At 35.1% G+C, this 64716-nt stretch overlaps 8 protein-coding genes across 14 annotated transcripts; 6 read left to right on the forward strand and 2 right to left on the reverse strand.

The window, feature by feature from the left end:
* Positions 1–292: 292 nt before the first annotated feature.
* LOC140979773 (sec-independent protein translocase protein TATC, chloroplastic-like) lies at positions 293–4917 on the forward strand. Its single transcript, XM_073445335.1, has 4 exons — positions 293–664; positions 1679–1986; positions 3021–3311; positions 4249–4917. The coding sequence occupies exons 1-4, from the start codon at positions 400–402 to the stop codon at positions 4456–4458; spliced, it is 1074 nt and encodes a 357-aa protein (XP_073301436.1). The 5' UTR covers positions 293–399; the 3' UTR covers positions 4459–4917.
* Positions 4918–11775: 6858 nt separating this feature from the next.
* Positions 11776–16391, forward strand: LOC140979774 (protein DETOXIFICATION 14-like). Its single transcript, XM_073445336.1, has 7 exons — positions 11776–12175; positions 13998–14542; positions 14651–14737; positions 15169–15225; positions 15325–15563; positions 15705–15910; positions 16113–16391. Exons 1-7 carry the CDS (start codon positions 11918–11920, stop codon positions 16173–16175), a joined length of 1455 nt encoding a protein of 484 aa, XP_073301437.1. The 5' UTR covers positions 11776–11917; the 3' UTR covers positions 16176–16391.
* A 2402-nt stretch (positions 16392–18793) lies between these two features.
* On the forward strand, positions 18794–19790 carry LOC140979484 (protein DETOXIFICATION 10). Its single transcript, XM_073444889.1, has 3 exons — positions 18794–18912; positions 19054–19259; positions 19462–19790. The coding sequence occupies exons 1-3, from the start codon at positions 18855–18857 to the stop codon at positions 19522–19524; spliced, it is 327 nt and encodes a 108-aa protein (XP_073300990.1). The 5' UTR covers positions 18794–18854; the 3' UTR covers positions 19525–19790.
* A 612-nt stretch (positions 19791–20402) lies between these two features.
* LOC140979775 (protein DETOXIFICATION 16-like) lies at positions 20403–23973 on the forward strand. 4 transcript variants are annotated; one of them, XM_073445338.1, is made up of 8 exons: positions 20403–20841; positions 21658–21769; positions 21854–22202; positions 22341–22427; positions 22519–22575; positions 22965–23203; positions 23366–23484; positions 23750–23973. In XM_073445338.1, the coding sequence occupies exons 1-8, from the start codon at positions 20566–20568 to the stop codon at positions 23846–23848; spliced, it is 1338 nt and encodes a 445-aa protein (XP_073301439.1). In that variant the 5' UTR covers positions 20403–20565; the 3' UTR covers positions 23849–23973. The 4 variants fall into 4 exon arrangements, with proteins under 4 accessions (XP_073301439.1, XP_073301438.1, XP_073301440.1 ...); XM_073445337.1 differs by having other exon boundaries at positions 20415–20841; positions 21658–22202; XM_073445339.1 differs by having other exon boundaries at positions 20712–20841; positions 21662–22202.
* On the reverse strand, positions 23870–28199 carry LOC140979777 (dolichol-phosphate mannosyltransferase subunit 1). Of its 3 annotated transcripts, none has more exons than XM_073445341.1 (9): positions 28080–28199; positions 27851–27988; positions 26144–26243; positions 26009–26042; positions 25847–25923; positions 25065–25090; positions 24827–24991; positions 24630–24744; positions 23870–24057 (listed from the first exon to the last, which is right to left on the reverse strand). In XM_073445341.1, exons 2-9 carry the CDS (start codon positions 27949–27951, stop codon positions 23953–23955), a joined length of 723 nt encoding a protein of 240 aa, XP_073301442.1. In that variant the 5' UTR covers positions 27952–27988; positions 28080–28199; the 3' UTR covers positions 23870–23952. The 3 variants fall into 3 exon arrangements, with proteins under 3 accessions (XP_073301442.1, XP_073301444.1, XP_073301445.1); XM_073445343.1 differs by having other exon boundaries at positions 27851–27967; positions 28080–28155; XM_073445344.1 differs by having other exon boundaries at positions 27851–27960; positions 28080–28126.
* A 1247-nt stretch (positions 28200–29446) lies between these two features.
* Positions 29447–34278, forward strand: LOC140979780 (uncharacterized protein At1g32220, chloroplastic-like). Of its 2 annotated transcripts, none has more exons than XM_073445347.1 (7): positions 29447–29763; positions 31296–31398; positions 31489–31577; positions 31731–31786; positions 32265–32411; positions 33172–33297; positions 33631–34278. In XM_073445347.1, the coding sequence occupies exons 1-7, from the start codon at positions 29654–29656 to the stop codon at positions 33915–33917; spliced, it is 918 nt and encodes a 305-aa protein (XP_073301448.1). In that variant the 5' UTR covers positions 29447–29653; the 3' UTR covers positions 33918–34278. The 2 variants fall into 2 exon arrangements, with proteins under 2 accessions (XP_073301448.1, XP_073301447.1); XM_073445346.1 differs by having other exon boundaries at positions 29449–29763; positions 31293–31398; positions 33631–34277.
* A 359-nt stretch (positions 34279–34637) lies between these two features.
* On the reverse strand, positions 34638–56009 carry LOC140979779 (uncharacterized). Its single transcript, XM_073445345.1, has 11 exons — positions 55738–56009; positions 55023–55306; positions 54710–54904; positions 47051–47397; positions 45175–45466; positions 41409–41567; positions 40806–41171; positions 39964–40029; positions 39785–39833; positions 39262–39385; positions 34638–34917 (listed from the first exon to the last, which is right to left on the reverse strand). The coding sequence occupies exons 1-11, from the start codon at positions 56003–56005 to the stop codon at positions 34839–34841; spliced, it is 2229 nt and encodes a 742-aa protein (XP_073301446.1). The 5' UTR covers positions 56006–56009; the 3' UTR covers positions 34638–34838.
* A 1007-nt stretch (positions 56010–57016) lies between these two features.
* On the forward strand, positions 57017–60739 carry LOC140978859 (fruit protein pKIWI502-like). The gene is made up of 5 exons (XM_073444095.1): positions 57017–57717; positions 58479–58578; positions 58694–58789; positions 58877–58957; positions 60504–60739. The coding sequence occupies exons 1-5, from the start codon at positions 57158–57160 to the stop codon at positions 60564–60566; spliced, it is 900 nt and encodes a 299-aa protein (XP_073300196.1). The 5' UTR covers positions 57017–57157; the 3' UTR covers positions 60567–60739.
* Positions 60740–64716: the final 3977 nt, after the last annotated feature.

Genomic DNA, 64716 nt, shown 5'->3' on the forward strand with positions numbered 1-64716 from the left:
TTGTCATAGGAAAACAGTTTATATAGGGTCTTAGACATTATTAAATAATTAAATAATATAGAAGTATATAAGATATTACAAATAAAATTCGAACAATTTATATATCTTTTTTGTAAAATTACTACTATATGATTGTTGTGATGCATTTGCATTTGAAAATAAAATACTTTGCTCCAAATTTTGAAAGCATTGATAAAAACATTGAAGGGAAGAAAATTTTACTCACTTGGAGCAAAATATATTTGGTAATAAAATACATATTTACGTAATAAGCGCACAATAGAAAAATCAGCCGTACATCGCTATAATGCGCCGCTTCTGTGTAACAAAAATATCGCAACATCGAATTCCCATTCCCAGAATCCCAGTAACCACCAATTATCCAACAAGGTAACAGAAATGGGAAGCACTGGAATCCTCATATCCAATCCACACCTGACCAACAAATCCATTTGTTTCCAATGCTTAAATTCCAGCACCACATCAAAAAATATTTTGCCCATAAAAAAAAGAAAACCCAGAGTTCTGGGCTTTTCAAGTAAGAATCATTTCAAGAAATTCGACAAAATAGTTTGCTCTGCTGTTGAAGATGTTGCTGAGCAGCAGCGAGAAAGTGGTAGTGACAGTGTTAATGGAGCTGGCTCAGGTGTTGAAGATAGACCTGGTATATTGGAATCCTCTTGTTAATGTTTATGCTCGATAAAACTAAAAGGTTTCATTTTTTTAGTTTTTTTGGTGAATTTCTTGATTTGAATATTTTATGATTGCCTGTTTTATACGTGTGGATTGGTTTTTAATTGCGGATAGCTAAATAGTCGACTGGTGAAATTGCTAGTGTGCTAGTTTTGAATATGACGTATTCCTTACTGCTAGTGATTTTAAGTTAAAGCCAGTGACCGTCTCTAAGAAATGGAACTCGTGTTCAATTCAAATTTAGTAAACTATAAACTGTGGTTTTTAGGAACTGCAGAACCCATCTTTAAAAGTCCTCGGTGGTCATATCTCCCTTAATTCACCTGATTCACATTTATTGCTGAGAAAGATTTCGTCCTCATGATTGTTCAGCATATAATAGAATTTAGTCGCTGTCTCATGGGGAATAAATAGAAAGACTATGGGCCACTTTGTTGTGGAATCATCGAATCTGGTCTGAAGTTAATGTCGATTATCTTAATAACAAGTATGCTGAACTTATTGTTTTCTCACTTTTATGATTAGGGCTCACCGTTACCTTTTGTGTGCGCTCGGGAGGGGTTGGATGTTTTAATTTGAATGCTAGTCTGTATACATCTTAAATGTAGTGTATCTGAAAGCATTTGCTGCTATACAAATGTAGGGTTTCATTTGCTGATTGGAATAATAAGTTTATTCCTTCCTTATTTTTTTGTTGTTGTCTTATTGTTGTCGATGATGTAGCTTTGTTGTACACTTGTTACTGGAATTTGTAAATCTGTGCTCTTCCTCTCATGTGATTAATTGCTCATCTTTACCCTCATTATGTTTCTCATCCCTCTAGCATTATTATGATTATAAATTTTTTAATACGATGTCGTGTATGAAGTTGACGTGCAGGATGTTTTCACATTTTCTTCGATTTTCTGATTTGTAAATGTAATCTAAGTGAGGGTAAAAGAATATGAGTGAAGATTATATGAAATGTCTTTTGGCATCATTGCAGATTCTATTGACGAAGCTAGTGATAATCCTTTTCTGAACGACAAGTCAGATGATGAAGGAAATTCTATTTACAATTTTCTTTATCCTAATAAAGAGCTACTCCCTGATGATAAAGAAATGAGCATATATGACCATTTAGACGAACTTAGACAGAGAGTCTTTACGTCAGTTTTGGCTGTTGGAGCTGCTATTGTCGGTTGTTTCACAGTTTCAAAGGATCTCATTATGTTTCTTGAAGCTCCAGTTAAATCACAAGGTGTTCGTTTTTTACAATTGGCACCGGGAGAATTTTTCTTCACATCTCTGAAGGTTATGGCCCATCCTTTTTTCCCCATTCCTTATTTTAGTTCTTGGATCAGCACTTACTTCTTTTTACCTCTAACGGATACTAGTTGATTTTTTTATTTATTTAGTGAAGTTCGTTTAAATTCCTATCAAATGAAACTTCTGCTAATGTGTGGGTATGTATTTTCTATAATTGGAATCTTGTGTTCGTTGAATTTGTACTTAAAGTTCCATTTTATTTCACTGATTTTGTAAATCAAAATTTCTACACTTAAAGAAACCCTTGTTTCTAGCCATTCTCCGAAATAGGTTAATCTGTGGGTATTGCGATGTATGACTAAATGTAATACTCTTAGATAATACCGACATGTAGGATTTTTTTTACAAGTCTTTGATAACTGAATCTTGAATTGGTTGCAATTTAATTGTCCCCTGGCATATTTTAATATCCAACACTGCTACCCGGCCAACCTTGGCAGTAGTTGATAGTGATTAGATATTTATCCATTCCGAACTATATTTTTTTGTTTTCCTTTTGTGATGCACACACTTCCTTATGGTTTGTTGGGTTATATTGCTGTTAAAGTGCTATGATAGCCTATAAAGTCAAAGTATTGATGACTGAATCACATACCATTTGGCCACACCTGCATGAGAGTTTTAAGCGCCAAACTTTGAAATAAATGACCATTCTTGAAAGTGGAAAAGAAGTAGAGATTTTCTCGTGTAAAAGGAAGTTATATTATATCGCATTTTGACATTTATGTATGTTTATTTCAAGATGCTAAATGATGTCCAAAGTGGATGTTTAGGAACCAGCTATTTCTTTTAGAATGAGTTTTCTTGTATGGGTTTCTTCCAGCGAAAACAAATTTCTAATCTAAAATTGTCCTTTCCTATCTGAGCCAGGTTTGGACAAAGTGTTCACCTTTCTAGTGCTAATTGGGGTGCAGTCGCCCTTTGCTCATCCACAGCATTTGTTCATCTACATAATAGATATACAGTGATGGTTACGTATAATATTTCGAGGACTAAAAGTGGTATAATCATTTATGCAGGTATCCGGATATTGCGGCCTTTTGTTAGGAAGCCCTGTAATTATCTATGAGATCATAGCTTTTGTTGTTCCTGGTTTAACAAGGGCAGAAAGAAGATTTCTGGGGCCAATTGTTCTAGGGTCCTCAATACTTTTCTATTCGGGCATTGTCTTCTCTTACTATGTTCTTACCCCAGCAGCATTAACGTTCTTTGTTAATTATGCCGAAGGAGTGGTTGAATCATTATGGTCCATTGATCAGTACTTCGAGTTTATCCTGGTGCTTATGTTTAGCACTGGATTGTCTTTCCAGGTAAACTCTTTTTTGATAGCAATCTTTTTTTTTTTTAATGGCCGTGGAAACACTTGAATTTCTCATTTTTTCAATGTTTCTGTTAGTCAAAATGTCTCGCGAACACCTCACTTTTATTAAGAAGCTCCAGTCTACCTATTATTATTCACTGTGTCTAATATGGTGTCTATTGGCTTACGTTTAGGACGTCTCCAAATGATTTTCCATTTCCTAAAATAAAGTCTCTATCCCAAACACGGGCTTAAAATGTGACTCCCCTAATTGACAACTGCTTTCGAAAGTAAAAGGATAAACATTAAACACTCGTAAATATTTCACTTTTTTGACTTTCTTCTAAACGCCATGCCGAAGTGAAGCAGTAAATATAACAAGGGATGAAGAAATTATCACTTTTGGTTTCACTAATCGAGGATATTATATGCTGATTCTAAAGACACCAAGATTGCCAACTCGTTAAATTTTTTCAATTCTTTCAAGTGCTGAGGTTTCTTAATGGATCTGAGTTTACTTATGGAAGAAAAGAAAAGGATGGTCAGTTCGGTATTTGTTTTGCTGATATTGGCTCCTGAATTGACTGACGCCTACCCTGTACTGGTGACTATGTAACATGGATGTGCTAAAAGTTATCACATGTGGAAACCGTTGTCAATGCTGATTGTTGTCTTTATGTTTTCCGCCAAAAGAACAAAATAAAATAGTGAAGGCTCCATAGAATTGGTTGCATAATGGATTTGAAGTTTAAGGAATCATGCCTCTTAGCTGATGTTTCCAGAAGGAATTTGAGATGCCAAAGGTTTTGCACAGAGACCTAAAGATGTTTGTGCCACTACCATTTTTTTTTAATTAATTTCATTTTAAATCTTATGGTGCTCAACTGTCGTGTTATTATTTCAGTGATGGATTTCTTGGTTGATTGGTCGACATTTTCTTATATCAGGTTCCAGTTATACAACTGCTTCTTGGACAACTTGGCTTGGTTTCATCAGAACAAATGCTGTCGATTTGGAGATATGTGGTAGTAGGTTCAGTAATTGCAGCCGCTATACTCACACCATCGACTGATCCTCTGACACAAATGCTGTTGGCTGGACCACTTATGGGTCTTTATTTAGGTGGTGCGTCTCTGGTTAAGCTTCTTGGCCGATGATTATATCTTACTGGTTATACAGCAGCAATTTATCCCGATCACGCAGTATGCTGATTGCAGGAGGCGTTGTTAGATGCCTAATTACTCTTGTATGATCTTGTGTACACTTGCGAATCACTAGAAAATTAGATGGTTTTCCTGGGCTGTTCTGTACGAGGAACTGTGTTGTTGTTGTTGTTCTTACTTCTTATGTGAGTGTTGTTGGTGCAAATGAGGCTATACTGATCTGTCAAAGAAATGTCTGAGCTCCAAGTTACGTCATGATCTTCTTCTGAAGACCCTGATAAGCAGTCAAGTTTGAACTTCGGAAATTTTAGGAGTTCGACAGCCCACGTCTCTGTTATGGTGAAAGTATCATGTTGTATTTACTCCCAAGCGTAACTTTACAACGGATTACAATTATAAACTGAAAACAGGCATGTTGTATCACATTATACCAAATCCAAATATTTTGTTACACTTGGGTATTTTTCTTACCTTATTTTCTTTCATACACCAAAAATGACACAGCATGCGGCATCAAACAAGATGAGATATTGTGTGACTGCATATTTTCGTTTTACTTCTTAAATAATTACAATGACAAAGGAAATAGAAAAAATACTCTTCGCCTTCTCATTAGTGATACTGGATATCTTTCCCAAAGCCATTTTAATTGCCGAAATTTCTTGTGGTGGGTAAATGCATGCTCCAAGATCATCAACTTGAATTCCAATTGCTTGGGGGAGTATCAAAAGTTTCTCCAAAGAAGCTACTGATATATATAGACATGTCATAACGGGCTAGCGGGGCGACTCGTTTATTTTTTTAAGAAAAAAATGATAAACAGTATTGCAGTAAAAGAAATATATATTTTAGTCAAATAGTTTCATAAAATACTTAAAAACATTGAAATAAGAAATTAAGAAAGCATACAACATAATTCATAAAAAGTAAAGTATTTAAACCAAACATAAAGAAATTAAACAAATACTATAAAATCAATTCTCATTAAATTCCATTCAATCTTGATCATCTACAATAGTTCCCTCCACTGTTTCTTCATCAAAAATTTCAACAACATTGGATCATTCTCGGGATGATGTTGTTTTAATATTTGCACATTCATCATCGTCTGCATCTAAAAGACACGAAGTAAATTTCTCTCTTTTTATTTTCTTTATATATATTTGTTCTAAGGATAAACTATCACTAAATTCCTAAACCAAAATTTAACTTTATCATTCAGTAAATTATATGTAAATTTTATTCATGTAGCATATATCTATTACAGAAAAAGGAGAAAAGCATAACATCTTCGAAAAAAAAGAAGCACATAGATTCAGATTTTACCAGATTTTGTGATGGAGGCGAGGCATAGGAGAAAAATAAGGAAGAAATAAGATAAGAGTGTGATGGAGGCGCAAGAGACTTATTCCAATTTTTATATAAAAATTAAAACTTAAAAATATAAAATTCTATCCTAATTTGGCGGGCAAGCCCGTCCCGTTTAGGCCCGTCCCGTCTTGGCCCGCAACCCAAACAGGCTCAGCTCATTTGGCCCGCCTCCAAACGGGCTGCTATTTTATCAACCCAACTCGCTCAATTTTTATAGCGGGACGGGCCGGTCCAACGGGCCTGACCCAATTTGACAAGTCTACTTATATAGCACCAACCATTCGAATTTTCTTTCTTAAGCATGCCAGTGATGGATCAAATTAGTTCTTTAATAACAAGTGCTTCAGACACACTGCTAGTTTTTAACTGCACGATTTTCATCTCTTCCCGAGATAGATCATTGCCTAACTCTTCATCAGAATTAATAATGATTATTAATTTTTAAAATTGAAATGATAGTAAAGAAAATAAAATATAAAAAAATATAATATTTAAAATTAGATAATTAGATGATGATTTCGAAATAATAAAAACGTTTCACAATCATACCAAAGTTTAGTTAGTAAATTGTGTTTAACTTTAATACTTAGTGTGTGTGTGTGTGTGTGTAAATATAATATAGAGAATGATATTTACACTCTACTCAACTATTTGTTAAATGCATTCCACTTTTATTTTTTATAGTAAGAATTGACATTGATACCCTTCTATTAATTGTTTTTTCTATAGCAAATTCATTAACAAAAAAATTAATTTTTGATTCATCATAATATATTTTAAAAGATAAAGTTATTGAAAAAATTGTTATTTTTAACTTGAAATGTTATTTATAAAATTTATTGTGAACATGTATATTTTTTCAAATTAAAAAATAAAAGCGAATATAGAATAATTTTAATCTTAGAACATCTTTATAAATTTTGACATTATAAAAATTACAAGTTAAATACTAGTGTATATAATAGGTATTTTGTGTAAACATAATATAAAATAATTGGAAATTATTATTATTAATCTCTAATTTTAATATATGTTTTGGGTTGAGAAACAAAAGCTACTTTGATATTGATGATAAAAAAAAAACTTATTATTGTGTTTATAACATAATTTCTCAAGTGTGAAGTTGCTATATCAAGTTAGAAGTTGAAATTCAAAATCAACCAAACTGAAAATCTGTCTAACAACAGTTTTTCGATGATATCTTACAGACCGAGGATTCAAATAACAAGACGCCAAAATGAGTTAATAGGAAACACAATTTTACATGGCATTCCAAGAATTGTTGTTATACTAGGAGATGAGTCTAAAGTAATGAGTTTAGCCGACATCTCAACTTGTACTAACTTGGCAACAACTCACTTGGAACAGCTCAGATCAAGCCAACAGCTCAAGCTCATAATAGACTAGATCAGACTATCAGATCAACACAGTTTGATCAACTCGATCTGATAACAACTTAATTTCAGAAAATGGCCAGAAACACAAATTTGACCGTTGCAATTTTAGATTTTGTACACATCATACTTAAACGTTCATATTCTTGTGTCTAACGTATATATCACTCTTGAAGGCCATAAATAGGGCATATTGAAGATCAAATACAAGCTTTAGAAGATGATTCAAAGCATGGGTAGCCTACATGAAGAAATTACATAAAATGAGAGCAAACACAAGTGTAAAGATACATTTGATATATACATACACGGTAAAAATACTGATCCACAATCTGTCACGTTCAATCACTCACGCATATACATAAGAATTGAACTTCAAAGTTTAGTTTAGTGAGTCTTCACACGAAGACATTAAAGATTGTGTTTGTAGTCTTGGCATAAGAGACGTTAAACACCATACGGATTGTGAGGTTGCAGCCTACATTCGAGTGTGCTAGGAGTTTCAATTAGACACTAGATAAGTCATAAGTTGAAATGAGTTTGTACAAAGAGTTGTATAAATCAAAGTCTTCCAGTGGATCTTTTATAGAAGAAGGAATGACGTATGAGTTGTTAATATCCGAACATTTATAAGCAAATTCTTGTCTATTTTTACTGTATTTAATTATTGTTATTGTTTTTAAAATACATTGTTGAAGCATTTTATGCATTCTTAAAATATCCAAAATATTGCACATCGAGTGTTTGATAAAATGCGTCGACCAAAAATATTTTTACACATTCAACTTACACTTTTAAATGCTTTCCAGAATGTTTAATACGATATATTATTTTGAGTGTCTTTCGTTTGGTTTGAAAACCAAACTCGATTTAATTTCTCGATATTCAATATTTCAAGAAATGAGCTATTGTAGCTCAATGTTTGTCCCCCAAACGATCATATCAATGTCTTAACAAAATTTTGGTTAGATCAGAATTTTGTACAACCCAATTTGTTGGGTTTCGGAAACACTAGAAATTTTGATTTGATGATAACAAAATTTGTACTGTGTTTCTAACATATTTACTCAAGTGCGTAGTTGCTAGCTCAAGTTGGAAGCTAGAACTCAAATTTTGTCAAGCTTAAAATTTGGCGAGCTGAAGTGTTTCGATGATAAATTATAGCTGATAAAAATGACCAGCAACCAAAATGGCTGAACAAAAAACTCAAATTTATACAAGTTATATTTCTGTTCAGTTATGATAGCTCGGATGTGATCTATGCAAACTGGAGGTCGCAAGATCAAGCAAAATATTATCCGAGCAGGAATCAGCTTGAAATGACCAGTTCTGGTATTTTGGTAATATTTCTCAACTCGATTATCGAAATGTAATGATTTATTATGTGTTACGAAGCTAAGACGATGATATACAAATCACCTTCAAAAATTGAAGTCTAAGCCAGAGCTTAACTAGTAAAACAACCATGAAAAATTTGCTGGTTTTACACATGATGAAATTAACAAAGCTGAATTCAGCATACCTAAAATAAGCGAGACTCATATCAGTAGATCTCAAATCAGTAAACCTCATATCAGCAGAAGCAGATGTCAAAATCAGTTTAATCAAGAAAAATGGTCAGCAAAGCGAATATGACCGTTTAATGTCAGAAATTGTACAAAACATTTTCAAACAGTCATATTCTTGTATCAAATGATATCACTCTGAATGCTATAAATACAACATCTTGAAGATCAAACAAAAGCTTTTGACGAGGATTCAAAGCATGATCAACTTAATTGAAGAAAAATAGGTAGAATGAGAGAAAACCCAAAGTGTGATATATTTAAGAGATAAATACATTGTAAATAATTAAATCATCATACACAAATCACTCACACAAAAAGTGAGTTGGGCTTCAATGAATAGTTGAACGATAATCTTTACACAAATATGTAAAATATTGTATTTTTAGTCTTGACATAAGAGGAGTTAAATATTTTGCGGATTATGAGGTTATGACCTACAATCGAGAGTGTGCTAAGAGTTTTGATTAAGCTATGGATAAGTCATAAGTCAAATGAGTTTGTACAATGTGTTGTATTATTTTATTTTATTTTATATATCTGTTCATATTGAAAAATATTTATAAATTTAATTGTAATATTTTGAATAACTAAAGTTCTTTATAACTTATTTTAGGAAGAAGACTACTGATAAATTTACCAAAAAAAAAACAAATAAATAAATATTGTTATATATATTGTATACACTTGCATGCAAATTATGCTTATACAGTTGAATAATTATCTAAACATAATTATTTTTTTTTCCAAATTAATTTTTTTCATTTTTTAAATTAAGAGTAATGTAATAATGAAAAAATTACAAAATATAGATAATTATATGATTATATAGGATAATATAGATAAAAATAAAATTGAAATATTTTAAAAAAAGAGCTATTTTAGGAAAATAAAACTTCAATCAATAAAGTTATATAACGAGTTTATAATTGTAATTTTAAATAAATTCATCAAATTAATTAAAAATTAGTTAGTATATGACATCAACTTTAATTAATAATGTATAATAAATATTTATATTATATTATTAGTTTGAGACATGGGTAACTATTTTGATGTAATATTATGTTTTTTTTATAAACCAACACTTTTTCCTCAAATTAAAAAATATTATATTTTTATTTAATAAAAAATTTCATCAAATATATTGTAGTATATATGTATCTTTATCTATATCTACATTTCCTAATAATTTTTTTTTATTTATTTGTATTTATATTTTTGAATTTTTAAATTAAATAATCATATCAATCCTGATATTAAAAAAATTTATTATAAAAAACAATTTTAAAGTTTTAAATTTTAATATAATATGTCGAATTAAAAAAAACTATTTAACACCAAACAATTTTAATATGCATGGACGTATATCATGAGAAGAGACACTATTATATATGACAAAAACTTGTGTGTGAGTGTGTGACGGTCTCACGGGTCGTATTTGTGAGACAGATCTCTTATTTGGGTCATCCATAAAAAAATATTATTTTTTATGATAATAGTATTATTTTTTATTGTGAATATCGGTAGGGTTGACCCGTCTCACAGATAAAGATTCGTGAGATCGTCTCACAAGAGACCTACTCTTTATATATTTACTGCTTGTATATTATGTAGTGCAATCACTTGTGATAATCATCTAAAAACTTGACTAGATTTTTATTCTATCTTGTTGACCAAGAAATTAATTTGAAAATTTAGACAGTTTTGGATTTGAGTGTTCTTTCCACGGTTTAAAAATCATATAATAAATAATAATTATAAAATGGTAAAATTTTGTGTGAGACGGTCTCCCGGGTCGTATTTGTGAGACGAATCTCTTATTTGGGTCATCCATGAAAAAATATTACTTTTCATGCTAATAGTATTATTTTATATTATGAATATGGGTAGGGTTGACCCGTCTCACAGATTAAGATCCGTGAGACGGTCTCACATGAGATCCACTCTTATAAAATCATATAGTCATCCAAAGTTTTACTATTCAAAAGATGTTCTTTTTTAAAAAATTTGTTAAGATTAAGCCGTTTGACATCCTATCATCATTTTTTCAATTAAAGATATTTATTACAATTAAGTCTCGAATTTTAGAAAAGATTTCGTTTGTCATTGTCATTATTATGACAAATTAAATCTCATTTTGACCCCCATGAAAGTAATGGACAACCATAACTGAATTAATGTCGTGATCCATAATGATTAATGGAATGATATTTTGGGTTTTCTTTCCTCTTTTTTCCTTCTTCCTTTGTAACAAATCTTATAAATTCATTCAACATACAAAAGAATGAATAAATTTTTTTTAGATAAATTCATTTATATTTTATTTTTGCCATTTTTCTGACGTGTCATGCACATATAAAATTAAACACCGACTACTATTCCAATGTAACTATATGATTTGAAGTCATGGATACGATAAAAAGACATCTTTATCAACAATATCCTTCAATTCAATAAAATTTAAGCTAATAAATTATGTGTAAGTAATATCATACACTTATAATAAATACAATGAAATATTAATGATATGTTTGTGTAATCAAATTAATCGATCCAAATGCAACCCCATTTTGTAAGGTCAAAATTGTAATGATTTTCGAATCCATTCTTCAAATCCACTCATCAAATCAAATCTCTATGTCCAAATCAATCAATCTAAACATAATTTTATAAATTCAATAAAATTTTGAATGAAACAAATGTAAATGAAAAACTATTTATTTTATTAAGATTATAACTAAAATACATTGATGAGAATAAATGGCATGATACATTATCTAGAAGTAAAATTATATAATTTAATTAATAGTATAAAATGGTTTAGAGGTTAATTATTATTATTATATATAATAATATTAAATGGTGATACAAAGAATCAATATGACAAAAGTTAATAATTTCAGGGACTACAGGGATATTTATCATAGTTGAGGGCACAAAACGAATTAATTAAAGTTTATATATAAACCGCAAGCGCCAGCGTCACAGGCCAGTGTTTTTTTACTTGGTCAGTCCAGCTCTACAGCTGAATATTCTCGATCGCCCGACAAAGGAAATATTCAAAGAAAACCAGGAAAAAAAACACACTCTGAGATTTCACAAACTTCAGTATCTGTAAAAATGGAGGAGGGTTTGTTGCTGTTAGATGGAAAAGAAGAGAGGAGGGAAAGATCAAGAAGTGATGCAAGTTTTGGTGGGGTGATAATAGAGGAGATGAAGAAGTTGGGTTATTTGGCGGGGCCGATGGTGGCGGTGACTCTGTCACAGTATATGCTGCAAGTTGTGTCGATTATGATGGCTGGCCATTTAGGGGAACTCTCTCTTTCCAGCACAGCTATCGCCTTCTCGCTTGCCGGTGTCACTGGTTTTAGTTTAATGGTATGCCTGTCTCTTTCAATCTAGCATTGTTTTTCGTTTTCTTATCTGGGTTCTTGTATCGTTATGGTATACTTCAACTTTATGGATCAGGAGTAAAATTCGAAGAATTTTTTCTCTGTCCAATGGTTTTCTCTGATTTAATGATATTTATCACTCACTATGTTGTGGTTCCTGAATTATTTTCTTGAAATGCTGAGTTACAGCAAGATGCTTGCCATGTTGGTCGTTTTTCCGTAGTCACTGCCCTTCGTCTTTGGTGGACAGAATTTAACAGTACGTGTTGAAATTGAAATCGAACTTACTTTGTTATGAGTTGTTGGAAATCTTGGATACGAAAAAAAAAATCTTTAGGAAGAGGAGAGAATATCAAGAGAACACTTTATCCTTTAATTCTTGGTATTTCAAAGTCACCTTATTTGGATGAAGAGTATGGCTAGCCTTATATATGCATTACGAATTATGAATCTAATTTATTCATGTAATAACTATTAAACGCATACATGTTCCCTAACTTGATTCATTCGTGAATTTTCCTATGTTATTCATGTTCCTAATTAATTCACATGCTCATGTACCACTGAGGTAAGATACATACAATAAAAATACCAAGAGATATTCCTGAATCATGTTTATATTCCAACATGATTTTGGCATTCAAAATGTGTTCAGATTTTCTCTTTTACCTTTTCTTGCTTTTTAATGTCGAAATGTTGACCATGGTAAGATTGCAGCGGTGAGCATCATTTGACAGCATGCTGACCCACCCACAATCATTGTTTGTAGCCTTACTAAGTGATCACCCGTCGGGTCTGTGTGAGTTTGCCCGTATGACACAACAATTTCCACTTCGTCAATGTTAATTCTTGGCGATAGGATACTTGCTCGATTATAGAGAATCATGGCAAAGGAACTGCTATGGTCATTTAGTCTCCAGCTTATCCCATCAAGTCAATTTGGTAGTTTTAATATTTTGTAGAAATGTAGTTCTTATTTGTTAGTCTATGGTTTTAGGTTGCTCTGTGATGTGAATATCTAAATTAAAAGAGGTAAAGCAAACATAATTTGATATCTATCTATGAGCAATCAGAAAATTATAGATATCTCTTTTCACCGTTGGACATTAAATTTTCTTGGTATCTTTAAGCAAGTATTTTGCTAGCTACATTGTCTGAGGAGAATCTTTTGTCACTTGTTATTCCAGTGTTCTATCCACAGGCATTAAATCAAAGTTTATTATGTCAGATAAAAATTTCCTGTAAAATGACATACACAATGAAAGTCTATAACTCGCATTGTACAATTTTGTCATTGCAAGAAGCAGTCTTGAACCCCCATTGCCATGATAAATCATAAGAACCTGTAATTTACTGCCAGTTTGGTGTTCATCATTTGATTTTTTATGATACATAGTTTTCTACCCCCTCTTCCAATCAAGATAATAGGGAAGGTTCTGAGAATTTGCAAAATCGTGAGTCCACTCAGTCTTTATTTTATGTAACACTCATTTACTAGTGTTACATCTCGTGATAAAATCAGTTATTATTCATTTGTACACTTAGGAGTAGTGTTTATGTAGTGCAAGGATAGTCACGATTCAATAGTGGCTCAAAACATTGAAATGATAATTGGAAACTTATTTGAAAAATTTTCTTGGAGGCAGTAAGTTGCTTATTCCTTTTGGCTGCGCTCAACTTTTTAACTCAACTTAATGGCTGAGGAGAAAAAATGGTACAAATTATTTTGCTACAGAATTGTTAATTAGCATACCATTGCAGTGATTTATTAATATTTCCTCTAACCAACTCTAAGCTCTGTGAAACAGTTAGGCATGGCCTGCGCCCTGGAAACGCTAGGCGGGCAAGCTTTTGGTGCTCAGCAATACGAAAAACTTGGAACTCAAACTTACACCGCTATCTGTTCCCTCATCGTTGTTTGTATTCCCCTTTCTATTTTGTGGATATACATGGGAAATGTACTCATATTCTTTGGTCAAGATCCTCAAATTTCACACGAAGCTGGAAAATTTATTACGTGGCTTATTCCCGCTCTCTTTGGCTATGCAACTCTTCAACCGATGGTTCGGTATTATCAGATGCAAAGTTTGATATTTCCTATGCTAATAAGCTCATGCATTACTCTCTGTTTCCATATACCTCTATGTTGGGCTTTAGTTTATAAGTCTGGATTAAAGAATCTTGGTGCTGCAGTTGCTATGGATATTTCAGAGTGGTTGAACGTGAGTATCCTCGGTTTATACATGAAGTACTCTTCTGTCTGTGCGAAAACTCGTGCACAGATTTCAATGAAGATATTTGATGGCGTGAAAGATTTTTTTCGCTTTGCGATTCCTTCTGCCGTAATGGTTTGGTAATTTCTTTCTCTATGCACTTGAGAACGGAGCTTTTTTCTTTTTTCTTTTTTTACATTTTAAATGTTCTAATGTTTTGATTAATTTGAATTTTTGTATGATTGTAGTCTTGAATGGTGGTCGTTTGAGCTGCTGATCTTGCTCTCCGGGATTTTACCAAATCCTCAGCTTGAAACCTCAGTGTTGTCTGTATGGTAGGTTGTACACGAGCTTTTTGCATAAAAATTTTTCTAAATATATTTTACGAAATATACTAGATCATAACTATTATAAGTGCTAGACGTTCTAAGGTACATAGATATCATAAGGCCTGGTTGGAAGGCAAAACCAAAGCACACATCTTATTGAATGGGGGCACCATATGGGAAATTATGTTATAACTATATTTATTAAAGCGTGAAGCGCACATGTGCCTGGAGCCTAGGCTCAAGGCTCAAGTCAATTTTTGCACCTTATCAAAGTGAAGCATACCATTGAATATTGTTATTAAATTTATATTTGCCAAGGAAATTATATCACGTAGCATATAATATGTAATATTCAAATACACATTAGACTAGTAGTTAATATGCTATTGCTCGACTACAATCTTGTTAGTATTGATTCTGTAATGTCTTGTGAACAGCCTGAACACCATTGCCACACTTTACGCTATACCATATGGATTGGCTTCAGGTGCAAGGTTGTATACGCATAGCTTGGTTCTGTGTTGTATGATTGCGCTTAGATGTATGCAGTCTCTCTAACTAATTCAAATTTTCATACGAATTTGATTGTTCAGCACACGAATTTCAAATGAGCTAGGAGCTGGAAATCCTCAGGGGGCACGTGTATCTGTTATTGCTCTAATGATTCTTGCAGCCACGGAGGCAATAATTGTAAGCGCAAGCCTCTTTGCTAGCAGGAACGTTTTTGGCTACGTTTTCAGTAACGAGAAAGAAGTCGTGGGTTATGTAACAAATATGGCTCCTCTTGTTTGTTTATCAGTTATAATCGACAGTATCCAAGGGACCCTTTCAGGTTATTCTTTCTTTCTTTCTCCTAATTCGTCTCTGTTTAAAAAATGCAGAGCTCTATCATTACATATTTGTTGGGACTTTCTACTTGGCATATGCTCTTGGTCTTACAATACTTAATTTTGACTTATTTTTTTATCGCCAGGAGTTGCTAGAGGCTGTGGATGGCAGCATATAGGAGCTTACGTCAATCTTGCAGCGTTTTACGCTTTTGGCATTCCGATAGCAGCTTCATTGGGGTTCTGGTTAAATTTGAGAGGAAAAGGTCTATGGATTGGTGTACTTTGTGGTGCTACATTGCAGACGATCTTGCTTGTCGTGATAACGAGTTTTACAAACTGGGAAAAACAGGTTATCTTAATTTTTTTGTGTTTTTTTCTTGTTCTAGGATTTAGATGGTCAAGGGAGGTCATTCAATGCACTTGGTAAATTTGAAATTTTTTCCCTTTTAAGTTGTTTTCAGCATCCCTTGAGGAGCCAAATAGAGTTGCTTTCATTATTTTTTTCTCTAATTTCATGAAAGTGTATTAATTTCTAATGGATTTCACTGCAGGCAGCTATGGCCAGGGAGAGGTTGTTTGAGGAGAAGCATTCATTTGATGATAGGCTTGCTTGAAAATTCATTGGTTGTAGCTCAATAAGAATTGACGTTGTGTGACAGTGTCATACAACATCCAAACTCTCGATATCATTCCAATTTTTGACATCTCAGATTTTTATTTTATGCTAATTTTTGTGTATTGCAAACTAGAGATGCTTATTGTACCTTGGATCAATCCGGAACCGGTCTGATACACTCGGCTTCATTCCGGAACCAGGCAACTCGATTTCGGATTGTTCAAATTTGACATCAATGTTAGATCTGTTTGGGTCGCTTGAAAACCGACTTGGAACTATTTTAATTTGGTCTGGTTGGATGCGGTCCAAGAATATATGTAACATTTAGTATGCTATATCATAAATAATTTTTTGGTACACAATGATTAAAAGAAAGGATTTGATTTCAATTCGTTCCGATCCGGACCAATTAGGGCTTGGGTTTTGGATTGAGTTACAAAATTCAATCTGATATATTTATTTCTTTTAGAAAATAGAAATATGGTATTTTATAGACTAGAACTAGAAGATATGCACGTGCAACGCACGTGTGGAACATACAAAGATGATATGAGAGAATAATTCTCACTATCTTTTATTTTTCAATAATGGGAAGACGAATGGAGATGAGTGAGATTGAATAAAATTAAATTATTAATAAATATTAAGGTCATATAAAACATATGTTTCCCATTTAGAATAGAGATATTTTTATACTACTTATGTATCGACAGAGATATATGATTGAGAAAATATGTTTGTATGTAAGTGATTTCAATGCAAACATTTAAGTTATTTAATCAATTTTCGATATATAATGCTAAATAAATATTACTAAATAATATATTATATTAATCTATTCAATATACGACTTTTATTTGTGAGCTTACTATTTTACCATTTTTTTGTTCTACAATTTATCATGTTCATGATGTTATTTAAGTCATTTTTTATATTAGTTTAATAGGATCATTAATAGTGTACTTAACTCAATCAAACTAATTATTATTTTAATTTACTTTTAAATATAATTTTAATTACTTAAATTTATACATTGCCGTCAAATTCATGAAAAATCTCTACCATATTAATGATAAGTGATAATGGGAAGACGAAGGGAGATGAGTCGGATTGGAATAAAAATAAATTATTAATAAATATTAAGGTCATACAAAACTTCTTTCTCCCATTTAGAATAGAGATATTTTAAGGCTCTTTATGTGTCAATAGATACGTGATTGAGAGAAATGTTTGTATGTTAGTGATTTCAAACACTATTTTTAAGCTATTCAGTCAAATTTTTATATGTGCTGCTAAATAAATATAGCTAAATAATATGCTCAATTTGATCATTTTGTGTTATTGCAACGAGAAGAGTTTTTTTTTAACCTAGCGTTAACATGTTTATTGTTATATGTCATTTGTATTGATCATATTGTGTTTGGATAGCTTATGTGATTTGTTTGTTTACCGAAAGAAAATAGAAAAAAAGACCACATATCCCACAAAATTGGTTTTTTTCAATTTTTTTTATTGAGATATTTTGTTAATTCTAAAACACATATTGCATGTTTTCTGTTTGCTTAGATTAATTAGTTTGAAGTGACCTAGAAAATATTAAAAATGCTGAAAGGTTTTTTCGTTTTTACCTTATGTCTCAGAATATTAAGAGATAATATTTTTTATTTATTGGGACAAATGTATTTCCAGACTTCTGCCAATAATTCAATATTCAAATTTTTTACGAAATTATTATATTTTTTATTCAAAATTTTTTATTTATATTGATAGAGGGTATTTGAATTCGAGTTTTTATATGCTTGTTTATATTATTTTTGTAGTATGACTTACTGTGAAAATAATAGGTGGATTAAAAAAAAATCGACGGATCTAGGACCTCTTTGGTGGACGACAAACATAGATAAATTGTTAAAAAAAGATAACATCCAATAGATTTTTGGCATGCGATTTTGTTCTAATTCAATGAGTATGCATTATTATAAAATTTAAATTATATCAAGTTAACATATGCTTTGTTATTACCATATATATTTTGTCAACGGTCTAATATTTTTCTTTAATTTAAGAAAAAATATGTGACTTCATATTATATTTTTACGGCTATTTTTCTTAATGATTTTATTAAAGGATTTTTTTCATGATGATTTTAAGACACCATATTTCTTTTGTGTATTTTTTTAAAAAATAAATAGATTATTTATTAAACAATGACGTTAATAAGACGTCATCTCTTTATTTGAAAAAAATATTGGAAAATTTATACAAATTGTGAATAATATGAGTTAATATTTTAATTTGAGAGTGGTTTATGCTTTTTGTTGCTCGTATATATTTCAATTTCTTTGTTATTATGGTAAATAAATTATTTTTAAACTTTGAGTTATCATTTTTTTCTTATTGAGGTTGTTTGTGTGATGATTTTTTTATTCATTTTGGTTAGTATTGTAAACGGTCATTGATTTTTCTGATATTCTATGATGTGCCTTGTTGTTTATATGAAAATAAGTATATAATGTTACAATATTCTGTCTAAATATAAAAATATTTATTAATATGATCCATAATCAGAACCATTGTCTTACTATCACTGTGACACTTATTTTACAATANTGCTAGCAGGAACGTTTTTGGCTACGTTTTCAGTAACGAGAAAGAAGTCGTGGGTTATGTAACAAATATGGCTCCTCTTGTTTGTTTATCAGTTATAATCGACAGTATCCAAGGGACCCTTTCAGGTTATTCTTTCTTTCTTTCTCCTAATTCGTCTCTGTTTAAAAAATGCAGAGCTCTATCATTACATATTTGTTGGGACTTTCTACTTGGCATATGCTCTTGGTCTTACAATACTTAATTTTGACTTATTTTTTTATCGCCAGGAGTTGCTAGAGGCTGTGGATGGCAGCATATAGGAGCTTACGTCAATCTTGCAGCGTTTTACGCTTTTGGCATTCCGATAGCAGCTTCATTGGGGTTCTGGTTAAATTTGAGAGGAAAAGGTCTATGGATTGGTGTACTTTGTGGTGCTACATTGCAGACGATCTTGCTTGTCGTGATAACGAGTTTTACAAACTGGGAAAAACAGGTTATCTTAATTTTTTTGTGTTTTTTTCTTGTTCTAGGATTTAGATGGTCAAGGGAGGTCATTCAATGCACTTGGTAAATTTGAAATTTTTTCCCTTTTAAGTTGTTTTCAGCATCCCTTGAGGAGCCAAATAGAGTTGCTTTCATTATTTTTTTCTCTAATTTCATGAAAGTGTATTAATTTCTAATGGATTTCACTGCAGGCAGCTATGGCCAGGGAGAGGTTGTTTGAGGAGAAGCATTCATTTGATGATAGGCTTGCTTGAAAATTCATTGGTTGTAGCTCAATAAGAATTGACGTTGTGTGACAGTGTCATACAACATCCAAACTCTCGATATCATTCCAATTTTTGACATCTCAGATTTTTATTTTATGCTAATTTTTGTGTATTGCAAACTAGAGATGCTTATTGTACCTTGGATCAATCCGGAACCGGTCTGATACACTCGGCTTCATTCCGGAACCAGTCAACTCGATTTCGGATTGTTCAAATTTGACATCAATGTTAGATCTGTTTGGGTCGCTTGAAAACCGACTTGGAACTATTTTAATTTGGTCTGGTTGGATGCGGTCCAAGAATATATGTAACATTTAGTATGCTATATCATAAATAATTTTTTGGTACACAATGATTAAAAGAAAGGATTTGATTTCAATTCGTTCCGATCCGGACCAATTAGGGCTTGGGTTTTGGATTGAGTTACAAAATTCAATCTGATATATTTATTTCTTTTAGAAAATAGAAATATGGTATTTTATAGATTGATGGTTTTCATATATTCTGGAATCAGTCTAATCTTGGTCTGGTAACATCTCTAATTGCAACCTACGCCAAGTCCATGAATTCAAAAATCATTAAAACAAACTAAATAAATTTGAAGTAGGGATTTGAAACTAAGATACATCAAATTTTCTAATCCCAACACACCTTTGCATGATTTCAATATGCAATGTTTTATAATCTTATTGCAATGCAGGAAACTCAGTGACGATCTTCCTCCGAACAGAATATTTCAAATTGATAAGTACTTCTGCATTAGTGGGAGCCACTTTCTTGAATTACTTGATCCACTGTCGCTGGCAGATGCCTTCTACAAGCTAACCTTGATAGATACTTTCTAATTGAATAATGCATATCATTGATGATCAAACAAATATGATTGAATAATGCATATCACTGATGATTAAACAAATATAATATTATTACATTCTTTGGTAAGATGAATTTTGATCCCTTTTCTCCTCACATTATTCTTTATCAAGCAAAGGATTAAAACTAGCTAAAAACCAGACCAAGAAAATTAAAATGATGGGTGAAGAAGAATCAAACCCTTTACTTGTTTCAAACGAAGAAATCACAAGTACTACTCATGGAGTCCAGAGAGAGGCCATTAATGTTAGTGAATTTGTTGTTGAAGGAAAGAAGCAACTGGGATTGGCTGCTCCTCTAATAGCAGCGAACATATTGCAGTATTGTTTGCAAGTGATTTCAGTGATGTTTGTGGGACACCTTGGTGAACTGCCACTGTCCAGTGCTTCAATGGCCACTTCTTTTGCCTCTGTCAGTGGATACAGTGTGTTGGTACGTGTATTGTGTCTATCTTCTGGTAAATTCTAAAATTATAATTTTGTTTTGTACAATATAAGTAGTATCTTCTTGAAATTCTTGAGTTAACGAGCCAAAGTTGAAGAAAAAAATGTGCTTTTTGCATTAATCCACTTCAAAGATGAGTTACATTGTTGCCATATGGTCTACGGTACAGACACCTGTTATGATCACACTATTGAGAATGGTCCAATTATCTTTTCCTGCAAACAAAAATGCAGATTTAATTTAGTGCTTTGGAAACCAATGTAAAAACATACCATATTTAGGGCCCTTCATGCTTAATATAACTAGTTAGCAATTTTGGCTGGTGGCTTTAACTATTACTCCTTATTTATTTTTGGTTGGTTATCTGTCACTGGATTTGGCTTTTTATTTACTTAGAATCCCTTGATGAGTCTGCTTTATATGTCAATTCATGGTCATTGGGATTAGTTGGTATCAATTTATAGTTCTTTAACAAATGTCTCTATTCTTTTCTGACTCAAGATAAGTAACACATCCGCTTTCAAAGAACATACTTATGCAAAAAAAAGGGGCACCAAGCGTTATTGACTTGAGAAAAGTTTTATGCTGGATTGTTTGGAAAAAAAGGATGCACTCATTTTGTAAGAGCTGCATAAAACTATATTTGTTCTAAAAGATACGACTTATCAGCATTACAACAATTCAAATTTGTATATCATATAAAAGCCTAAGCGTCATATCTTCACCTATGACTAGGCGATAGATGCTTTGTACTACATTCTATACTATACCACTAACACAATACACATTTCACAAATTCTGAAGCTAGGAATGGCAAGTGCTTTGGAAACACTGTGTGGACAAGCCTATGGAGCCAAACAGTATCACATGCTAGGCATTTACACGCAGAGAGCAATCTTGATCCTCTTAACCTTAAGTATTGCCCTATCACTTATCTGGTTCAACACTGGCTTGATTCTTGCAACTCTTGGCCAAGATAAGGAAATTTCATCTGGGGCAGGAGAGTTCATTCGTTGGATGATCCCGGGCCTCTTTGCCTATGGTGTCCTCCAATGTCTCATGCGTTTTCTGCAGACGCAAAACATTGTGGTTCCCATGATGATAAGCTCTGGACTAACGTTATTGTTTCATATCTTAATGTGTTGGGTTCTCTTGTTCAAAGTCGAGCTTGGAAGTAAAGGGGCTGCTTTAGCAAACGCCATATCGTATTGGGTAAATGTTCTTTTGTTGGCCTTGTATATCAAGTTCTCTAAATCTTTCTCGAAAAGTTTCACAGGTTTTTCTGCAGAAGCCATCCACGATCTTCTCGGTTTTTTAAGGCTTTCCATTCCTTCGGCTATAATGATATGGTATATAGCTGTTTTTCCCTCTCACTAGTGCTATATGTGCACACTGACTAAATATCTGCAACTGTATTTATTTGCTGATGTTTTCTTTCTTTCTTCTCTAACTATATGTATGTTTCTAATCATTGTTTGAACTTGCAGCCTTGAGTATTGGTCATTTGAGATGGTTGTTCTTTTATCAGGTTTACTCCCAAATCCGAAATTAGAGACATCTGTATTATCTATAAGGTTTGCAATTTTCATTTGATTTTCTAGTTTATAACTGGAACAACAATTTATGTGCAATTACTGATTCATATCGTTGAGTTTATTTCCATAGCCTTAATACATGCTGGATGGTTTATACAATCTCGGTTGGCCTTGGTGGTGCCGTGAGGTCAGTTACACTGTACTGTACAACTTCTTAACTTCTCAAGATTCTAAGATCCAAAGTGAACACGAAAATGTGATCAATTTATAAGTTTAGCTAATCAGGTATTTAGTTTTTATCCGTGATAAAGTTAGCTAAATTGCCATATGCACTTGATGTTTATTTTTTTTAAAAAAAATTCATTCCAACTCGCTCATTGGCTGGGGAGCATGAGAAGATATTAAGGCAAATCTTGAGAGTACCATTGACTCTAATGTGTAGCGAGGGTGGTTCTGAACAGGGCGACATTGTGAAAATGTTGCTTTCTGAAGAAAAGTTACAATTTGGCTTTTTGTTTCCCATGTCATATCTCTTAATGTGACTCTGTTTTTGCATGTGATGATTATGAATCTTAGCACAAGAGTTTCTAATGAATTTGGCGCCAAGCAGCCACAACGTGCACGACTTGCAGTTTGCGTCGCTGCATTGATTGCCACTTCAGAGGGTGTCATTGTTGGAATGATTACAATTTTGGTGAGAGATGTTTGGGGAAAGCTATACAGCAATGAAACAGAAGTGATCGCATATGTTGCAAGAATCATGCCAATTTTGGCTTTGTCAAATTTCATAGATGGTTTTCAATGTGTGCTATCAGGTAAAAATTCCAATGATAGTTATGCAGATTTTCTTTGAAACTTTAAGCCTAGGCCTTTCAATATTTTTCGAACAATTTCCATCTTCCCTCTTATCAAATCTTCTATGGTTGTGATACTATAATCTTGAAAATCGATTAATTGATACATACAACTGAATTCAGGAGCTGCTAGAGGATGTGGATGGCAGAATTTATGCGCGTTCATAAATCTCGGAGCTTATTATGTTGTTGGGATACCTTGTGCTGTGCTCTTCGCGTTCATCTTTCACATTGGAGGCATAGTAAGTTTCAATCTCTATTTGTTGAGCTTCTGCAGGGGTTGATACACAGCAAGAAACGTGCATTGTCTATACTTGAAAAAAATCTTCAACTACAATCTCTTAATTTTTTACCTAAGAAATGTATTTTCAAAATACTTTAAATCACGAGTGGCACCAAGATTTCTGCAATCTGCGTGTGTGGAAGTTCGATTTTGCACAGGGACAGAGCCAAAGGGGGTATATATCGTTTATAATGAAACATTGAACGGAACTTTATATATATCAGGGACTTTGGATGGGGATTATCTGCGGACTTGCTGTTCAAGCTTTGATACTTGTTATTGTAAACCTTAGCACTGATTGGGAAAATGTGAGAAATTCCTGATATGATCGGAATACATTCATATAAATTCAAAGCAAAAATTTATAAATTTGCTAAAGCTTCTGTATGAGTTATTGAAAGTATAAAAGTGAGTATTCTACTTTATTTCATGTTGTCACCAGAAGGTAAAGAAGTCCCTTCAAATACTCTACAATTTCTGATCCCCCCAGCTTCGAGCTTCCATAGACTCTATCAACAAAAGTGATAGGAACCTGGAGAAACATCAAAGGAACATGACGGAACCAAGTTATTAAACATAAAAAGCCTTGATATTTAAAGGTTTAGACGCTCGACAACTAGAATAATCGATGTAATTCAGTCAACATGGGGAATTCTTGTTTGCAATCATTCTAATTTCTGAAATGGCAATTAGACATTTTAAATCATTTAAGTTTTACTGTACAATCCATTGCCAACTCAAAAGTCCTTACTGTTTTCATAGATTCAATAATTGCCAAGATTTAACATTGTGTTGTGAATCTTCTGATCCCTAGCTAGAGTTAATTCCCTCTCTATGAAATCCTTACCAAGAATTGACACTGCCCTACGACTTTGACTAATCTTGCCAGGGTTAAGCACCCTCCTCTTCTTCTTTCCCCCCTCTTTTTTCTACTTCCAGATTTCAACTAGTGTGTTCAACCCAAGTTCGTTTCAGAAATCAGTGTGTTAGCCCTAAAATCATTGCATATCACCAATTCACGGTCATGTGAAAAAAATGCATGAATAAAATAATTTATATAAACCAGCTATATGAATAAATTAATTAATTACATAAGATAATTACCTCTTCAATTTGGTAACCCTTTCTCGAAGCCCTAACAATCATCTCCATCTGGAAAACATACCCCTTACTCACAACGGAGCTTATAACATCTTCAAGCACAGATTTCCGGTAGAGTCTGCACAAGAAAGGGTAATATCAAATATGTGGTTGCATATGCAAGGAAGATATTGATTGTTATTCAGATAATTGTAAGGTACCGGAAAGAGCCAGTTAAGTCTGATACGCCTGGCCAGAGAAAAGTTTGTGCAAGGACGTTGGCTCCTCTGCTTGTTAATTTACGCATTAGATTCCATCCATGCACCCCTCCATCTTTAACATATCGAGTTCCAGTGACGATGCTTGCATCTGTCTCCATCTGTTTCCTGAACAAAAAGGTTCTGAGAAAGGATGCTACCAGGACTGCAAGAATCTGTGAATTTGCTTAAATTTGCTTACTTAATGAAGCTTGGAAGGTATTTCGGCTGGTGAAGAGCGTCAAAAGAAAACAAATCTCAGTAAGACACTAAGATTACATACATCAAAAAGTATTTGAAACAAAATGCATTGCTGTAAATCCATTCCAAAATAAAACTAAACAAAAGCTGCCCTAAGTTGAATTAAAACAGGCAATATCCCAATGACATTTGCCTACTCATCTGACTAGACCTCAGGTAGATTAACTTTCCTTTCCAAAAAACTTATTCTTTTCCCTTTTATGTTTATTCTTCACATTATCAGACAATATATCAAGGCTCTGAATCTTGAAGTATGAATATCTTGCGAAAAAAATTTTCTTCTCATGTCAATCAGCAGAACACATCAATAAAATATGTTATCACTTTGCGTGTGTGTAGAAACATACGTTTATGGCACACCAAATCATGCTATTACCTCTGTCCCAATTATATAGCCTTTTTTCCCCACACATATCAAGAAATTCATTGCAATTAACAAACAACTTTTTAATTTTACCCTTATTTAATGAGTGTTTATATTAATGGTTTGTTATCTTTCTAATAGTTGGTTAATTACAACACCCCAAATTAAACAAGGGTATATAAGGAGAAGAATAGAAAAATATCGCTAAACATAGAACATGCCTATATATTTAGGACAAACGAAAAAGGAAAGGTGATCTATAAAATTGCGACGGAGGAGCATATCATAAGGTCAAATGATATAAAAAATCCCAATCTATTATTTTTACAATTATTGCTATTTTATAAGGGTAAACTTACATGGTGAGACAAATCAGCATCCATTATCACTACAAAATTTCCCGAGGCATACTTCAGCCCATGGACATAAGCAGTCCCTGAAAAAAATTGTCAAGGTCTAGGCCACAACTTCCAGAGGTAAACTTCATGGAAATTCTAAACATAGAAGAAGCCAAAACATACCCAAGCCAAGCTTCCTAGGTCTAGGTCTCAATAACTGCAGTACCAGAGCTCCATGAGTGTAATGTAAAGCTATTAAGCTACAATCATGATAAATCAATAACTGCAAAGATGGAGACCTGATTTCTCAAAACTTACAATGCGATCTTCCCCATACACTTGTTGCAACTGTTTGATAATCTCCTGAGTTCCATCCGGACTCCCATCATCCACTATGATTATTTCAAAATTAACATTCCTGATCGGGAAGCACAAAAGAGTCACAACACTGACAAAGTCAATTTGAGGAAGGAAGATTAAAAAAAATGTTGAATATGAAATGAAAACTTCTAAGTAGATTAAGGACCTAGGATTCTTCTATTTCATGTCGAAGAAATGGGCAAGGGCATAGAAGGAATAGAGTGACAAATTTCAAGATCACAATTGCAAATTCTATTGGTGAAACCCAATTATTAATTAAATATTAAAGCTACCAGATCAATGTCAAGTAACCATGAAAAACATATGAAGTGATAAGCAGTTGGCTATCATCACATATAGTGCATCTGCATAACAATAGAATAAGCTCCAATTTAATTAAAAGTGTTATGATACCACTTAAATTTTATCATCTTTGCTGTATTCTATGAATTTTTAAATCATGTCTTGGCGGCAAGAGAATGAATTAGACTTGATGAAGAGCCACACAGTAATTGGTAACTAACTCGAAGATTTCACTCTTCATTTCTCATAGTTTATATTGCCTGGATAAAAGTGCTGTTGCTAATTAAATATTGCACGGCCAGTAATTTTACATATTAGCTCACCAGAATCAACCTTTTTTTCTAGTCCAACAAAAGTCTACACTCGTTGGTAACTGTAGCAGATACCACAAAACGTAAAGAAAAAGAATACAGAGATAATCTATTTGGAACCATAAGAACAGAAAAGAGAGAAAGAAAGAAAACAAAGGAGAATACTAAAAAATTTGAATAAAATTTATGGGCTTATGTCCTTGACAATTAGCATTCATTGATTTTTAGGTGCTTTTAAACAATCAACATATGCAATTTCCCTTGTATTGCTCATAAAATAAAAACACACACGACAGAAATAACTTTGAATATGCACAAAGCAACATGATTACGCTGAATATCACTTTGTGATTGCCAATTAGTGGAGATCCAACTTAGAGTAGGCACCACAGTTCCAGATAATATTAAAAAGTGATACTTGGAGCATCATTCGGATGTGTATATGTATCTAACATGCAATTATGCTGCATGTCAAGGTGGTGGCAATTAATTATTTTATCAACTTAATAATTTGATCATTAAAATTAAAAATAAAGGAGCCTTGTTGTATTCATTTCCTGCGCATGGAAGTTTGAATATCAGATGTCTATAACATCGGTAAATTAAAGGAAACCTACAACCATCTATATCCAAAGTGAGCTTAAAATTGGAACCAAATACTGGTATCGAGTTCTGCTACAGCATCCTTGATGCAAAAGTCTCCACAATCAATGCTTGAGATCCAAAAATTAGAGCTGCCAAATGCCAATCAGGCATATCGACATCAATTGTAGAGACGACGACATTCACGTTTTTCCGAGCATTGATTACCACAGACATTAAAAATGAAAACCCGATTGCAACCTCAGCACTCCGAAAGACGAACATTAATAAATCAGCAAAAAAAAATTCCAAAAATACTAACCTTATGGACACCTTCCAATTGCGATCAAATTGCCAAAATTAATGTGTAACGTAATTTTTTGTTTGCATTTTTATAAGGAAAAAAACCCATAGAAAAAAAACCCTCATCGAGCAGAGAAAAGAGAAGAATTCGACAGAAAGTACTTACGGAAGATGCTTGAAGATGAGGTAAACGATGAGTGCGATGTTGAGGCGTTCATTGTAAGTCGGAACAATTATACTGTACTTGTTCTTCTCCATTTCCTCCATTTTCACGACCTAATTTCTGATCCGTCCCATTAAAACCCTGGAAACGCATCAAAATCCTTAATTTAATTACAAAATTAACAAGAAAGCAGAAAATTTAGGAATTTTATTAAAATTTATCGGATCCAAACCTAGATTTTTGGATACTGCGACAGTTTGAAAGATCGTAAGTCCACTTAGCCCTAATTTATATTTAACCGTTCCACAATTATATGAAATATTATTTGATCAGTTATATTATTGACAATATTTAATTACTTCCTCTAATGTTGTACATAACAGATCCATATTATATAATATTTTTAAAAAATAATTAAATATGTTTAGCAGCATATTTTACTGATAAATAGTTATTTTCAAATACATGTCTAGACGATTTTTTGTATATATATTTATGAAACAGATATAGCTGATCTATTTTATAATAAAAAACAATATTTTTATATAAATAATAATTTTTTCATGGATCAGATCAGGTTAAAGATTAGTCTTGCAAAATTTGATCTGTAAGACGATATCATAAGAATTTTATGAAAAACTTACACGTTTAAAAGACATAATTTTGGTTGTAAAAACACATAATTTTAACTCAAATATGTTATTGTGCTACTATAACTTGATTTTAATAACACAAAACTCAACTTTTTTTATTAATTGAGTTTAATTAATGTAAAATTTCAATATTATTATATTAAAAAAAAAGAAATTTCAATATTATTTAAAAATATTGGAGATGTGTAGTCACTTGTGACACGAGTTTTTATCCGAATAGACATTTTAAATTTCTGAATTAATATATTCATTCATATATATTTTTATTTTATAATATGATTTATAATCGTACCAATTATGAATGCTTTTTTTTTTTAGTGAAAGTAAAAATAAAAATTTAATTGATATTTCAATGTAGCACATTTTGTAAGTTTAAATAATAACGTTTCGTTTTGTATTTTTAAAATGAAAGAGTATTTTATTTTATAACAAATTTAACATAAAATAAATAAATTATTTTGTACAACTATATTTGAAAATGTACTAATAAAAATTGATAAATTAGTTGTTAGTGAGTCTGAAGCGACAAGAACTATATTGCATAGAAATCGTTTTTTGAACACAACCTTTTGATTTGGTTGATATATCATTTTGTAGAGCAATTGAAGGTCTCATCCTACCAAGTACCGACTTCTTGTGATTATTACATACTTTTTATTGGACTATATAGATATAACTCATATAAATAATAACTAACTTTTAAATAGAAAAACATAATTGAAATGTGATTAACGAGAACTCGTATACCATACACATTTATGTCCTGACTCATGATGGAGATTTGAATTAGTGAATTTAAGTGATGGTTTGATCAATGATTATTATGTGTTCGATTTTCTCGGACAATATTTCTTCGAAGAGTTTGCGTTATATGATTTGTTTAATACGATTTACTCGGTTAGAGATATCGAATAATATAGAATGCAAGTAGGATGTTGAAAAATTTTAAGTGGAGGTGAAACATTAGAGCAAATGTATATCTCAATATAAAACTATTTCTTGTTTTGAGAGAACAAATCGCAATAGCATCACCACAATTGTTTGTTTGGAAGGAATCATCCATCAATTTCTGTCCAGAAAAGTGTAGAAAAAAATCCACCACCTTTCCTCTTGAATTGTGGCTCTCACGCACAAAGAAAACACCATTGAAGGGATGACGTCACTCTACTGCGGCGCCTCCATTTCCGCAGCTTCAGCACAACCGAGCAGGACCCTTTTTCCCTCATCCAGTGCGTCACATTTTCCGAGGCTCTTTCCCTCTCGGTTTGTGCTCGCTGGGCTCTTGTTTTCGGTTTTTTGTTTGGTTTTAGTTTTTTTTTTTTTTTTTGGCGGAGTTGGGTATGGAGTAGCAGTGGAACCCATGGATTATGCTTGATCTTTTGTAGCTTTGATTCGGAATTTAAAGGGGTAAACGAGAAAAAAGAACAAATCAGTCTCTTTTTTTCGAGCTTGAAATTTTTAAGTGATGTTGCTGCTGGTGGTGGTCAGTGACTAACTTTTTTCTTGGCTGATAATTTGTCCATCGCCGAGCTGGTTAATTATGTAGTGACCATACATTTGGCATAACTCAAATGGAAAAATTTTATGCTATTTCATTTGCGAGTGTTTGAAAAAGTGACATTAAGCTCTAGCTTTAGGGGGTGCACCTTGTTAATGCGGAGGACTCTATTTATGGGGCCTTAGTGTTTGCTGGATGTCCGGGACACGAGATTTATGACTTCTATTCTCTCTGTGAGGCTCATAGGCTCCTGCGGTACATCACAGCATCTGCAACAATGTGAACCACGACCATCAAAACCATTTATGAAACATGCGGTCACATGTAGCACAACTTAATAGGGATATCACTCCTAGCTATGGCTTTTTAACTCATTTCTGAGGCTCATTGCTCCTACAGCTGGCCTGCCATAACCTATCTTTGGTGCAGAACAAAAACTGCAAATCTCATGTTTTCTTATGTTAGTCCCTGTGTCTGTGGAATCACATGTCGACAGAACCAAATCCAAATTTAAACATTGAATTTCCTTGCTTTTGCTTCTGTCCATGCAGAACACCTAGGCTTATTTAAAACATAATTTCTCCTTGTCCACAATAGCAATATTTTTTCAGTGCCAATCACCCATTACACTATTCGTTCAACACCTTATTTTTACAATTTCGTTAGGAAAATCAACTCCAATATATCCATAGGTCGAAATACGAAATAAACTACAGATCAAATAACCAGGCAGTGCATTAGGAGGGTTGCAAGTATTTCATTCATGAAGGTAGACTAATGAGTTTGTAACAACCTCACTGATGGGTATGTGATTATATCATTATCTTTGTTCTTCTTGTTTCCTTTTATAGAACATAACCTCAGTTATTGGCATTGGATGTGATAGTCGCTCTGATCGTTGTTCTCATTGTGGATTTTTTCTCTCTTTCAAAAAAATGAGTGATCTAGTTGACTGAGTATAGACAACACATGCAAGTTCTAGTAACAAAACCGGTGATGGCTGTAGGTTTATCAAAAAGGACAGCAAGAACTGGCAAATGGGACATTAGCAGATATTCGCGAATAAATCTCATCCAACACCTACTTCGCTTCTGGGTAACCAGTTGAAAATAGAACCGCAATAGGACGACCGGCTGTGGGTTGTAAACTTATTATTGCGATCCCGAACCAATATTTTTTGTCAATTTTTGGAAAATGTATGGTCTTATCAAATTTTATCATGATAGCTGCTATTGACTTGTTTGACATTTTGGTGATAACGGTGATGACATAGTGTTTTTTTCTCTCTTTATAGTAGCCCTTTCAGTGTTGGTGTCAAATGCAGTTATGCAGAATCTAGTAGCATAAAGGATACTACTACTGGTACGATTGATGTCTTGGCTGATATTAAGACTGAGAAAGTATGGCCTTGAGATTAATCTTATTGCTAATTACATCTTGCTGTTCTGCTAATTATCTAACCTAGCTGTCACTATCCATTTTATTACCAGATTGTAGTATTAGGAGGGAGCGGCTTCGTGGGTACAGCTATATGCAGGGCTGCAATATCAAAGGGGATCGAAGTCATTAGTGTTAGCAGGTACAAGGATGTCTCTTTCTGAAGCTAATTACTGATTTCTCACTTTTATGAAAAGTAAAGTCCTAAGCGGCAGTTTGTGCCAAATTATTCTTTAAATATGGGTTTTACTACATGATTGATTACATTATGCTGCTGTATTCATCCTTATCCCAGGTCAGGGCGTCCTTCTTACTCGGGCTCATGGGTTGATCAAGTTAGTTGGGTGACAGGCAGGTGCTTTGTTGCTTTGTATGATATGCCCATTTTGCATATATGTTTGCTATATCAAAAAGTGTGATGCTTATTTGTGAGTAATATTAGCATTAAAGAAGAGTTGTTGTTGGCTGACAGGCAGGTAAATAAACAGAAGATTGATTACATCTCTTTTCATATTTTATGGTATCAAAGAAAACCTTATAAGATTCTATGAAGAGCATTAGTTTGGTGGCAGGCAGGCAAATAAATCGAAGATTGATAACATCCCTTTTCACTTTTTAATTCTCGGAACTAGAATCTAATGACAGTTTTGGAATCTTCTGTGTGAAACACCACCTTCAATTTTCTTCGTATGGAAATATTGGAATCCTTTAGAAAAAAGTTTGAATATATGGCTGCTATATTTGTCAGCACTGTCTAAACCCATTGAAGAATACAAGCAATACCTCATTAAAGCTGTTTAAGAATTGAATTGGTTCTTCAATCAAACAGGGGATGTTTTCTATGTAAATTGGGATGAAGTGCTGACTGGGGCTACTGCAGTTGTTTCTACACTAGGAGGTTTTGGCAGCGAGGAACAAATGCTAAGGATCAACGGAGAAGCTAATATCTTGGCTGTAAATGCTGCTAAAAATTTTGGTGAGGAATTATTCGTTTCTCTCGTTGTGGTATTCCAAGTGAGAATAGTTTTTTGATCTGGTTCCGATTTGATATTCTGAAGCTATGGACTGTTTTTTGGATGATTCTTTTTTTTTTTTTTCCGGATCTTTTTTTCCGGATGATTCTTGAGAGCAATGAGCTTGTTTTCCTTGTACGTTTGCTAATTGCTAAATGCTTTGCTTGCTATGTCTAGCTGTATCTAATCTATACAAATGTGCTCAATATTGTATGAACCTACATATCATCTATAATATCATGTATGACAGTTTGTATAGCACCGCTGATCTAATTACCAAATGTTGGATTATTGTACCAATCAATTTGTCATAAGTTTTTTTGTTTGCTGATGCGAGTGTTATTTTACCTGTTTCTCAATGTTTTAAATCCGAGGGCTGTTAAAATAAATTTATTAGAAGTGCATCTGCACTAGCTGACCTTTGAAATACATTCTGGTTTTCTTTGCATTATCTAGGATTAGTTATGATTTAGTGCTAGATAGTCTGTTCATAGTTTCTATTCATCGTGATAAAAAACTGCATGTTTTCATTTTATGCCGAGTGTTTTTTAAGTGTATTCTTAAGAAATTATTCCTACACATTTTCATTGCATATTTAAAAAAAATTCTAAAGAGCAACAAATTTTAGTATAAAGCCGGAGTAAGCTCAACTCTGTATGTCACGTAAACCAAGAATCTTTTCATTTTACTCAAAATCAATAGTTTATTCTCATTCCTATGCAGGTATCCCTAAGTTCGTATTGATATCAGTTCATGATTATAATCTACCGTTATTTCTACTTACATCCGGTTACTTCACTGGAAAGAGAAAGGCAGAATCTGAGGTTCTTTCCAAATATCCATCATCGGGTAACATCTGAGACAACTTGCATTTTTATCCATTTTGCCCAAACCCAAACCCCACCATTATCATCTGTGAGTACAAAAATTTTGTTTGTATGCCGATGTAAATTAAAGCCAAAATAAGACGAGTTACCGCAATATACTGAATACTGTGTGATCTTTGAATTGTTTCTCTCTTTTTTTTTTTACCAAGGCTGCCAAACACACTGCTGAATCTTCAATACTTTGAAGTTGTTTAAATAAATGAACCGCTAATTGGGAGGGCATGGTATTCTTTTCTTGATGTTGCACTTATTCTTTGTTATATACGGTCAAATGTTTTATTGTCAACTTCGGCAGGTGTTGTCTTCAGACCGGGTTTTATATATGGGAAGAGAATGGTTGATGGATTTGAGATTCCCCTGGACTTGATAGGCGAGCCACTGGAGAAATTTCTATCTGCTATTGGAAACTTCACCAAACCTTTGAACTCTTTGCCTGCCTCTGATCTACTTTTGGCACCGCCAGTCAGCGTAGACGATCTTGCCACTGCTGTGGTAAATGCTATCAGAGACGACTATTTCTTTGGCGTTTTCACGATAGAGCAAATCAAGGAAGCAGCAGCAGCAGCAGCAGCCAAGGTTTGAAATTTGCTGGCTTTTTGAAAGGCCATATTCTCTTCTCTAGTTAGGACTTGTGCAATTGAGGTTTATAATACCGCAAGTTGTACCATTTTAAACCAAAAGTCATTCACGCTGGTTCCGAAGTAACATTCGTTTTGTTCAAGGACCTCGGAAATATTACTTTATCAGACTCAAAACATCAATAGGTTGGAAGTTTAACCAAGTCAAGTCCAGGCATCATCTAATTCAGGAGAAAATGGTCCCTGGAGACTGAGCTGGCAAGACGTGGGCCTTATCAAAGTATAGGAAACATAATCGTCTGCTAGACATCAGACGTACAACATAAATTATTGAACAATAGCAAGATAGATAATTTATACGTGCATGATCATATCGGATAAATATTTCCAAGATCTAAGACAAACATCAATAACCGCGAGATCAATTGGATCATACTCATCCCATGGCAGCTCGATGAGACGACATACTGAAGCTACTGGAAAATTAACTTGGTCAAATGATTCATAACAAACGATATAGATAATTGACATCCTCCCCACTGAGTATGTACTACTAGCTAAACATAAATGGAGGAAAAGTTGCTCGGTTCAACTCAATGACAGACTTTCGAGAACACAAACATAGATGTGCCTTCTGTGTAAAAGATTTAGATGTCACAATTTATATTTCTGTGGAGGACACGTAAAATAGTTAAAATAACTCTCGATATTGGCTGACAAGATACGAGGCGGATGCCAAAAATCCTTTCTGGAGAAATTCTACAATCAAGCGAATGCATGAAAAAATCAATCCAGGTTCACATCTCAAATGGAAGAAAACGAACGTTCCTTTTAATTTAAATTAGTGGTATCTGATATCTTCCTTCTGTAAACAATGAAATACTCTTAACTGAGCCTCTAAAGAGAGAATTAAGGCAATTATTAGCTAACGTTGCGTCGGAACCATGTTCAAAGCCTTGAGAATAAAGGCATGTGTAAATGCTGCTTCTTGGAGCCTCTCAAATCTGCATCACAAAAATAAATCAAATTTTCATTTAAAGAAAAAAAAGATAAAAATAAATCAGGTTTCGGGATATCAATATGATCGATGACTATACAGTTCAAACCTTAAACCTTCAATTATTGATCAACAAACAGCATTTTAGTACAATCTCCGTGTTCCAAATAATGATAATTTGCACAAGTAAATTGATAAGTGCGATTTTAGCACTTATATTATGTTAGTAGTCGACTTGAATTATGTTAGTTTTCGAACAGTATTTTGCATTTTGGGGTATGTTTTGTGGTTTGTAGGAATTCAGGCAACAATAAATAGGCATGGAAAGAGACGAGAGCACGGAAAAGAAGAAAACGGATGTCAAAAAAGGGGAGAGATTCGAAGAGCAGGCTTCACCCGTGCCCGGGTAGCGTGGGTGCTCTATGGAAGGGGCACGGGTATTGTGATTGGGTGAAGGTGTTTGATTGTCGCTTGTGTGAATTTAGAGCGTCCAGTCTGAGGGAGTGTAGTTTGGTGGTGCCGATGGTCAAGTGGATCAATTGCCTGTAGGGAGTTTGATAGATGGCTCCAAAGAAGAAACAAACGCAAGACCGCCTCATCATCTTCGGCAAACTATAACACCACGAAATTCTGGAATGAGGAGGTCGTAAATCATTACACGGCCATGTTAACAAAGAACTTAGTTAACAAACGTGGGTTAGATATATCCCACCGTACTACGGGATGATTGTAGAGACCGAAAGAAGACAATGGATGGATTTTGCACGCCCTCAGGCGGATGTCGTGATCTGTCTAGTCCGTGAATTTTATGCCAACTTGAAATTCAAACACAAAGGGCGAGGAAAGATGGTGGCCTTTGACAGCCACTCCATAAACAGTCTACAAAATGCCAATGATCATGCACGATGAATACGTTGACTATCTGCAGGCAGGGGCGGAGCCAGGATATTAGTTCAGTGTAGGCAACAATATATTATAATTAATAAAGGAAAAAAAGAGCAATGATTAATCGACAACTAAAAATAATGTGTCATAAAGTTTGAACACAAGTTACGAACATCCAGTAGCATTGATAATTGATGGGAAAACGTCAGAAAATGACGAACAACAGCGTGTATATATATATATATACACACACATATATAAAAAAAATTGGCCCAGTGTAGGCATCGGCCCACACTGGGCATATGCTGGCTCCGCCAGTGTCTGCAGGAGCATTTAGATTATGGTGAGGTTATCAGAAAATTGTGCGGAGAGGAAGCTGAATGGAGAATGGATCAAATGAGCCGGTGTCATTTGCCAAATCTGATTTGCTAGACGTTGAAATGAGCTGGTAATCGTTTGTGGTTACCAGACTGATGCCCACGAGCCACACAATCACGGTTACACGAGATAGGACAGCCCTTGTCTACGCCATCATTACCGGCTAGGTCATAGATTTGGGTCGAATCATACAGGCATCCATCTTTCATGCAGTGAGAGGAAGCACCACCGGAGGACTCCCACACCCGTGGCTTATCACCGATCTATGCCAGTATGCAGGTGTCACTTGGGATGACGGTGAAGAGTTGTTGAAGGTACAATCCCCTATTGTTGTCGTGTATCGAGCAGCGGCCATCACATTTGAGCAAAGGCGAGCACGAGAAGAAAATAGGGTATTTAATTGTTGCATAGTAGAGCGCAGGCTGCCACCACTCCCATCTACCTTATGACAATGAATGAGAGGTTATCATTGTTGAAGCAATATGTTCATCAGCAATGTCAGTAGATGACTACATATCGCCAGAAGAAAAAAGAACAAAGAAACAGTGTTGAAAAGATAGAAAAATGATTGGGATGAGGTGAATTCAAAAGGAAAAGAAAAACGATGAAGTAAAAAGTAAACGGGAGTGGAATTTGATGGGCGAGCGTGCAAAAAGACGATCTACTACTTACTCATTTTCTTTGCATTCCTATATTTTATTTGTATTCAAGAGCCGAAGCTTCACATAATAAGTTTGAAAAGGTATATTGACCAAGTCGCATTTATCCAATATACTAGTGGAGAAGGTTGTGAGAGTTAAGCCTATGGACACTCGAGAAACACTGTTAATGAGTATGGATTCTGATCAAATCACACATACACTTCTCATCGCATTGAATTACACTTGGGTACATTTTTCTTGAATATTTGTTGAACCAAATGTTTACCCAAAAAGTCATTTTGATATGTGTGAGCGAATGTTTATTTTAGAAGATTATGGTTTGAAACCTGAGCTACGGAGTCTATGAATATGTGAAGTTAACAAGTTGCATGAATCTTAGTGTTAGGTCAATCAGATACGATTGACAAATCACTCACACACGTGAACTTTTGAGCATGTTGTGACAAACACTTGATTTGAGAACTTAGATATTTTATCTCCGAGGTCAGTTATGATTAAAAAATTACACGATTTGAGTTTGTTTGTTAGTGACGCTTTTATTTGTTTCTAGGTCATTATCTGTTATTATCTTTCTTTCTTTTTCTGCTCGAGACTAGCAAAGTTTAAGCTTGGGGAGATTTGATAAGTGCAATTTTAGCACTTATATTATGTTAGTAATTGACTTGAATTATTAATTTTTGAGCAGTATCACGTGTTTTGATGTATGTTTTGTCGTTTGTAGGAATTCAGGCAACATTCAATTGTTTGTTGCGTAAATAGGTGTGGAAAGAGTAGCACGGAAAGAGGAACACAGATGTCAAAACAGGGAAGAAAATTCAAAGAGCAGGCGCACCTGGCAGTTTTCCGAGAGAGAAATAAGTGTGAAAGTCGAATCATCAGCACACCTACGCTTATCCAGGAGCGCAGCCAGTACAGAGTTGGGAAACTTCGTATACTAGGTTTTAAAAGACGACTAGGACAAGTTTAAAAGAGGACTTCTCAATATTTTTGAGGAGAGAATGACTGAGAGACCCAAAATGACATTGAAGAGCAAGAGATCTTGGTCCGAAGACAGAGAGGGCGGCATTCAGGGATGGAGAAGTATCATCTATCTTTGTTTTGATTTCTTTTCTTTCTTCTGATTTTTAGAATGATGTTCAAGAACATGTTCTGCCATATTTACTTTCTTTATGATTAAATTTATTTGTCTAACGACAAAGCTTGTTTTGAAACTATGTTTTTGACGGGTTGATTCATGTATTTGAATTCTGCGTGCAATTTATATGTGTTTTTCTCTGTTTGATGCTTTCGATTTACTGGGCATATATTAAATGATATAATATTTTGAATCTATCAGTCGGAAAATGAGATTTTGAATGAGATCATAGAAAAATACATCGTTGGTGTTTGTAGAGTTCGGAAGGTACGTAACTACATAAAAACCATCAGAAGAATTATTGTGCGAATTATATTATTTGATTTAGATTTTTGATAGGGATATTGTATTAGATAATAAATTACAAGAAATAACAATAAAGATGTCAATAGGAATTGAATATAATGGATGGTCAAGTGAAATCGAACCTCTAGAATTTGTCTCTATTGATTTTTCTAATTCTTTATTCTCGATTAATTTTTGCAATCTTTATTATTTGCTATCAAACTCATTTAATTTTATAAATAAAGTTAAGATTATTTTAATTACAATACTTAGTCTAGCATCGAATTATTCATTCTCTATGAAACAATATCCCTACTCTACCCCTTACTAAAACTTGACACTGTACACTTGTAGTAAGAAATCACGAACATAACAAGAATTTTAACCTCCCCTTCTATAATTTTCAAATTTGCGATGCATGATTTTCAACAAATTCTCTTAACGTATCCATTAATTATTTTCCTATGGTGAATCCTAAATCTAATGATAGAGTACTGCTTCAGTGCTACATATATTCACGGATTATATAATTGAGGTTTCCAACAAATCCCACATTTTTAGAAGGCCAGTTTATCCAATGCAGACATTAACATAAATGAATGGTTACACAAAAGTAGAATTCCAAGCCTTAAAAATGCAAAATAATTTATCATCTCAAAATTATAAACTATATGAGGTCCCACAAGAGTTAACTTGAATTTTCCTCAGGAGTTGGTCTTTTGTGCAAAATACCATATGTATATTTGCAGTAAACATATGATGGGCAGTGCTAGAAATCCTAAACAAGATGCCATGGACACTCAATTGCAAAAGTGACGTTGCCTACTTCTACTTGAGATGTGAATAAATGTTACTTTCACATATACTCTCCAAATGCCCAGATTCTGATTTAGCGATTTTAAAAAGTTATGAGAGTTCTAATAACTGAGATGAAAATCCGATGTTGGAACAAAACTCATATTCATGCACCAACGAAATGAAAATATAAAATAAAAAAGTTTATCACCTTCCAGACTTTGAAAAATGCCCTGCACCAAGTTCACATTTAAACAGCAGAACATTATCATCAGTTTTCATCTCTCTCAACTTAGCAACAAATTTAGCTGGTTCTGAGTACATAACCCTTGGATCTGTCATGGAAAATTGCTCAGATGTTACCTCAGAAGATTAAGAATCTTTGTTTGACAGGCAACAGAATCCATCATACACGTCTTCATTGTACGAGCGACTTAGATAGCATCAACAACATACAGAACATACCAAATCAAGCAAACCATGACAGACAATGAACTGTATAGGTTAGATACAGCTAGACAGACATAAGCTAAATAAATATCATGGTCATGAAAATCATTCGTATAAATGTGTTCTAACAGAGAATCATAAGAGATACAAAAGTTAAGAGAGTGATTAAGATGAAAACATTTGAACCACCCCTCTACCTGCTTTTAACTTATCATGGAAGCTAAAATAAGTAATTGATTCCATTCCACGGCAGAAATAGAAAGGTAAGCATTTTCTCAACTTACCATTTAGTCCAGCAGTTACAAGGATAGCCGGATAATTTTGTGCTTTGACCTATAAAAGTAAGTCACCTTTAAGCCTACAACCAACATATTTTTATCTTTGACAAACTAAAGATAAATCATATGAAACCTATTTCCTTTATCAACACAGAAACATAAAAACAGAATGATAAGGTACTCACATTGTCTACTGGGGAATAAGACTTCATATAGAAGTAAAACTCTTCTTTGCGAGGATCTCCCCATTCCTGTGGTAACAAAAGAAACAAGCAAGAGCAAACACACTTTATTTGCAGTGCATAGTTGTACTTGTTGAACCATAATATCTTGCTAAATTCTAGAATGTTCTAATATTCTAGTAGCAAGTTGCATATGAATTACAACTTTGCCTTTGGCTCGACACCAAAAGTGCGTGGTGGGGGAGTAGGTGGTGCCTCTGGTTTATTTATGCAGCAGTATTTGTTTTGCGGGGCATCCTCCTTGAATATATTATTATAACTTAAGAATTATGACGCACAAGTAATTATTGTTTGGAGATAGAGAAGAAATGCTTTGACAAGAAAATTATGTCATAGTCCAACAACATGGCTTTCCCAAATGAAATGTAAATTCAATCAATTCCTAGTCCAAAAAAGTACATGAATTATCAAAATGATAACTTATTTTTCAGGAAGGTTAATCTTATGTTCTCTCGTCACCCCTAAATACAAAATCTTCAAGAGGAAAGTCCAAAAGGGAGTCTAGAGAAACAGTCACCCAAACACAAGTGAGATATAAAAATAAGGAGGTAAAATGTAATGGGGGGCATTGTGAGGAATTCGATTAAATGCTTTTGATAGGGCTTTTTGAGAGGAGTGTACAGAATTTTTTTTTTCTGTTTTGCTCATGGATTTAATCCTTCGCGAGATTAACTTCAGAGAACTTGTAGAGGTACCAATGAAGAATGAACGACAAGGATTATTCATGAACATGGTTTTGGATCAGACTATAGTCAAGAATAGGAAACCATGAAAACTAAACTGACCTCCCACTCGGAAGTCGTAAGGGGAATAGTTGGATCAAGCATCGTGGTCAAAGCATCGACAAAAGGTACTCCAGCAACAGCAGCCTTAAACAGATTAGGTCTCATGTTAAGCACAGCACCAACTAGCAAACCCCCGGCACTTCTTCCCTCAATGCAAATCTTTTCCACAGAAGAATACTTCTTTGCTATCAAATATTCAGCACAGGCAATAAAATCTGTGAAGGTATTTTTTTTCCTGAGCAGTTTACCATTTTCGTACCATGGTCTGCCCATTTCACCACCTCCACGGATGTGGGCAACAGCAAAAATGAAACCCCTATCTAACAAAGACAGCCTTGATGCCTTGAAATATGGATCAACACATACCTATTCAAACTAGTAGCTGTAAGAAGAAAACCATGAAATGCAACCAGAGGTTTCATGAAAAGACTAAAGTCATTGCTACTCACTGGAACAACATGAACTTTTTACAGTTTTATCCATGGACGGAAAACCACAAAGCATTAAATACACAGGTAATGTCAAAATTGTGAAAGAACCTTTGTCATGCAGCAATTTATTTCATTTCACATAAAACATTTTCTCAATAGGATAATATATTACCTCATAGGAACCATAACCATAAAGAAGTAATGGATCTGAGCCGTCAAACTTAACTAGATCCTTTCGATAAACCATAGATATGGGTATTTGAGTACCATCTAGAGCAGTGGCCCACTGTCTTTCTGTTATGTAATTTGCAGAATCAAAGCCTCCTAAGACCTGAATCAGAACACGATTATTTATAACATTCGTGGTTTACCTTTTTAGCTTCAAAAGTATTTATTAAAAGATCAAAAGTTATATCATTGAGCAATAAAATGAAAATAAAAATGAGCCGAAACCAAGAAATGGATGTAAAGTATTAGTGATGTACATAGATCCATCAATAATCCGTGAACTAATAAAAGAAGATACAACCTTCCCTTTGAAAGAATATAAAAACCTTGGGTATTCTTTTCTTCAAATAATGCCAGTCTGTCTCAAGCTAATGATGCCCATGTTAAGTTAGAGAAGTCAGATTATCCAGAATAGATCTCATAATGATCACATTCAAGAAAAGCATCCCGAACAGAATGCTATATGCATAATTCAACAGTAATAGCCTCAGAATTCTCTTTAAAAAACCTGAGCAATAGCAGGCAAGAGAAATTTCCAAGTAAAGGTATACTTGGCTGAACTAGCTGAACAGACAGAAATGGAGATGCTAAGTAGTGTAAAATAGCTGCATATTGGGTAGTGGAGTGTTGAAGGAGTGGTATGGGCCAAAGATCATCTAGGCCCCCAATAGACAAACTGACAAAGTGATGCAAACATGAACGAAGAGATTCATTTGTATCTTAAACTATTAGACAACTTCATAAATATTTGTAAGCTTGTTTTGTTTGTCTTTTAGTTTATTTAGGATTGGTTTAGGATTAGATTGTTTGATTCCTTAGTTAAAAATTTGAATTCTTGATTAGATTAGATTTTTTTTTCTATTTAAAGGCTATCGTTAGCCTTGGTATAAACAGTTTTAAGTTTAATAAAATTCGATACTTGAGAGTTTTCTTAATTCTTGGCGTCCTTCTGTGGTTGCATTGTATCAGTTGGCACCAGAGCCATCGACCCACAGCTTCTACCATGCCTCCTCGATGTCGCGTAGCTAATGACCATGACCTGCTCACCACACTTGTGGAAGAAGTGACCCTTCTATGTTAATAGGTTGCATAGTTGCATGAACAACTATACAATCACATACCTACGGATGATGCAGGTGATGATAATAATCTGTTTGCACACCGTAACAGGCAGAGAATGCAAACCAAGTCTTGGTAGCACTTGCCGCAAATGATGATCACTGTTGGGAAGCATTTTTCAACGAGGAGATTCCCGAGTATTTTGGAAAATTACAACCGGACAAATTGTTGGATTGGGTTGCAGCCGTGGATGAAATCCTCTCTTTTAAAGAAGTGCACATGCACAAACAACCTGCCCTCGTGGCCACTCATTTTCAAGGCCACACCACTGCTTATTGGCAACAACTTAAAGTGTCTCAATCTCGAGATGGAAAGACACCGATTGAATCATGGTCGAAGTTAAAGAATCACATGCAGCAGATGTTTAACCTTGAAATTATTCTCTTGTCCTTGTCAACTTTTGCAGAATTTGAGGAAGACCATGATAGTTCGCCGCACCTGTCTTGCTCTGTGCCAGCACTTGGATGATTGATATCACACCAATTTTGTTCCAGGCCACATGTCTTATTGGGGAGCTTGATGACCCTCCAGATTCGATGACAAATTCTTCCGAGCCCGAGGAGAATAATGCAAATGAATTAAGAGATTCATATTTATGTTAAACTATTAGGTATCTTTATCAATATTTTTAACTTTGTTTTGTTCATCCATCTTTCGTTTATTTAGGAATGATTTAGGATAAGATTGTTTGGTTTTCTAGAACTCTTGGTGGAGATTCTTGAGTATTTTGGCAAATTATAACCGGACGAATTGTTGGATTGGCTTGCAGCCGTGGATGAAATTCTCTTTCAAAGAAGTACACATGCACAAACAACCTGCCCTCGTGGCCACTCATTTTCAGGGCCGCACCACTGCTTGGTGGCAACAGCTTAAAGCGTCTCAATCTGGAGATGGAAAGACAGATTGAATCATGGGTGAAGTTAAAGAATCACATGTGGTGGATGCTTTTGCCTTCAAATTATTCTCGTGTCCTTATCAATGTTTGCAGAATTTGAGGAAGACCTTGATTGTTCGCCGCACCTGTCTTGCTCCGTGCCAGCGCTTGGGTGATTGATGTCACACCAATTTTGTTCCAAGCCACATGTCCTATTAGGGAGCTTGACGACCCTCCAGATTCGATGACTTCCGACCACGGGAGAATGATGCAAACATGAATTAAGAGTCATCTTTATCTTAACTATTAGATAGTTTTATCAATATTTTTAACTTTGTTTTGTTTATCTATCTTTCCATTATTTAGGAACGGTCTAGGATTAGATTTTTTGGTTTCCTAGTTCAATTCGAACTTTTGGTTATACTAGATTTTATTTTTCTATTTAAAGGCTATCATTAGCCTTGGTATAGACATTTTTGAGTTTAATAAACTTTGATAGTTGGAAGTTTTCTTAATTCCTAGCGTCCTGTGTTTACGTTACATCACAAGTCTACATGAGGAAGGTCCATAAGAAAGTTTAAAAAGCAGTAAGACCAACACACATACGAGGGTATGGGTAAAGGGAATAACACATTAAGGGGCAAATCATTATGGAGTATTAAGTAGCAAACTATTATCTATTTCTATCTGGAATGGTTAAGGTGAAACATGGTGAGATATTTCTTTCTCTTCATTGCTCAGGGATTCAATTCCTTTATTGTGATATTAGCATTGGGTATTTGTTCCTTAGCATTTACGGCAGGAATATACAACAACGATCAAAGCCTTTATCCTACTAATTAGGGTTGGCTATACGGATCCTCTTGTACCATTGTGCTGTATCCCCTGTTACATCCCCATCTATATTTAAATTAATATTATCCCGTTTTATCGTAGTTAACCAAGCCTGCCTTAGTCTTCCTCTTCCTCGGTTAATATACATATTTGTCATGGTTTCACGTTGCCCAAATGGAGCATTTATTGGTCACCTAAGTACCCGTCCATCCATCTTAATTGTCTCTTGAAGTTTTTCCTCAAAAGACAAAACCCCAATTTTCTCTTTGGTGTTCTTATTTCTTATTTTGGTCATTCTCGTATGTTCGCACATTCACCTTGGCATCCTCACATTTGTGACTCCCATTTCCAGCATTAATATAAAATACAAAAACGAAACTTACCTTCATTATCATGTTCACCCCCTCTATTCATTTATTTTAAATTCAGGCTGTTGTTCTAGGGAATACTAGAGGGTGAGACTGGCTAAAGTCAATTTAGTAGACAGCCAATTCTAACTGGGTGGCTACGTGTCCAGGTACATGACAACAATGTACAAGTTCAACTGAATTCCCAGCAGCTTCTCAGGTCAGATACATTAAGCACAACTTAGATATCTCTTGACTTCAAAACCCCAACTTTCTACGATGGGACAACCAATGTCAAAAAAAATTTCCTTTCATTACATTGTTTGCATTCATAAATACAAAGACAAAAACCTAAAAGAATAGTACTGTATTTTGTTGATAGGAGAAACAAATGAAAATGAAATTTCAAATAAAGGAAAAAAGTAAAAGAAATTGTGTGAATGGAAATGGAAATAAGAAGCCAAAAATTATGTGTCAAAACTCAAAAGAAACTTAGAGTCATAGCTTTTGTAACAGTCATATGTGCACTAACTCACCACTTCTATCTTCTTGAGAACTGAAGTATGGGAATTCATATCATACTCATAAACAGAAGGAGGTGTCCTCATTGAGCTGTAATGAAACCTTAAAATACTGGAAGAGAATTGAGACTCCAAGGGATCCAATGAGTATATAGGATCAACATAATCCACAGTCTGACCACCTTGAAGTCTATCAAGTGGCTCTCCAACAGCTGGAAGGTGATGAATAATTATCTTGGGCAGACCATCTTCACGCTCATAAACCACAAGATGATTGCTAAAGAGTTGGATCTCCTGAATATTTATACTGGTCAAAGCATAAAATTATTGATTAAGCTCATCAGCAGAAGGAAACTGAATTGAACAGCATTGGCATGGAAGTAATTCTTGATCTACTCAATAAACATGAAAACAGAACGTATAAAACTTAACGCATTCGTTTAATATAATTCGCAGGGAGAAATCAAAACTATAACTAGAGATGAACTTAGTATTAAAGGAATTTCCATTATCTTGGTGTATTGAAACCGACCTCGTGTGTATAATAAAAAGAACTTTGTCACAACAGGACATTGTCCATGTACCTTAAAACATACATGAACCATATTAAAATCAAATTCAACTGTCATCCTGTAACAATTTTAATTTCTCAAAGTAAATAAATTAATCTTCTTCGCTTTCATAATTTGTTTAGATGAAACAAGTCTTAGAGAAAAAATCTAGTACTTAATGCAAGTAGTCATCAGGGGTATAATAATGTAAGCATCACTAATACTTCCTGAACAATTAGTGCACTTACTGAAAAAGCTCAATAATTGTGTACATTATCTAGTTCATTAAAATCATTTATCAAGTAGGAGACTTCAAATTAGAGTGTTCCTAGTCATGATCATCATAATGATACGCATCTAAAAATCTATAGCAAGATGCAGCCTCATTCACGAGAAAAAATGCCATAGTGATCAATCCAATGTCGGTGACAATTTGTGGCGAAGTGTTATTTGTTTAAGGAGCGTGATTTGAATGTGTTTTGTCTAAGCATGTGAAATTAAGTGCCTAAGAATATAAAGAGGAAATAACAGACAAATTTCCAACATGCCATGCACCAAAGAATGAAAAGAGATCCAAGGCTTCTGCTTCGAGCACTAAAGGTAAGACATGGTATCACGTCATTAGAATTACGTCAATGCCCAGTCACTCATTACAGAACTTTATGCACAATTGAAATTTAGGGGACGCCTGGCATTGCATCACCCTAAGCCTCCGTTGACTCACCAATTGCTTCTCACCTTTTGGGGTAAGACTTCCAAGGCTCTACCCCTGCAGCTGCTCAAACTCCACTTTCAATGGCTGCTTGCTGATCGAGCATGTGCACAAACTTTAGGTCTTAGGACATGCAAATGTGCCTTACTGCACTCATGATGTTTCAAGTGGAGTTTAATAAATTGCATGCTTGCTTTTGGGTTTATTGTGAAGTGACCAACATTACCACACCCACCGGCTTTTTTACTCTATCCTACTGATGCTGCTGAGTAGTAGGTAAACAGAAATAATCAACGAGAACAACCACCCTTTTCCCTACTTTATCATAAAATATGACGCTGAACACAACTTACCATGTACAGGATACTGGTTATGTCATTACAACAGAAATTCTAATTTTTTTTGTCATCCAATTGACAACTTTTGAGGTGTTCAATCTTTTTTCTTCTCAACTAGATTTTAGATTTTAGTGATGTACACGGTCTAAAACTCAACTAGAGGACCACACTGCACCATGCAATCAGCTAGCAATTATTTCAATAGTTATTTTGTTACGAAACTTAGAAATTAACAAATTTCAGGGGTATGGTTCAGTTGAATAAAGGGTTGTGACTATCTGTATTATTACCTTGACCGGTGAGGAAGAATTACTGTAGTATCTGATGTATTATCCAGCGGGCAAACAAGTAACTCAGAATTATAACATTTTTCACTTCTCCTTTTAATGAAGAAATGATTCCCCCGATGACTTGCGGATGTCTCTATGCCATCCAGACGCTGTGTCAAAATGATTAGCCCATTTTCATGTTTTGAAATGTCGAGGTAAAAGACGAATCTTGTCATTTTGCTTTCAGATGCAACAAACAGAAAATTTTTGCTCTCAGAAGCAGTAAGATCTAGAGAAAATCTGTCATCCTTTTCATGATAAAGGCAAGAATCTGAAGATTGTTCTGTCCCTAGATTATGTAACCAAACCTGCCAAAATTAATACACAGTGATTAGATGTCAATTACTGAAAACAAACAGATGAGCTGTTACTTTGGTTTTAGATAAAGCAGTCAGGAAAAATCTATGTTTTGCATTAAGGAAGCGAGGCTCCTTCGCCATGCTCATGTTTTGTAAGGCTAAACAAATTGTGATCCCTGAATACAAGCAAGGTGTCCCCCTTTTTTTTCAGTTTTGGTTTCTCATTTAAATCCAGGAATCCCCAATTCCGTCACTAGGCTACAAGGCTCAGTTTCAGAAACTCGGAAACAAAGCAAAGTCCTACAAACCTCACCGCTGTATTATCCTAAAGACCTGTCCGATACATATCCGCCGCCAACTTGTGACCACAGCTCTCCACCCCTGGTCCATTCCCACTTGAAGTATTTTTTTTTTGATAAGAAACATAACAATATCATTAATATGAGAATTTTACATTACAAGAAGTGGACTAGTGATCCACTGCCATGAATTAGTTAATTTTTAACGATACACATATGACCAATCTCTATAAATATCAAAAGTAGACAATCCCTGAAAGTTTTTATCCGTTCGAATCCAGTTTAATGTTGTGAACTTGATTTTTTTCCCATCATTCTTCCGTAGTTTCTTCCAATTCTTCAAAAATTCTTCTATTTCTCTCCAACCAAACCGCCCAAGTAATTCCATGGATCACAACTTTCCAGAAAATTTTTCCTCTTTTGCCAAGCAAATGTCCCAGATCCGTAGTAAACACATCTTGGGTTGTCTTCGGCACGACCCAAACCAGTCTCATTTCTTTCAAGGCCCTAGCCCACAACGCATGCGTGAACTTGCAATGAATAAACAGATGATCTTGTGTTTCCACATGCTTACGACACAACACACACCAGTTGGGACAGAGAGAACAATTAGGATATCTCTTTTGCATCATCTCGGCTGTCGGTAATTTTGCAAGGATTGCTGTCCACGAGAAAATTTGAATCTTCGACGGAATAGGGGTTTTTCAAATGATACTGAAAATTTTGAAATCTTGTGGACCATTACTCTCCGTGAAGAATGAATTGAAAAAAGACTTGACTGTGAACTTCCCGGACGGATCCCCCTCCCACTGATGAAAATCATCAACCCCTTCCACCAATCTAACACCCTCAAGAATAGTTAAAAGCGAAGATAACTGATTGATCTCCTCCTCACGGAGAGATCGACGGAAGTGCAAATCCCAAGAAAAATTATGTGACGAAGAATCAAAGGAAGCAAAATATGAAATAGGCAAATTACGAATCGAAGATAACTGAAACAAAGAAGGGAACAGATCCCTGAAAGATGAATCCCCCAACCAAATATCCTCCCAAAACCTGAATTTAGTTCCCCCTCGAACCACCGGTCTTAGTAGTCGGTGATAAGTCGGGTATGATGTAGAAATGAACTTCCACGGACATCTAAAAGTCACATTCTTAGCCAACCCCGCATCCCAACCATTTTCTTGTAACCCATACTTGCTCTTTATTATTCTTTTCCACAGCGAATCACTTTCCACGTTGAATCTCCACCACCATTTTCCCATTAATGCCGTATTTCTCAAACATATATTCCCGAGGCCTAATCCACCTTTCTCTTTCGGTCGACAAACTTTATTCCATCTAACCAAATGACAATGTGAATCTCCCTCAGTCCCATCCCACAGAAAGTTTCTCATTACCTTTTCCATCTTCCCCGCTACTCCTTTCGGTATCTTGAATAAAGACAAGAAATATATAGGTATAGAAGTCAATACCGCAGCAATCAATGTCACTCTACCCCCTTTAGACAAGAAAGCCTTTTTCCAAGTTGCCAATTTTCTAGTAATCTTAATCATGATAGGCTCCCAAAAAGACACTTGTAAAGGATTGCCCCCTAGAGGGACTCCCAAGTATTTTATTGGCCATTCTTCCTTGCGGCACCCGATTCCCATAGCTATACTTTCCTCCTCTGCTTGTTCTTGATTCAAACCCAACAAGGCACTCTTGTCCCAATTAATCCTCAATCCTGACATATCACAAAATGCCTTCAAAACTCGCACCAAAAAGCCCAAGTGTTCCTCCGTCTTCACAAAGAACAATGTATCGTCGGCAAACTGTATATGTGATACTTCCACCTTATCTCGGCCCACTTCGTATCCTCCGATGAAATTCTCTTCTTTTGCTTTGTCAATCAATCTTCCCAAAACATCCACAACCATATTGAACAAAAATGGTGATAAGGGATCTCCCTGTCTAAGTCCTCTAGAGGCTTTAAATTTCCCTCTCGGTCTCCCATTAATCATTACTGAAAACGAAACATTGGATACGCATCCTCTTATCCATCCTCTCCATCTCTCCCCTAAGCCTTTTTTCTGTAAAACAAAATCCAGAAAATCCCATTCAACATTGTCATACGCTTTTTCAAAGTCAATTTTCAAAACCCACCCTTTTTTATTTTTCTTCCTCCCTTCTTCCACCAACTCATTTGCAATCAAGCAACAATCCAATATTTGTTTTCCCTCGATAAATGCATTTTGGGTTTCTGACAATGTATGTGACAACACTTTTTTCATCCTTGTGGCCAACACTTTTGCAATTATCTTATATAAGCTCGTTGTGAGGCTAATGGGTCTGAAATCTTTTACCTTTAACGAGTCATGTTTCTTTGGTATCAAACATATATACGTTTCATTGGTCAGCCCATTTATGATCCCTCCTTCGTAAAATTCTGCAAAAACCATCACTAGCTCTCCTTTGACTATATCCCAACAATCCTGATAAAGTGCCAAAGTATAACCATCCGGCCCCGGTGCTTTGCACCTGTCACATGCAAACACCGCTTTCTTAACCTCTTCTTCGGAGAAAGGTAGTTCTAGTTCAGCTCTTATATCATCATCGATAGTTGCCCATTCCACTCCTTCAATGCCAAATCGTTTCCCCGATCTATTACTGTACAAATCTTGGAAATAATCAACAATGAATTTGACAATTTGACCCTCATCCTCTATAACCCCTCCATCATCCATTTCCAATTTGCTAATCATTGCTTTTGTTTTTCGGTGGTTTAGCAAAGAGTGGAAGAATTTTGTGTTGCGATCTCCTTCTTTTAACCATTTAACCTTTGCTTTTTGATGCAACATTCTGTGTCGTCGGCACACCAACTCTTCCAACTCCCATTTTATTTTTAATTTTTCAGCCACCCCTTCCGCATTCTCCCTACCCTCACTCTCCATTTCATCCAATCTCATTATTCTGTTTCGCATTTCTGCCTCCCTTATCTCAATCTTTCCAAACTCCTCCTCGTTCCATAATCTGATGTCTTCTTTAATCGACTTTAATTTTCTCATGAATTTATAACCTTCCCATCCTTGAGCTTGTTTACTATTCCACCAAACATCAAATTTATCCTTAAAACCCTTATGTTGCAGCCACATGTTCTCGAATCTGAATGGACAAGGCCCCCAATTAAGTTTCTGTGTTTCCAATACAATTGGAAAATGATCCGAAGTAATGCGTGGCAGAACTGATTGTTTATGATATGGGAATAATTCCACCCACCCTCCCAAAAACAAGAATCTATCTATCCTGCTGCAAATCGGTTTAGCCCTCAAATTTGACCATGTAAATTTCGCATTCAGTAGTGGGGGGTCACACAATTCCAACTCCTGTATCAACATATCAAAACAAGCCATACTTGTTGTTTGTGATTGGCTATTAATTTTCTCATTCAAATATCTCACAACATTGAAATCCCCTCCCAAACACCACCTCTCCCCACACAAAACTCTCAAACCCGCCAACTCATCCCAGAATTTGTGTCTTAGTTTTGGTGTGCATGGTCCATATACTGCCGTAAATCACCAACTATCTAAATCCTTATTTTTATCTATGCATACCGAAACTGTAAATTCCTCAATCATGTTGTCCGTGATGGATACCACTCTTGGATCCCACATAACCAAAATACCCCTAATGATCCAACTGATGGTAAATGAACCCAATCAACAAACCTTGATTTCCACACGCTTGATATAAATCTCCTATCAATCAATTCTTTTTTTGTTTCTTGTAAAATAACCAAATCGGGTCTCTCCTTACGTAGCACATCTCGAATGAATCCTCTCCTCGTTGCCGACCCTCCACCTCTTATATTCCAAGAGAAGATCTTCATCGAAACACCTTTTCTCCCGTTTGTCGTTTTCCATCTATCTTCAAGTCTTCTCCTAACTCCACCCTTTTTACTCCTATGTTCTCCAAACAATCGTAAGCTCCATCATTTTCGGATAGTATTGCCCTCCCTCCACTTTCCCTATGACCCTCGTGGATTTTCATTCCTGACATACCCGACTTATCACCAGCCACCAAACCTCCCTCAATCTCGATGTATGTCCCCTCCCCCGAGTTTTTATTAAATGAAAAGACTGAAGAATGGATTAATCTCTCTTATACCCTCAAACAAACTCTTTGTCACCACCAACATCCCTGCTTGCATCCAATCATCAAACCTCTGCCTCTCTTTTCCTGTTCATCTACATCCACCAATGCCTACCACTCTCCAGATCAAATAGAAGTGCCCTTTTTTCATTATTATTTCTTTTATGATTTATTCTTTTTCACAGTCCTATGAAAAGGGACCTGCTTTGTTGGCATTTGGTTGAGCTTTCAATGTGACTAAACAAAAAAATTACTTTTTTTTTTAGATAATGATTGGATAAAATTTTGAATGATGATTTGATGTGTAAAAGAGGAAATAGTATAATGCTTGGCATCAAAAGTAGAGAGAAAAATAATTAATTTGATATTTTATGTTTTGACATAGTTAATTTGAAACATGCAGTAAGCGTAGTAAAAGTATGGGAAAAAAGGTGGATAAAGATATTTAAATTTTGTAGCCATACGATGATTGGGCTTTGAGATGAACTCCTGAGCCCAACCAAACAGGGCCTATCATGCTTCCATTGTGAGAAACAAACGTCAACTTCAGGCATTGGATATGCGCCCCAGTAAGTATTTGATGTAAAAATAAATAAAAGCATTTGATACTGCACAATAATTATTATTTCAATATACCATTATCTCATTGGCGGTCATTCCAATAATTTGAACCAATTAATATCAAGCTCCAACAAGTGAAGAGTGCACTCAGATTGGGAATATGCCAAGTTTTTAACTGCTAACTGAATTTTGACGCATCAAAATGATTAGCCAACAAAAATTGTCTTACTTTTTTTGGTAATGGATTTTGTTTTCAATGGATGACTTTATCCTCAAGAGTTTTTGGCTTCACTTAATTTTCCTTACCCATAACTATCTCAGAGCATCTGCACTGGAATTATCCTTCATAGTTGTTCAGGCCTGTCTAGGATCAATCAACTAGAAGAATCAGTACATTAGGTGGAAGATTATCTGCAGAATGGGAACTCATTCAGGATAGCTTCTCTGTAATAGAAGGCTCGACAAACCCAAATAAGACCTGTCATGAATCAGAGCAAGAATAAGTAGATAGGCCAATAACATCTCCATGTCTTCTAAAACATTTTCATTTTCTAAACATGTAATGACAACAATCAATACTAAATATCCATAGTCTGGTTCCCCACAAACACGTGAAATAGGAGCATAATCTACCAAAAAGACAAACTATGTTATTATCGAACGCTAGAAATGTCAAAATGGCTTAAGCCCCTTGGGCCTGCCATATAAAATAGGTGGCTCAGGTTGGCAATTTCCCACCACCAAAATGACAGGCCGGCCACCTAAAATAGGAGGGTTGGTTGGTAATTTCTCGACCCGCCAAAAAGGATAGCTTGTTTTGAGATGTCTATTGAACAGTGAGCTGGTGGACTCTTTGGGATTGCAATATTGTCCTAGGGTAAAATGGAGGTAGCGCCTATGCATTTAATGGTCACAACTCAATTGGCTGATAATTTTTACATGGATGTTTAAAAAATAGGTGATGCGAGAACAACATACACCAATACAGACCACAAGCAATAAGAAAAAAAGAGAAACCTTGGGATCCGCCTTGCCACAGTAAAACTGAGATCCATTGATTATGGCACGCATATTGATATACTTATTCGAAAGATGAATGCTTGGCCACACAAGACTCTTATGCTGGGAAAATCGAGCTCATCCAATATGTTCTTCAGGGCGTGGAATGCTTATGGGTGTCTATTTTGCCCATCCTTAATGGTATTATTGATAAATTTTATACAATATGTGGCGGATTTGTTTGGAATTCTACGCTCCCTCCTATCTCTTGGCAATCCTTGTGTTCACCTAAGAGCGTAAGGGATATGGGTCTTCAGGATCTTCGCATTTGAAATGAGGTGATGTTGTGTAGTGTTCCTTGGGATATTTACTCAAAAAATGACTCTCTTTGAGTCAAGTGGATACATTGCACATAACTTGTTAATATGGATCTTAGGCACTGGGAACCGAGGCATGTGGATTCACCGTTAATCAAGAAAATACTTGCCATCAAAAAAGAAATGGTTATATTGTTGTCTCTTGATGCTACCTCATTAACAGCTGAATTGTTCTCAGGCTCTTCTGGCCAGTCTCATATCTTCTTCAGTTCTCCCGCCTTGCCTATGTCTCGATTGCACGGGCTAGCAGTTGTTTGGAGTTCTAGAGTGCTGCCAAAACATGCATTCATTTTGTACCTTGGTGCCAAAAGAAAGCTTCTCACTAAGGACAAACTTCTTTTTGTTCAGGACAAAAGTTGTGTCGTTTGTTCTAGTTGCAATGAATCTATTGATCCCCTTTATTTTTAATACAACTTTAGTTGACAGTTTTGGAGCAAGGATCAGATTTTGGTTCATATTCATTACTCAATGTCTAGCATTAGAGCTGCCCTCGAATGGTTCAAAATGTGCATATATCGTCCCTCTGTCATCAACATGCTCATATGTTTGCTTTCACTGCGATGGTTTATGCTATTTGGACAGCCAGGAATAACTTGACCTTTGAAGATATTGTACCAGATGTGGACAATGCTTTGTTCAGGATTAAAGCTTTTGTGCTTAGATGCATATATTTATATTTCCCAGCGACTACTACTAGTTTTCTACATTAATTGTGTCGCATGTTTTGATAGTGCTAGGTTCATATGATACTTTTTTTTTCTTGATTTGCCCTTGCACGCAGTATGATGTAACTAACATTTATAAATTTGCATATAAGGATTAAAAAAAAAAAAGAGAGAGAGAATAACTTTGATGCTTATGGTGGAGTAAGTTTGTTGGGGTCATTAAGAGTGCTGAGTGACATAACTCGCCAATAATTCCACATAACAAAATCAGCCTTTAAATGCCTACCTTGTCAGGACGGAGGATCTCATCCATAGTAATATAAAGTAAAGCATTGTCACCAGCCCATTCAATTTGTGATGTAACTCCAACTAAAGGCTTCCCAACAGGCGTTTGAGACTCGGCGTCAATGATATTAATAGAGTAGATTTCATCTCCTTTAGTGTCTTCAGCATAAGCTACCAATTTATTGTTTGGGCTAACCTGAAGACGATGTTTCAGAAAAATGAGAAAGAAGGAAGGCAGCCAGAAGAAAAACTACAACCAAGGACAAAGCTGAAAATCAAAGAAAAGAATAGATGAAAAAATAAGGAGATCTTGCTTTGAAAGCACCAATGACATAAAATCCATGTTCTTGAGCTTTGACATTTTCATCAAGAATGACATGCTCTGGAGGTGTATCTGGTCCAGTTGGCATCGTGTCATGAACAGAAGCAGGTATACCAATATCAGCAACCGGGCGGCGGCAATGTTGCACATATTCTTTACCCTCCAAAGTCCTTTTGTAATAATAGTAAGATCCCCTGCGCAAGGGAGCAGATATATCGTCTTCTTTTACCCGACCTCTTATCTCACGGTATAGTTGATCTTCTAATTGTTTGGTTCCTGAGCAAGAAGAAATCAAACAGATATAAACCCAGATATGAAAAGACCAACACGAAAACAGGTTAATGGAACTGAATTCATCCCAAATATAAAAAATACCTAAGCCATATATCCCCAAAAGTTTCGATTCAGAATCAAATTGACATTCTTCGGAAGCAGCTTTCATAATATTAATTCTCTCTTATGTGCGGACAAAGAAATACAAAGGCATCCCGATGATTAGCGATATTCAGTTATTTTATTTATGTTTCCCCATTGATCAAAAACCCCATCTAAACAAACAGTCAGACACACTGGAATAATTAGCCTATCGCTCCAAAGCATTATAGGAAGAACACCAAGAATTAATTTTTTTTGTTAAAAAAACATCAGACCATAAGAACGAATAGCAAGTGTTTGGTTAGAGAACATAAACAATGGATCGCACGAACCAGACATGACATGATCGACATAAGCATTTTCCTGCTTGAGATAAGCAAGAACCTCTGCATCGGAGCGAGAGTCGTCGCGAAGCCAATAGTAATTGTCGACCCTGAGGTCCCCAAACATCTCCATCTCATGCTTCACTTTCTTCGCCGATGGAGGTTCCATTGTCAATGAAGATAATACACTGAAACTTCTTCTGCGAGGTGAAGAAAACGAGGATCGAAAGTGGTGGCGGGGGAGTGAAGTGCATTTGGTCATTAGCGATAGTGCCATAGCTCAATAATATAATAATGGCTATGCTCTGGGGGATGAATTTTTTGTAATTTGTTTTTTTTTTTCCAATAATTTTATTTATTATTATCATATTCTATCACATATTATAGTTTCTAGAAAATAGTAATAACCTGTCAAACTTTATAAAATACATAGAGAAAAGGATGAATATGGACAAAGTCGGAGTTTACCAAATAAATTAATAAACCGGACCTCAGACAAAATTGATGTGACGATCAACTATAATTAAAATTATATTAAAAATGTTTATATGTGACAGATATTCGTCGAACAGTATAAAGTTTTCATGAAGCTAATCATGAGCAACCATTCAAATACAAATACTAAGAAAAAAGAAAAACTCTTATTTTTCGTCGTGATAAATCACTATGTAGATCGGAACAAGTGCATTGAATTCAAATTACGATGTTTTTGTTATATTTATGGTACTTTACCACTATATCATGCCTCGATTGAGTTTTATTGTCTCTATTTATTCATTAAATACAAGAATAATAGAACGATTAGTGGTGTTATACATTATGAAATTGTCATACTGTCTTGTTAAATTTTGATAATCATTTTCTTTTATATTTTATTATTCAATAATAAATGTTTATACTATCTTGCTACATATCAAATCGAATTAAAAGACTACCCTTATTCACGAATTAATTACAAACATTGATGAAATCACTAATGATTATGTTAGTACGGCAAGAACTTGGAATTTTATGTAGAAAATTTGGGATGTCACTGATATATTAATATTGGTAAAAATTCGTGTGAGACGATCTCATTTGTCGTATTTTGTGAAACAGATATCTTATTTGGTTCATACATGAAAAAATATTACTTTTTATGCTAAGAGTATTACTTTTTATTGAGAATATCGATAGGAGTGACCCGTCTCATAGATAAAAATTCGTGAGACCGTCTAACAAGAGAACTACTCATTGATATTAATATTAATATTAATATTAATATTAAAAAAGAGACAAAACTGGTCCCACACTTATCGAGACATGCCACCCGGAGGACGTCCACAGCAGCTCGAGTTCGCACCTGAGCAATTCCCGACATTCAACAACCACCGTCCACGGCGGCGCTTTCTAGTCTCCACGACCAACTCGAACATATTACAACTCCAAGATGTCCGCTCTTATTCATTTCCCAATTCCCACTTCATGTCTCTGTATCCGTGCACCTTGGCGCACTCAATCCTTCATCCGCCCACCACCCATGTCCCTCTCCAAACTCTCACCACTCCGCCACCACCTCCGCCGCCGATTCGGAGTATCCGCTGCCGCAGTCCGACAAGACACCACTCTCTGGACACCTGCGCCGCTTGTGAAAATCTCCCCCGCCGCCGAATCGCTATTCAATATAACAATCGACGTCTCTGATTCCCCCGAACTAGCCTCGTCTTACACCAAGGCTGGCCAGTATTTACAGCTCCGGCTGCAGGATCCGGACTCGAGACCTTCGTTTCTCGCCATTGCATCGCCGCCATCCGTTGCTTGGTCGAAAGGTGTGTTCGAATTTCTGGTGAAATCGGTTGCCGGGTCCACAGCCGAGCTGCTTTGCGGGTTACAGAAAGGTGATGTCGTGGAATTGAGTGCGGCCATGGGTAAGGGTTTTAGTATCGATGAAATCTCCCCGGCGGAAAATTATCAAACGGTGCTTATTTTTGCCACGGGTTCTGGAATCAGGTAAATATCCGTCCAAATTAGTTAAAATTGAAGAACTATTTTATTGATTTGTTTTTAGGTTTCTTGGGGAAAGATAGTTTCTTTTATTGGGGTCTGAAGGGTGAAGATCCATTTGACTGTTTCTTCTTTCATTTGACTGTATTTAGGTTCTGATTGTTTGCATGCTTAGCTTCGATTTATTTTTCAAAAATTTGTACCGCGATCGATCAGTAAATATGCTGCGATCCTATTCCCTTTAATCTCCATGCATTTTGTGGGACCTTTTCTGTTTCATGTGCCTATCCATGCTTTAAATCATTTAAAATGGTTGATAATATCGCCATATAGTAATACTTCAGTGTGACTAGATGAAGTTAGAGTCTTGTTAAATACCCCACTGACAGGTGAGCATGTATACATCCATGGGAGCACCTGCATGCTGCAGCCTTGAATCTCCTGTAGAAGTTTCTGAACACATTTTTTCAGGTTCACATTTTTATAAATTTTAAGGAGATTACAATTATTTGGTTGGTCGTGATTGGCCTAACCAGAGACTTTGTGTTCTGTGAACTAATTTTTACTGGTGATTCAAGTATTTTGTTACGGTACGCCTGTTACAAATATGACATTCTGGGTTACAGGGACATCCCCACAATCATTTCCTCGCATAAAGTGTCTATTGTGTTGTGGCAAAATTAATCCTAACAACGTACCATTTGATCATGTTTTATTTTCGTTCTGTCTATCCATTGTTTACTTCCTTCTGTGATTATCACATGCAGCCCAATTCGATCTTTGATTGAAGCAGGCTTTGATGCTGATAAAAGATCTGACGTCAGACTATATTATGGTGCTAGAAACCTTAATAGGATGGCATATCAGGTATTAGAATTTTGCTTATAAATTGAGGATTTTTCGTGTGCACTTGAGCTTGAAATAGGCACTTAGAATTAAATTTAGTTGTTTTGTTGGCTAAGTTTATGCATTTTCTTTCCAGGAAAGGTTTAAAGAGTGGAAATCTACTGGAGTTGATATTGTACAAGTGTTATCCCAGCCAGATGATAGTTGGACGGGTGGACGAGGTTATGTGCAGGTGGTTATCAGGCTTATGTTTCAGGGAAGAATATGGAATAACTGTAGATTTTGTATTTTGTTTATGTTAAGACCTTTGCTTTTGCAGGCTGCATTTGCTACAGAGAAAGGAATCTTTAGTCCTCAGTCCACTGGTGCGGTGCTCTGTGGTCAAAAACAGATGGCTGAGGTAGACATATCTTACTGCCATTTATTATAGCAGTAGCTGCGTCGCTATGATAGTGTGCAGTCATGTCGGTGACTGTGTGTTCATGTAGTGGTTGTATTCCTCTGTGCAATCAAATGGCAGAGTCACTCCAACATGGTATCTTTTCCTTGGTAGTGCCCTGGATCATGAAACCAGCATTCTTATCAAATTCTTTGCTTCTTCTATCCTACTTCTCCCTATGTAGCATAGAATCTACTCAAAGTCTGATATGCTGTTTAAAAGGCTCTCAGGATTCTAGTGTTTGAATTGTTTTTATTTTTTTCAAGTGATAGATACAAAGAGAAAGAGTTTTAGCCTTGACATTTATTTCTGGAGGCAGTCTTTTTGGCTTAAAACATGTAAATCATGTCTCAAGTTCGTTAATTTCCTCACTTGTTCTCACATTCCAAAATTTAACATGATATCTATGTGTGTGGTGGGAAATACGCATGAAAATGCAGGATGGTCATTCTGATGTTGCGGTATCATCAACACTGATTCACCACACCTATACCAAAATTGTTGAAGCGAAAAGAAAAAAAATGTTTAAAAACTTTATTATAACCCCATGGTTTAGATTTCCAGTAAGATATTTTTTAAAAAATTTAATATAATAAGCCTTAGTTATTGGCGTGAATGATTGTCTTGTACCATCACAACTCCGATCAGTCTTTCTTGCTAGCCTCGTTCTCTTCAATGGTTTTTTGTCCCCCAAATTTCGCCTGCCCACGAGAAGCACAGACTTTTACTGTACAAAGAGCTTGAAGCATAGACTCATATTGGGAGAGTGGCATGCTGAGCATAACTAGGGAATAAGAAGTTCATTCTACTGCAAAAGAGTGGCAATTCAACATTTAGTGCCTATCAGCCTGTTAAGGTTAAAATTTATTATTGAGTGGTAAATTAAAATGTTATTGGGCAGCCGTAAGCGTTGAGATTTTTGAAGCAACCATACAAGGTTGGACGAGAAACAAAATATGCTGATTTTCTTAAGCACCTTGTGGTTTTTCATTACATATTCAAATTGAGACCCAAGATTACCTGGTAATAATATAGTTGAATGTCATATCCATTGTTGCCATGGTATTTTAAATATTTTGGTACTGCATTTATAGCCATTTGATATATATGTATTCTTTATCTGGTGATTCTTGCAGGTTTGAAATTTAAAATACATACATACATACATATATATATAAAATAATCGTTCCCTTTACTTTTAGATACTAATTTTTTGAAAGTGGACCACTATTTGCGACTATTAGTTAAATTGGGGCTGTAAATTTAGAGGACATGGAAATCAGTAAGGACTTGAACCTCACGCATGTGGACTCTATACGGTTAGAAACATCGTCACTTTAGTTATTTGCGTCTCTCTGAAGTGTTATAACGAGTATGCATTTAGATCATCTGTTTTTTTGCTCGTTCAGTCATAGAGAACTGAAACTGCCAACGTGTTCCTAGTGGCAGAATTCCCATTCTTGTTACACTTGCAAGATATTGACAATGATATTTGGTTTTATTGCAGGAGGTCACTTCAATTCTTGTGGTCGATGGAGTATCAGGCGAGAAGATTTTAAAGAACTTCTGATAATGTTCTATTGGGAGGTTTTCACATTGTATTATTGTAATGATTCCAACATCTTCGTTCATTTGCTCAATTCGAGCATCAAGGATCAGCTTATTAGAATCACGAAATACAACCAATTTTGTCAGGCAAGGTTATACATCCACAACTTTCCCTCAAAATCTTCCTCCAGATAGTATAGTTGCAAACCAGGTACGGCACAGAAAATGGACGAAGTGGGAATTTTGGTTACTCTTGTTTATTCACGGGCTTGGAATCTGTTTGTACAAATTTTTTGCGTGCGCCGATTTGCGTGTAAAATGATAAACATCTAACTTATGTGAATTCAAGCGAAATGAATGCTAAATTTGAGCGTTTGATAAGATCTTTTAAACTGACAATGAAACTTGAGAAAAAAAATTCCAATATGATTATGTATATACAAATGAGTAAGAAATTACAAAACATGAAAATTATGATAAAAGTTGACGAAAAACAACGAAATTTGTGAAACATGTTGAAATCTTGAACGACAATATGAAAAGTAGTTGAATGATGATTATGAAATTCTGCATGGAGTTTGCAGGACTTGTGCATTGTGAGTTGTCGATTCTCCTTTTTTGCTTATTTCTCCACTTTAGTACACACGACACGGTCCCACAATCTCATTCGTTATCTAATTTGTTCAAACTATTTTGAATGATTGATGGGCTTTTATGCATCGACTAAAATTCTTTCTTCTCCTTGGGCTTTTCAAATATTGAGCCTAATTTTAAGTTTTGGTGCAAACCACAAATGTCTCCATCCATTTACTCGTGGGGTCAAAATACCTATATACAACTCTTTTAACCTACCCAACTCGTTTTCATTTTTCATTTCATTAACCATTTGGCCCACGACTTCTTTTTAACAAATTAAGTCGTTAGCATGATTAAAAAAGGCTCAATTTTCCAAGTGGTCCCATGACTAAATTCTAAAACAAGATTTTTGTCCCGCTTTTTTCCTCCACCTTCCCCATACTTTCTCAAGAAATTATGCGTTTTCAAATCCCCAACTTCCTTTGCTTGAACACTTCTTTGAGAAATTTCCGAACAAATTCTCAACCATCATTTCACCTACACTCATTAACAACATTCACGGTCGGCCGCTATTGTCGCCCAAACGTGCACATAGCCTGCGCTTGTTGCCTTAGGGTCGCACGACTTGCTGTCTCAGTTTCTCACATCGTTGTCCTTGGCACTGGCAGCCATGACCTCAGCTTCTTCCTCCCCTGTGCAATTAGCTGAATTGAGCCATGTGAGCCTCCCTTCATCGCTGATTGTTCCTTCTGTATCGCATCAACCCATGCAGCCCATTGCCTTAATTGGTTTGGCTGTGGCTATCAACCCGTTCGCCATCATCTCTCATTCTTCTTCTCTGAGGGCTTCCACATGTTCCACCGCTAGTTAAACAAGAAAATCATAAGGCCAATGCACCATTCGCGTCAGGTGCACAGCCCGTTGCGCTTGGGGTTGCCGCTCTTATAGCCCAACTTGTCAGCATTGAATCCCAAGCGATCCCCCCGTATATTTTCTTCATCTTCTGCCGCCTTGAGTATCTCTCTTGACAACTTTTTGTGTTTTGTGCTAATCTTGATTTCTTTACTTGCACCGTTTAAGTTTAAATTTGTGGGGAGTGACATGGTTACCTAATTGGAGTGGAATATTTTCTATCTTGGCTTTTTGTGCTTTGAATCTTCTTGAGGCTGGCTTATGCTAGGGCAAGAGGTTAATCTCTTGTAAAGGAATAATTCCTTGTCTGAGTCTCTACTCAGCATATCAAATCGACTTGTTCTAATATTAAATTTGGTAATTGTTATTATTATGTTGTTTGGAGAATTAGTTCTTAATCATTTCAAAGACATCTAAGTTAGATGTGTGTCATTTAAAATTCTTTTCGCAAATCCTTCCTCAAATTAAATACGTCCCTCTAAATCAAATCCCGCGCAACCTAAATGATTATCAATTTTAATGGATCTGCTTACTTAATTGTCGCTGAATGCAAAATGGTGTGTAAACTGAAGTTTAGCTTTAATCATTCCTTTTGGGACCTCTGGCATTGTTCACACCTCTAGTTAAGCGGTCAGAGTTTCATTCCATGATTGTCTTTCTGGATTTTAAATTTTTTACTCTGGAGAAGTTTTTTCTTATTGTTTACTGTTTGGTTGTGAAGGAAACCAATTCTCAACAGCAACCTGTGTTGTGAATCGTGTTTTTTCGTGCTCAAACGCAAAGGTTTTAAAAAATTTTAATTCTTGACGTTCAAGATTTTGTTTTGAGCACTCGTATGGTTTTAATAGAATAAACATATATATGATGTTTAGTATATATTTTTAGTGAACAATTTTCATTTGGCTCCAACTACTCCGATATAAGCAGACGTAGCTCTTGTTGTATATCGCGCTACGAACTTTCTTCAATCTCCTGATCCGGTCCATGACTGGATTATTTGTTCTTTTTCCAACTTGCACTAGAAAGTATAGAAGAATTTTACATTGAGATGGTGGCTGAAAACAAGGAGAATGGGAGGAGGTGTTTTTTCGAAAATCCCTTGGCTTGGAGGCTAGGGTTTCTAAAATTGCATGGGTGAATTATGTTTAACCCTAAACCTAATACACATGTATATAAGATTAGGGTCTATTAATTAAATTAAATACTTAATGTGTTTAATCATTTAATTATTCTAATCCAACTAGTTTTATTAATTAATTAATCTTTTTAAAGTCCAATTAAAAACCTTAATAATTTGTATGTTGGTTTGTACTCCTACAAGCGTACATACACACATTACGTACATTTAATTTAAATCATTTATAAATTCAACTCCTTGAATTTATTTCTCAATTTTTTCTATAAATTCAACTCTTTGAATTTATTATCTCAATGTTTTATATAAATTCAACTCTTTGAATTTATTATCTCAACGGGGACAAAATAATCCAGTACTTGTGTGACCTTCAGTGGTTTAGGGATACAGCTAGCAGTGAGTTCACAACTCTTTGTGATTCATGACATAATCTTTTATTCGGGTTTACCCTAATTTGCCTCATTCAATGTATCAACAATTGATCATGAGAATGCCAGAAATCACATCTCTGATTAAACCCATCGAATCATGGTAAGAACGTCTAGTAGCATCGCCCCATGATTCCCTTCGTATCACTGATAGTGCCTGCAAGAACCAGTCGGTTATGATTAACGTACAGTACAGTCTTTTCATCTCATATATCCCGATCGAATCTACAATCATTGGTTCATCGAGAGTTGCATAAGAATTCGATAACTGTACTCAATCTCGCCACCTGATCACCCTCCTGAAGTCTGTAAACGAATCAAAGCACAGCCCTAACATATAGAGCTTCAGTGTTGTCCCGGGTCGCAAGAACTAATGGTGTACAATCACAAACATGTACTTATCCTCTCAATGAATGATAACCACTTGGAAAGTCCTATGGAAAGAAGTTCAGTATAATCATCATATGACTACTCATCTGCGTGTTTGGACATCTCTATGCTCTTACCAAGAAACTCGGTACACAACACCACAGATGCTAGTCTCGAGCTCAAGCGACCTTTATCTATATTTTAGACGGCTGAATCGACTAGCAACGAATTTAGATTTTACAGTGTTTCCAAATGAATTTTAACATCGAATTAAGATTCAATTGTATTAAAATATAATCGAAGTATTTATCTATGTTGATCATATGAATATACAGATAAAGAAATAACAAACCATGAAATAATGCATTATATTAAAATAAAGATTGTTTATTACAACCGAGTCAATAAATTTCATAACCAACAGTTGACTTACAGAACATCTACTCTAACAACATGACCCAACAGACATGCCCACTTCTTCTCATGTGCAAACCTCCACTTACCAGCCTCCTCAACAACCATCAACGCACGCATATTCACAAACTCCTTATGGCACCCCACAACAACAGCATCCTTCATATCATGCGACTGTTTCAAGTTCTCCTCAACACCAACCGCCTTCAGCGAACCATGAATATGGGCAACCTGCCTATCCTGGATGGCCGAGTCCATACTTATAATCCAGCACCCCTCAGCAAACAGGATCCATGCCCAACCCTCCATATACTGTTCCGTCTCCATATCCACCTTCC

This window comes from Primulina huaijiensis, chromosome 6 (assembly GCF_012295235.1).
Source record: "Primulina huaijiensis isolate GDHJ02 chromosome 6, ASM1229523v2, whole genome shotgun sequence".
In the NCBI taxonomy this organism is placed as follows: Eukaryota; Viridiplantae; Streptophyta; class Magnoliopsida; order Lamiales; family Gesneriaceae; genus Primulina; species Primulina huaijiensis.

Coding starts and splice junctions, on each gene's coding strand:
- LOC140979773 (XM_073445335.1), top strand. CDS start 400: ATGGGAAGCACTGGAATCCTCATATCCAATCCACACCTGACCAACAAA. Junction 665..1,678: donor AGGTGTTGAAGATAGACCTG/GTATATTGGAAT, acceptor GCATCATTGCAG/ATTCTATTGACGAAGCTAGT. Junction 3,312..4,248: donor GCACTGGATTGTCTTTCCAG/GTAAACTCTTTT, acceptor TTCTTATATCAG/GTTCCAGTTATACAACTGCT.
- LOC140979774 (XM_073445336.1), top strand. CDS start 11,918: ATGGAGGAGGGTTTGTTGCTGTTAGATGGAAAAGAAGAGAGGAGGGAA. Junction 15,564..15,704: donor TATCCAAGGGACCCTTTCAG/GTTATTCTTTCT, acceptor TTTTATCGCCAG/GAGTTGCTAGAGGCTGTGGA. Junction 15,911..16,112: donor TTACAAACTGGGAAAAACAG/GTTATCTTAATT, acceptor ATTTCACTGCAG/GCAGCTATGGCCAGGGAGAG.
- LOC140979484 (XM_073444889.1), top strand. CDS start 18,855: ATGGCTCCTCTTGTTTGTTTATCAGTTATAATCGACAGTATCCAAGGG. Junction 18,913..19,053: donor TATCCAAGGGACCCTTTCAG/GTTATTCTTTCT, acceptor TTTTATCGCCAG/GAGTTGCTAGAGGCTGTGGA. Junction 19,260..19,461: donor TTACAAACTGGGAAAAACAG/GTTATCTTAATT, acceptor ATTTCACTGCAG/GCAGCTATGGCCAGGGAGAG.
- LOC140979775 (XM_073445337.1), top strand. CDS start 20,566: ATGATGGGTGAAGAAGAATCAAACCCTTTACTTGTTTCAAACGAAGAA. Junction 20,842..21,657: donor TCAGTGGATACAGTGTGTTG/GTACGTGTATTG, acceptor CAAATTCTGAAG/CTAGGAATGGCAAGTGCTTT. Junction 23,485..23,749: donor TCTTTCACATTGGAGGCATA/GTAAGTTTCAAT, acceptor TATATATATCAG/GGACTTTGGATGGGGATTAT.
- LOC140979777 (XM_073445341.1), bottom strand. CDS start 27,951: ATGGAGGAAATGGAGAAGAACAAGTACAGTATAATTGTTCCGACTTAC. Junction 26,043..26,143: donor TGTATGGGGAAGATCGCATT/GTAAGTTTTGAG, acceptor CTGGTACTGCAG/TTATTGAGACCTAGACCTAG. Junction 25,091..25,846: donor ATGCTGATTTGTCTCACCAT/GTAAGTTTACCC, acceptor GCTCTTCACCAG/CCGAAATACCTTCCAAGCTT.
- LOC140979780 (XM_073445346.1), top strand. CDS start 29,654: ATGACGTCACTCTACTGCGGCGCCTCCATTTCCGCAGCTTCAGCACAA. Junction 29,764..31,292: donor CCGAGGCTCTTTCCCTCTCG/GTTTGTGCTCGC, acceptor CTCTCTTTATAG/TAGCCCTTTCAGTGTTGGTG. Junction 32,412..33,171: donor AAATGCTGCTAAAAATTTTG/GTGAGGAATTAT, acceptor ATTCCTATGCAG/GTATCCCTAAGTTCGTATTG.
- LOC140979779 (XM_073445345.1), bottom strand. CDS start 56,005: ATGGCACTATCGCTAATGACCAAATGCACTTCACTCCCCCGCCACCAC. Junction 47,398..54,709: donor AGATCCTCCGTCCTGACAAG/GTAGGCATTTAA, acceptor TAATTTTGGCAG/GTTTGGTTACATAATCTAGG. Junction 40,030..40,805: donor TTACGACTTCCGAGTGGGAG/GTCAGTTTAGTT, acceptor TTGTTACCACAG/GAATGGGGAGATCCTCGCAA.
- LOC140978859 (XM_073444095.1), top strand. CDS start 57,158: ATGTCCGCTCTTATTCATTTCCCAATTCCCACTTCATGTCTCTGTATC. Junction 57,718..58,478: donor GCCACGGGTTCTGGAATCAG/GTAAATATCCGT, acceptor TATCACATGCAG/CCCAATTCGATCTTTGATTG. Junction 58,958..60,503: donor GTCAAAAACAGATGGCTGAG/GTAGACATATCT, acceptor GTTTTATTGCAG/GAGGTCACTTCAATTCTTGT.